This window comes from Vanessa atalanta, chromosome W (assembly GCF_905147765.1).
Source record: "Vanessa atalanta chromosome W, ilVanAtal1.2, whole genome shotgun sequence".
Taxonomy (NCBI): Eukaryota; Metazoa; Arthropoda; class Insecta; order Lepidoptera; family Nymphalidae; genus Vanessa; species Vanessa atalanta.
The window spans coordinates 4,449,568-4,521,656 of NC_061901.1; the positions used below are offsets into that span (position 1 = coordinate 4,449,568).

General features: G+C 35.7%; 3 protein-coding genes across 3 annotated transcripts; 1 reads left to right on the top strand and 2 right to left on the bottom strand.

The window, feature by feature from the left end:
- Positions 1-25,119: 25,119 nt before the first annotated feature.
- Positions 25,120-28,697, top strand: LOC125075563. Its single transcript, XM_047687275.1, has 2 exons — positions 25,120-25,806; positions 28,614-28,697. Exons 1-2 carry the CDS (start codon positions 25,120-25,122, stop codon positions 28,695-28,697), a joined length of 771 nt encoding a protein of 256 aa, XP_047543231.1.
- A 12,692-nt stretch (positions 28,698-41,389) lies between these two features.
- LOC125075564 lies at positions 41,390-44,665 on the bottom strand. The gene is made up of 6 exons (XM_047687276.1): positions 44,538-44,665; positions 44,130-44,333; positions 43,821-43,922; positions 43,056-43,169; positions 42,712-42,807; positions 41,390-41,457 (listed from the first exon to the last, which is right to left on the bottom strand). Exons 1-6 carry the CDS (start codon positions 44,614-44,616, stop codon positions 41,390-41,392), a joined length of 663 nt encoding a protein of 220 aa, XP_047543232.1. The 5' UTR covers positions 44,617-44,665.
- A 536-nt stretch (positions 44,666-45,201) lies between these two features.
- LOC125075565 lies at positions 45,202-46,403 on the bottom strand. The gene has a single exon (XM_047687278.1). It carries the CDS (start codon positions 45,961-45,963, stop codon positions 45,202-45,204), a length of 762 nt encoding a protein of 253 aa, XP_047543234.1. The 5' UTR covers positions 45,964-46,403.
- Positions 46,404-72,089: the final 25,686 nt, after the last annotated feature.

A 72,089-nucleotide genomic window follows, 5' to 3' on the forward strand; every position in this document is an offset into this window, starting at 1 on the left:
TCTAGCGATTAGAATACATAAAAAAAAATACAAAAAAAAAATCATAAAAATTCGAATTTTGAGCCGATAGTTTCCAAATAAGGCTTAAGCAATTCGCAATAGTGTGTTGCATTAGCACAAGTGGAGGTAACTCTCCAGGACCAACACGATCGACGACCTCGGATTATCTCCAAGGAGAAGCGGAGGACCAGTGCGCGAAAAACATCAAAATAATACCCGGGAAAAACCTACCCGATGACACCCTCTTTCAAGAGATTGGACATCACCCGGCGAAAAATAAAATAAAAAACAAGGCAGTAAAGGGGCCAAGTAGTTAACACCACGAGGAAGGAACGTGACAGACGCACGCGCAGGTCTCCGGAAGGCTGTAAAACCGCGTATAGTCACGCGCGACGTTTCAGCACGTGTGACCTCGTTACCTTTTATATACACGCGCAAGATCGGCACGTACGGTCTCATCCGACGAAGACCCCATTGGATCAGTGGTGAAGACTACACAAAAACATCATCAAAGATACCCCGAGTTTAGTATCAAATAAACCGGGACGAGGAGACAAAGACACTGGAACACAACACCAGCAGCGCAACTATACAATTGCATAAGCCATATCAGCAAAAGTTGGCGTACTCAACATCGGCAGGGCTCTACTAAGGAAATCGCACACCACCAGCGACACGTGAGTCCACACTGACATTAAATAAAAAAAAAAATTTTATATATGTCGGAGAACATCATTCTTGTTGACATCGTTGTCAATGGTTACGGGCTTAGTGGGCGTCATTAGGGTAAAGAACAAGCACAAAACACAACTATCACGTAATTACAGTATTATAATTAATATAAAGTGAACAAATTAACACTTTAACGAGTAACAACACTGAGCAGCGGGTTCAGGGCACCGATCTGACCTTTTATAGTCTTCTACACTTTTCAAGATCCAACTCGATCTGTCCCTTTTACTAATCAAACAAAATGCATCCGTCAAGACTGTCTCAACCTCTGTCAACCAGATGGCGCCTCGACTCCGCTCGAGGCAAATGCTTCGCTCTGATTGGTCGTTACAAGAAATACAATATTCATAACTTTTATAAAATGAATATGGTTTATAACTTCTTAAAACAATGTAACAAATCAAATATAATTAACTCAAGAATTTTAAAACATATTAAAATGTAAACAAATAATATTGTGTGTTATACATGCAAACATCAATCAACCCGACTCATATCTTCCTCCGACACGGCCATCCTGACGTATTACACGTCCTCGTGTGATCTTGAAGGCCGCGCGTCATCGGTATCTGCAGAAAAGACAGAGATATTTCTGTATAGTTCGGCCACTCCTGACCAAGCAGATCGTGTTTATTATGTTTGACACAACAATTTCATTTGAGATATTTCCATTAAATATTTGCCTTTAATAATAAATCTTTCTTTATCGAATCTTACTCCTATTAGATTCCACGTTACATTCTTTATTAAGTCACTAGTGTCGAAATAGCCGCCATTGCACACTGTGGATTATTAGTAAAATCTAAATGGCTACCTTGCCTCTTATTCTATTAATTTCAAATTTCAAAGGCCACCTCGCCTCTTATTCTATTAATTTCACGTTTCAATGGCCACCTCGCCCTTCTACGGCCACCTCGCCATTCTGCGGCCACCTCGCCATTCTACGGCCACCTCGCCATTCTGCGGCCACCTCGCCATTCTGCGGTCTCCTCGCCTCTCAGAAAGCTTAACTAAACTGCCGCACTTATAAAGTATCTTATAACGAGGCTTTATTCGCCACACATACACACACCCACACACCCCAATATAAAATCATTTTAGAAAAACTAAATATAGCACAAAAATCTTACTTTAGTTCTCGAGGCTTTCAGAGAATTGCAATCACTTACGACATTGAAAATCCTTCCATACAAATAATGGCGGAAATGCTTAATTGAGTTAACTACTGCTAGTGTCTCTAACTCGTAAGAGTGGTACCGAGACTCCGCTTGCGTAGTGCGTTTACTGTTGTATTGTACCAGATATAATTTTGTACTAGTTCTTTGAAAGATAATATCGCCGTAACTTTTGCTACTAGCATCCGTATGTAACTCTATGGGTAATTCTGGATCAAAAAGCATGAAAACCGAAGATGAGGTCAATACCCATTGTAGCGTATTTAGGTGTATGCGTACGTTGAAACGTCTATGATTTGTCTATGGAATGATTTGACGTATGACGTACTTCTTTTTCTCTTCCCTCCTGGTGTGAGCCGCGGTAACGTGTGTTATGTGAGTGCGCCGCGCTTTTAAATTAGCTTGTGTAACGGACTTATCCTTCTCCTATAATATCACCTATCCCTTTGGCTGTGTTCTTCGAGTGTATGAAGACCAAGGGAGCGCTCCCAAGAAGAACGTGTCTTCGCAAGTCAGAGCCCAGAGTTTTGAGGTAACAACCCCTTTTATACCAAAAATACAGTCCACTTTTCTCTCGCGCGTACATTTTGGTCTTTCGTAGCCAAATTTGAGATTTAAAATTTAGTGTAAATCGGCGATTTTGTGTGTTTTAAATCACGTGTTAATACTTCAAAGTCATTCCATGGAGAAACGGATAATACTTTCGTTAGGAGCTAATGTGTAATTTAAAACAGTGTTAATTTATATTTCGCTTTACAACATTACGTAATTTATATTAATTGCGTATTATTTGCATTGTAGAAAAGTGTAGTAATTTTACATAAAAATAATTTAGTCGATTATTTTTCGAAGTACCTTCATATTTTTTAAGAATTTCGTGTTAAGCAATTAGACCGTATGTTGCATTACGAAAGTTCGGATTTAGTTGATGAGTTCGACGCGAGTTATGGTGATTTAGACTTACTTCGTTCTCAGTTTAAAGAAACACAGACTAAAATCGAATCAACTTTAATATCTCAAAAATTATTTGTAGAATCCGAACAGGAGGAAATCCGTGATAATTTTATGGACAAAGTGATCGATATTAAAAAAGACGGTGACCGACTGTAGTACGGAGTAGACGTGTGCATCTAATTACTTTAAAAAAAATATTTTTATTTAAACAGTGCTTAGTTAAAATAGACTTTAACTATTACAACAAAACGTTTATATTGAACTGTGCAATAGAACACACATACGATCTTTGAAAATAAGTATTCCGCGACGAGTTAACTGCTTATCGCTATCTAAGCATGAGTTTCCAACCACTGGCGCAAGGCGGAAATTCCATGAGCGGAAGCGATTCTGCTCTTGAAATTCGTGGTACTACCTGGGAGCAAGAAAATGTAACACAGAGAAGAAAGAAGGAACGAGAAAACAATTCTACTACATTTTTTATAGAAGAAATAAATAAACTTCGGAGTGAAATACAGTGTTTTTTCAAAAATTTTAGTGCAACACACAATCAAACCAATAACAAAATATGTCAACAAATGACTGAAATAAAACAAGAAATTCAAGACATTAAAAATGCAACAGAAAGTTTAATTACTGAACACCATACTATAAAAAATGAATTAGAGAATATGAGACGACTAAATTTAACTATTCAGGAAAAAATGAACAAACTTGAGAGTGATTTAACTTTATATACAAATAATTCCGCCATTTCATCGTCCGCTAATCCGCTACCGCTTGGCTACGAAGACCTTATGCTAGAAATACAAGATCGTTGCAATCGGCAGAAAAATATCGTACTTGCGGGTATACCTGAATTAAACGATAAAAATTCTCAAAACAGAAACAAATATGATATGGAGGAAGTAGTTAAAATTATTACAAGCGTTTATGAAAACTGCCTAAAACCAAATAAAATTTTTCGACTTGGTAAATACACCCCGGGTAAAAACCGCAACATAAAGGTATGTTTTGATAGTCAGGACACTGCGAACTGTATATTAAGAAACCGTACATTAACGAAAAACAAAAGTATTCGTATTTTTTGGGATCAAACTCCGACTCAATTTAAATATTTACAAAATTTAAAGAATGAGCTTGAGCAGCGTAAACAAAATGGTGAGTCCGACTTAAGTATAAAATATTTTAACGGAATACCAAAAATTACAAAATTAATTCCAAAAAACGCCAAATAGTGCCTTTAACACCACCAAAAAATGAACCACTCACTTACCAGATTACTCATGATTATGGCTCAGTCACAATGACCTCCTCTTCTTTAAAATTCTTTTATGCGAATGTTAGAAGTTTAGTCAAACTGGGCAAAATTGACGAATTACAATGCATCATTAAATCTTTTAATTATACTATACATTTAATATTACTAACGGAGACCTGGATAAAATCGGATTCTGAAGCAAATATCTTAAAAATTCCAAACTATTCGCATATTTACAATTATAGAACTGACTCTCTTGGCGGAGGAGTGTCCATGTATGTCCACAATGATTTATCCTACACGCTTACAGAAGAAAAGTATACTGATGGTAATAACTTCCTATGGATTTATTTAGAAAAATGTAGCTTACATATTGGACTTGTTTATAGACCCCCGACAACTAATATTGAAAACTTTTTTGAAATATATTCAACTCAATTGGAAAAAAGGAAAAGATCAATAGTATTTGGAGACTTTAATATAAATATTTTAAATAAAGATCGATGCAGTAAGAAATATAAATATATACTACAAGAGTCCGGTTATAGAATACTCAATAAAATCAACAGTCAATTTTGTACAAGGGAAACAGAAACATCTAAATCGATCCTTGACCACGTTTGTACAAATACTAATAATGATTTTCATATTGCTCTGATAGATTCACCGCTATCAGACCATAAACAAATTTATTGTGAATTTAAAAATTATAAAAAAGAAGCCAAAAAGAAAATAAAGTATGAAGCAATAAATTATGATAATTTATACAAGGATATGGCAGAAATAAATCTTCAGATTATAGACAACTATGAGGAACTGAACGAGTACATAAAAAGGATTATAGAAAATAATAAAGTAATTAAATACAAAATACAAAATCTACCAAAAGACGACTGGATAAACAAACATATACTGGATGAAATTAAAAACCGTAATATCGCGTGGAAAAATGTTTGACAAGATACAGATAATATGGAACTAAGAAAGGAATTTAATAATTTACGAAACAAAGTTGGAAGTGCTATTAGAGACATAAAGGATAAATTTTATTTTAACTCATTTATTAAATGTTACAACAAGCCTAAAAGAATGTGGGACCTTATCTATACTTTTGCCAATTATAAAACCGTAAATGATAATATTCTCCCTAAGCTTATAGTAAACGATAAAATTATTAGTGATGGTACGGAAATATGTGAAACTTTTAATTCTTACTTTTCGTCAATAGGCTCCATTTTAGCTAACTCTATACCAACCAAATACCATAAAACAAGTACTTCATACATGTCATCCTCATACAAAAACACGAAAACACTCACAAAATTTACAATATGTACAAAAGATGAAATAAAAACAATCATTAAAAACCTAAATATCTAGACATGCGATCCCAGTGTGTTGCTGTCAATGGTTTTGAATCAAATACGTACTACTCAAAATCTGGGGTTCCACAAGGATCACACCTCGGGCCACTATTGTTTCTTGTGTTCATAAATGACATCACTAATGAAATATTGCATTGTAAAAGCTCATTATTTGCTGACGATTTAAAAATTTATAGAACTATTAATGACAACAGAGATGCTCTACTGGTTCAAGAAGATCTAAACAGGATATCTACCTGGTGTACTGAAAATAATATGACTCTTAATGTTAACAAATGCTTTTTCATAAAATATACTAGAAAGAAAAAACCACTTGTTTCTAAGTACTCTATTTGTAATAAAATATTACAAGAGGTTACTGAAATAAGGGATTTAGGAGTCATTATTGATAAAAAGTTAACTTTCACATCTCATATCACCAAAATAGTTACGAAAGCAGCTCGTGCTCTCGGGTTCATTAGGCGCAATACTAAAGGTTTCTCTCAAGCTACAAAAATTATATTATATAATGCATTAGTACGCAGCCATCTGGAATTTGTTTGTGTTATTTGGAATCCCACTTTTAATGTCCACTCTCAACGAGTTGAAAGTATACAGCGTGCTTTCACGAGAAGTCTCGCTTTTTCAGCCAGTGGAATCTCCCATAGGCAGCCATATAATCAGCGATTAACATGGTGTAAGATGATATCTCTGAGGGACAGACGAACAGTCCTCGAATTGTGTTTCTTATATAAAATTCTACATAACAGTGTTAAATGTACTAACTTAGTCGAGCGTATATCTTTTTCGGTTCCTAGTAAATATCCAAGAAACAAAATTCGTAATTTATTTCATATTCCTAAAACAAGAACACAAATGGGAAGTCAAGCACCTATCGCAAGGTTATGCATAAGTTACAACACCATTAATAAAAATATACCTGGCATTGACATATTTAGTGATTCTCTGAATGCTTTTAAAAGAAAACTTTTCAATCATTTTACTTAAATAGTTTTAGCTTGTTAAACTTCTATTTAGGTATTTTCTATTAGGTTTTAATTTTTCTAATTTTATATTCAATAAATTTAATATATATGTATAATTGTTCCGTGTCGAGTTGTTTGTGAAAGTTATGTACGCTAGTTATTGATGTATATATTAAGAACATGATTGTCTACTTCTGAAATTATGTAAGTGTGTCAAATATATATATTGTTAGCGTGCTTAAATAAATAAAAAAAAAAAAAATAAATAAATACTAATGCAAGCACAGGTGTCGATGGTATTACCCCTAAAACAATTAAATGTGTTAATGATGTAATAAGTGAAAACTTAACGCTTTGCATTAATAAATGTTTCAGAGACGGTGTATTCCCAGATAGCTTAAAGGTGGCTAAAGTTATCCCTATATATAAAGCTGGCTCGAGGACTGACCCTGGGAACTATCGTCCTATATAGGTTTTGCCCGTTCTATCAAAAATATTTGAGCAGGTTTTGTACACGCGTATATATAATTATCTCACTGGAATAAATTTTCTTTATAAAGGTCAGTATGGGTTTCGTGCTAAATCAAATACTCTTGCAGCTACAATTGATCTAATTTCTAAAATAAAATTTAATATAGATCAGAAAAGGATAGCTTTAGGTATATTTATTGACTTGAAAAAGGCGTTTGATACCGTCTCACATAATATCTTGCTTCATAAATTGCAAAAAATAGGTGTATCTGGATCAGCTTTTAGCGTCCTTAAGTCATACTTAACGAACAGAAAACAAATAGTAAAAATCGAAAATTTCAAAAGCAGTTCATGTAATATCAATTGCGGTATACCTCAGGGGTCAATCCTAGGCCCTCTATTATTATTAATCTACATTAACGATATTGGTAATTTAGGATTACACGGAGAAGTGTCATTATACGCAGATGACACATGTCTGTTCTTTTTTGGAGACTCAATACATGAGATAATTTCGAACGCACAAGCAGATTTAAATATACTAAATGAATGGTTCCAATGCAATTTGCTGAGTATAAATGTTACGAAAACCTCCTATATGCTTTTTACTGCTAAAAATAAAAAAATCCCTAACTACGAATTCCTAACCATAAATAATATTAAATTTAAAAAATCAGAAACAGAAAAGTATCTTGGTTTACTCTTAGATTCCAAATTATCATGGCAACCTCATTTAGATTATTTGCAAACTAAAATAACATCACTGACTGGAGCTTTACGCAGGTGTGTCCGATGTATTCCATATAAAGTTCGAACTATTATTTATAACTCATTAGCTAAACCCTCACTTGAATATTTAATAGAAGTATGGGGATCTGCACACAAAACTAATTTAAAAGATTTACAAATATCACAAAACAAACTATTAAAAACACTACACCAACTGGACTAACGCTTTCCAACCAATGAACTTTACAAGAAAACTGATACACTATCTATAGCACAATTATACAAATACAAAACATGCATACTTATAAGAAAAATTCTCTCAGGATCTATACACACACAAACTACTTTTAAGACTAAATTACATAAATACTATACACGAAATATACATAAATTACAAATACCTAAGTCTAGAACTAAACATTATGGTAACAAAACTATACAATTTAAGGGAGCGCTAATGTACAATAATCTACCGAGAGAAATATTTAACGAAAAATCTTTTTTGAAATTTAAGGCTAAATTAAAAACATACTGTCACACTTTATAATTATATTTGAATGTTTGTATAAATAAGGTCACCATTAACTATATATATGTTTATTATTATGTTACTAGTTTAAGTTTCCTATGTAAGTGAACTTTGTTCTTAATGGGAAATAAATCATCTCTAAATCTGATATTCGTGCGAAATATAATAAATTCTTAAAGCGTAAGTCAATTATTGAGCGTAGTGATAGTGATAATAATACTGAGCGTAAATCTGATTGTGGAAAGTGTAGTGCTCCGAATACAAGTGTTAGGTTACCTAAGCTGCCGTTGTTAACGTTTTCCGGTGAGTATTCAGAATGGTGTAGTTATTTTGAATTCTTTAATTCAACCATAATCGGTAATAATAGTTTATCGGACATACAAAAGTTTCAATATTTACGTGGAAGTTTAAAAGGTGAAGCATATAATTTAATTAAATGTTTATCATTAACATCCGATAATTTTTCTGTAGCCTGGAATTCCCTTGTAGAAAGATACTCCGATAAACGTCGTATCGCAAATAAATATATGGATGAATTGTTGAATTTAACTTCGTTGCGTAGTGACATAGACGTCGAAGGTATGAAACGTTTAAGAAATAATTTGGTAGAAAATTTAAGTGCATTGAAGGCTTTAGGTTTTCCTACCGGTGAATGGAGTTTTTTGTTGCTTCACTTAGTGTTAAAAAAATTAGATAGTGAGTCGAGACGTCGCTTTGAATTGTCCTTAGAAAATGATCGCGAATATCCGACATATGTTCAACTTCTAGATTTTTTAGATAAGCAAATACGTGCTTGTGAAGCGTCGAGTCAAGGTTCCATGCGTAAGGTGTTGAGGGTTATGAGTGCTAGCGGGAATAAGTATGTTTCTTCTTTTACAACCGGATTTAAAAATAATAATGAGTGTGTAATGTGTTATTCTAATCATGAGTTGTATAAATGTTCTAAGTTTTTGCATCTGTCTCCGTATAATAGATCGAAAGTGGTAAAGCGAAATAAATTGTGTTTTTTGTGTTTATCAGGTAATCATGTTGCCTCTGAGTGTAAATCAAACTTTAAATGTGACAAGTGTGTAATGTCACATAATAAACTCTTGCACTTTAAGCAAGATAGTGTGAATGAGAAAGAGTGTTCTCGTGTTCGTGAAAACGAAAGTGGTGTACGGCGAGTGTCTGGCGAGTGTGTGAATGCCAGCAGAGAACAGGCTGTGGTGTCCCTTAAAGGCTCTATGTGTGCGAGTTCGGGAACAGTTTTGTTGTCCACTGCCGTGGTTCGAGTGAGGCGACGTGACGGCTCCTGCGAGATGGCTCGCGTGTTGTTGGATCCCGGTTCACAGTCGTCGTTCGTAACCTCTAGTTTCATTCGTCGATTAGGCTTACCGATTCGGCAGGTGTGTGTGCCAGTGTGTGGTCTCAGTATGTCTAATGTGTGTAAGGCGAATGGTGTCGTGTCGTGTGAGATACTACCTGAGAATAGTGATGATAATTCTCAGATTGTGTCATGTTTAGTGTTAAATAAAATTACGAACTTTATACCTAATGTTTATGTTCCTATTGAACAGTGGGATCATTTAAAACCATTAAAGCTTGCCGATTCAAAATTTAATATTCCATCTAAGGTTGATATTTTGTTGGGCGCTGAGGTGTTTCCCTCTATCATAAGAGACGGTCGTGTCGTAGGTGCGTGTGGGGGTCCCTATGCTATCAACAGTGTGTTTGGTTGGTTGGTTATGGGAGAGGTGAGAAATAAAAATCTAAAGAACCTGCAGAAGGTATCTATGTCTAATTTTATATCTGATGAAAACCTCGATTCAATTTTGAATAGGTTCTGGGAGATTGAATCCGAACCAGTTGTTGGTTCTTTTTTAAGCCTGGAGGAGAGGCGCTGTGAAGATCATTTTGTTTCAACTCATACTCGTGAAAAGAATGGGAGATATAGAATTAGACTGCCTTTTAAAACTGATCGACCGGACTTAGGTAATTCGCGGGATATCGCTTTGCGGCGTTTATTAGCTTTGGAAGGAAGGTTAAACAAAAATGAATTATTGAAAAGGGCGTATAGTGATTGTATGAAGGATTATTTGGATTCGGGTCATATGGAATTGGTTAAAAATAATTTGGATGTTCGTTATAGGCCTAACTACATTCCACATCATTGTGTTATAAAAGAGTGTAGTTCAAAGACTAAACTACGTGTTGTCTTCCATGGTTCTGCGAAGTCGGGTAATGGTGTGTCGCTTAATGAATGTTTGTTGGTGGGGCCTAAGCTTCAGAAGGATATTGAAACTATTCTTTTGAGGTTTAGGTTACATGAGATAGTTTTTGTAGCGGACATAAAACAAATGTTTCGAGGAATATTGGTAAGCGAAGATGATAGGGACTATCAGCGAATTTTGTGGCGAGATTCATCATTTGATTCGGTTCGTGAATATAGACTTCGAACGGTCACGTATGGCCTCTCTTCTTCTCCGTATCTCGCAATACGGACCTTGCAACAGCTGGCCTCTGATGAAGGGCACAATTATCCAAATGCTGCTAAGGTTCTTGTTAACGATATCTTTGTCGATGACATCGTGAGCGGAGCAGCAGATTTGAAGTCTGCACTAAAATTAAAGGATGAACTCATAGCTTTATGTTCTCGTGGGTGTTTCGAACTTCGCAAGTGGGCAAGTAACAATCCTTCTGTGTTGATTAATATTCTTGAATGTGATAAGGAACTTAGTGTGAATTTTATTGCAGCAGAAGATTAAAGTGTCATCAAGGTGTTAGGTGTGCAATGGAATCCACAAAGTGATGTGTTCCACTATAATGTTAGACTCGATTCGTGTGAGTGTACCAAACGAGCAGTGTTATCTCAAATTGCTAAGTGTTACGATCCCTTAGGGTGGTTAAGCCCAGTCACATTGTTTGCTACGTGTGTGATGCAACAATTGTGGGTGCGTGGTTTATCGTGGGATGAACCTTTACCAGTTGATCTTAAAAAAGTGTGGTTACAATATACTAATGAGTTTTCAGTCTTGTCGAGTGTGAGAATCAATCGATTTGTATCGACAACTGCAGCTTCGATTGAGCTTCATGGGTTCTCAGATAGTTCTGAGCGTGGTTACGCTGCTGTTGTCTACTTTCGGGTTACTGCTGCTAATGGACGCAGTGAGACGTATTTACTTATGTCGAAATCTCGTGTTGCACCTCTTAAAAGGATTAGTATACCATGGTTGGAGTTGTGTGCTGCAGTAATTCTATCTCGTTTGATTAAATATGTTATGAACGTGTTCGAAGATAGAATAAAGATCGATAGAGTTTTTGCGTGGACTGATTCTACTATCGCTTTGTCCTGGATAAAGAGTTCATCTCATCAATATAAAACTTTTGTGGCTAATCGAGCCAGTGTCAGTGTAATGTTAGTCCTGAAAATTGGTTTCATATTGCTTCGGTTCATAACCCCGCGGACGGTGCTTCACGAGGAATGTTACCCTCAGAGTTACTTTCATACAACCTTTGGTGGCAAGGGCCTCCTTGGTTACGTTTGTCACGGGATCAGCGGCCTGTGTCTATGACTAATGACATAGGGGATAGTGAAGTTAATATTATAAATAGTGAAAGGCGTGCTCTTTTTTTTTTTTTTGAAGGCATAATAGAAGTTGACTCTCTGTTAGCCCATAACCTAAAACAACACAATAATAAATAATTAGATAAACATAAATTATTATTAAGATAACATATATGAACAAACACAAAAATATTTACAACTTAATGTTATTACGCTCAATATATTTACATAAAAATTTACAAAATGGACTGAACACAAACATTAACAAACATTGAACATTAATAGGGCGAGGAGCTTTAGGAGGGAGAACGTCATATAAGGGATGGAGGAGTTTGGGGCAAGAAAACAGTATATGGGATAAGGAACCTTCGTCTAGGCCACATTCACACAAAGAGTGATCTCTGACTCTAATTTTACAAAGATGTATGGCGGTACATGCATGTCCAAGGCGTAGTCGGCAGATAGTTGTGGTGACCCAACAATTAGCTTGCCTGTGAAGAGAAAACCAAGGTCGCCTTGGAATATCTGGTTGTAGAGATGCGTAAAATCTACCTTTAGATTTTGATGAAACTTTCCAAATAGAGTTCCAGGATTTATCCAGATAAGTTTTCGCTAGAGCACACAAGTCCTGAGATGAATTTTTAAAATGTTCAAGAGAGCCAGTTGTTATAGCAGCTCTAGCGAACGAGTCTGCTGCATCATTATCGGATATACCAGAGTGGCTTGGTATCCAGGCAAGCGATATTTCCAGCCCCTTTTGATGACAGGAAAACAATGCCTCCCTGATCTTAAAGATGATAAAAAATTTTCGCCTACTACGAAACGGATTTTCCTTAATTGCCAACAGACAACTCAAAGAATCTGTCAGAATTACCGTATTTCTGAGGTCATGGGAGTGGGCAAAAAGGATGGCTTCCAAAATCGCAATCGCTTCACCAGAAAAGATGGATGTTTCAGGAGGGGATTTAAATTGAAGGACAATTTTGAATTTAGGGATCCAACAGGCTGAGCCGACGCAGCTATCAGGGGATAGTTTTGAGGCATCAGTAAATATAAGTAAATGATTTGACCAATTTTGATTAAAAAATCTTTGAAATTTAGAATTTGAATCAGGGGCCCCTTTAATAAGACCAAGATCTGTGATAATAGATGGATTATAGACTAGAGCTCTAAATGGAGTGGAAAAAAGAGGATTTGACTGGAACCTTAAGATAGGATGTGGGAGTTTCGTAAATTTTAAAAAACTGTCTAATAGTAAGGATGGACTTTTGGGGTTCGCCCCAACGCAGAGTTGGGACAATTCGCTTAAACGGGACCAGAGAGGATGAGAGGATAACTGTAATGATTTTACCACAAAACGGTCGCATAAAAATTGTCTTCTCAGTTGGAGTGGAGGATCAACACATTCAACTTGCAGAGCGTTAGTGGGAGAAGTTTTCATAGCTCCTATAATTATCCTAAGGCATTTGTATTGAATTTTATTAATCTTATCAGAAACGGCTTTATTTAGGGGTTCTAAGACAAACAGTCCATAGTCTAAATGACTACGAACTATTGCATTGTACAGTAGTTTAAGAGAATAGGGGTGAGCTCCCCACCAGACTCCTGAGACTGCTCTAAGGACGTTAATGCCCTTTTCACATTTTTTAATAATATGCTCAGAGTGATAAATTCCGTTCAGTTTGTTGTCGAGTATTATGCCTAGAAATTTCGTCTTGTTGACAAAGTTGATTCGTTGATCCCCACAAACCAAGTCAAAGACAGGAATTAGTCTTTTCCGAGTAAAAACAACTGCCTGGGTCTTATCTATTGATAAAGATAAGCCATGGTCAGAGAGCCATAGGTCAAGATAATGCAAAGCAGAGTTTAATCGCAAAGTTAAATTTTGAATAGAAGAAGATTTAAGATATAAAACAATGTCATCGGCATATTGAAGAATGTTACAAAAGTTGTTAACAGACAATTCGAGATCATGGGTATAAATGCTGTAAAGCAGAGGGCTGAGGACTGAACCTTGCGGGAGACCTTTCCAGACAAATCTGGGGGGGAGAATACAATTTTGATGTTTAACGGTAATTGATCTGCAAAATAGCAGATTACATATGAAATGAGTAATCCTCGGAGGTATACTCAGCTGTTGCAGTTTCTGCCTGAGTACCGGAAGAAGAACATTATCATATGCCGAAGAAATATCTAGAAAAACACCCACAAGGTACTCTCCGTTAGAGAAGGCTATTCAAATGTCTGTCGTGAGAATGCTGAGACTATCAAGAGTGCTCAAACCCTTTCGAAAGCCGAATTGAGAGGGCGAGAGAATATTCCTGCTTTCCATTATCCATTCCAAACGGTTTTTTAGGAGATGTTCAGTAACTTTCACTAATGTAGACGATAAAGCAATGGGTCTATAGGAATTTGGATCCAAAAGGCTTTTTCCTGGTTTGAGTATGGGAATAATAATTTGGGACTTCCAAGATTCCGGGACGATTCCTGTTAAGAAAAAAGCATTAATTATATTCAGATAGACGCATTTAGCTTTATCACTGAGGTTTATTATAAAGGAGTAGGGCACGCCATCTTCCCCTGGTGACGAGTCCTTAAGTCCATTTAGAGCTGTGTGTAGCTCAGAGAGTGTAAACGGACTATCCATATCATCCGAGACTGAGGTTGGAGTAAAGTTTATAAAACTATCTTGGCATGGTACAAAGGGAGGTGCAAGTTTGGTAGTAAAATCATTAAGCCATTCGGACGGATTATAGGCGTTTAGGTTTTCTGAATTGAGGGAGCGGCGAAATCTCTTAAGATTTCTCCAAACTATTTCAGGGGGAGACCGAGGACTAAGGGATTCACAGAAATTGATCCAACCCTGCTTTTTCTTTTTAGAAAATATTTTTTTAATTTTGGCATCTATACGCTGATATTTGATGAAATTCTGTGTAGTCATAGATGCAGTATATGACTCTTCGGCTTCAGATCTCTGTTGGACCAAGGAATTACATTCTTCATCCCACCAAGGTGGGGAGAAACAAATCTTTTTATTAATATTTTTTTGTGGAAAATGGGTATCGGCGGAGGATTTGATAATATTAAGGAAAAGTTCGTAGTATGCAACAGCATTTTCACCATTTACAAAATCAGGGAGGGAGTTCAACATGACATCAACAGAGTTAGAATATGCTAACCAGTTAACGTTTTTAAGTTTATATTTTAGGAGAGGGGATGATTTGGTAGGAGCAATGGATCTGTTGTTTAATGAGAGAAGGATAGGGAAATGGTCACTTCCAAATGTCGATGGAAGGATGTTCCAACATATTTGCGAGGATAGGGAGGGAGATGCTAGGGATAAATCAACAGCAGAATTAGGATTCTGATTAGGATAAACTCTACGAGTAGGCGAACCATCATTGAGAATGCAAAAATTTACATCATCAGCGATATCCACCAACAAGGGAGCAAATCCATCACAGAAATAGGAACCCCATAATGTATGGTGGGCATTAAAATCCCCCATAACAAGAACAGGGCTTGGGAGAGAAGATAAAATGGAATGTAACTCAGGAGCAAGTGAAGGAGTAGGACGGGGAATGTAAATAGATAAAAAGGAAATGTTGAAGGCTTTTATAGCTACAGCATTGATGTGCTGGCTAAAAGGAGGTAAGGGGATTTGGGAGAAGGGAATGGAGTGCCTGATCAAGATGGCACTACCTGCATACCCATCACTTCTGTCATCCCTCAAACAGGTGAAACCCGGAATCCGAAATCGAGAACCGGGAATCAACCATGTCTCAGAGATGGCAATAATGACAGGTTTATACAAATTAATAAGTGAGAGGAGTTCAGGTTTCTTAGGACGGACGCTTTTGCAGTTCCATTGAAGGAATCTGATTGGGGCCATTGTGGAGGATATTAAATAATTGATTTAGGTCATTGGCAACGTTGGACGGTAAAGGGATTTCATTGCATGTACTGAGGATATTTAAGAGGATTTTTGTGAGTAGTTCCAATAAGTTAGGATTATTATTAGGAGGGGACGGGTTAGCAACATTTAAGGCACAACCATTAGGAGAGGAGGAGGGGCAATTGCCAACTATGGCTTGATGGGCATGTTTATCATACCCCTTCCCTTGAGGAAGTCTAGGGGAGGGAGAGCGGACAATGGTTTGTCTGTATGATTTACTAGGACAGGGGGTGGACTTAGAAGGACCAGGGTTAGTTGGGATGTATGTGGGAACGGAGAACAACTCTTTTGCTACCTCTGCATAGGATCTACGGACACTAGGAAAGCGAGAGGCAGCTTCCATGTAAGAAACATTATCCTGAGACATTACAATTTTTATAGAGTGCTGTCGCGAATACTCCGGGCAATCTTTATCTGTGGCAAAGTGTTTGCCAGAGCAGTGTAGGCATGTAGCATTATCTTTAACAACCTCACACAACTCACCTGTATGAGATTGGGAACATTTAAAACACCTGGGAGTGGATCTACACTGAGTCTTAATGTGGCCATAACGACAACAGTTCAAGCATATTATAGTGGGGAGATTATAGGTTTCGACAGGGAGGGATGTATGGTAGGAAAAGATTTTACCAGGAAGGGTTTGACCTTTAAAAGTTATAACAACCGATTGAGTTGGAATCCAGGACACAATTCCTTCATTAAAAGTCTTGCGGTTTAGACGTCTCAATTTGATTATATCCCCACATCCATGAGGGAGCTCAATTGACTCCAAGAGATCCTCCATAGACCAATCCACTGGTATGCCTTTTATTAGACCCATTCTGGTAACGTTATATGTGGGTAAACTAGCCTTATACTTGCAGAGATCTAATATTGGGTTTTTAATAAAATTATTTGCCGCTTGTGCTGATGAAAATTGTATTTCTATTTTATTGCGACCAACATTTTTAACACCATCATTAACAATTGAGCCAATCTTGTGATTATGTAAGAACTGTCCGAATTTAATGGCTCGTATCGAAATACCAGCAGCTGGATCAGCAACTTCCCGAGAGACGTGAACTATGAAGGGACATTTATCGTCATCTGTATAACTTTTAGGGCCATCGATGAAGGATGGATTTACATACACAGTTTGAATAGAAGGACTTGCGGTAGTAGGGTGGACTACTGTTTTCTTAGAGGAGGAAACAAGAGAACATGAGGAATTATCCCCGGAACGTTTGCGAGAGGAGGATGATGAGAGGTCAGTTTGTAATTCTGAGCCCCCAGGATCGGGAGGTTCAGGAGGAGGATCGACATCCATTATAAACTAACTACTGTAACTAAACTAATATACTTTATCTATAATAAAAAACTAAAAAATAACACTTACCGTAACCGAATTATGTTAGTAAAACCCAAAAACCATAAAATCGAACTATTTGCACTGAAAATTAATGAAAGAATCACACAAAGTTATTGGAAAAACACAGATATCTCACTAACACGTGTGTCAACCAAAGCTAACGCAAGCGAAAAAAAACGCGAAAACTCGATCTGTCCCTTTTACTAATCAAACAAAATGCATCCGTCAAAACTGTCTCAACCTCTGTCAACCAGATGGCGCCTCGACTCCGCTCGAGGCAAATGCTTCGCTCTGATTGGTCGTTACAAGAAATACAATATTCATAACTTTTATAAAATGAATATGGTTTATAACTTCTTAAAACAATGTAACAAATCAAATATAATTAACTCAAGAATTTTAAAACATATTAAAATGTAAGCAAATAATATTGTGTGTTATACATGCAAACATCAATCAACCCGACTAATATCTTCCTCCGACATATATTTGTAAAGAAAGAAAATGATTTCTTTCTTTAATCTGAATACGCGCGCGCATCGTTAGTTCGACAGTTAGCCGCGGCGCGTCGCGTCAAGCTGGCTGTCATTGTCAATTTGCATGAATTGTAATAAGTTTAATGTTTTTTTCGCTTGCGTTAGCGTTGGTTAACACACGTGTTAAGAGATTTTGAGTGTTTTCGTTTAGTACCATAGTATATTTTATTGTTAATAGTGTTTTAGTTGGTAGTTTAGGGTTAAGTGGTGTTCATAATGTTTGTAAATCTTGTAAGTATTTATCATATTTAATATTACTTAGCTTTTAAATTTTATAATGGAGGTTGATCCTCCTCCAGAACCCCCTGATCCAGGTGGTTCAATAGAATCAGTTCCCGATATTTGTCCTTCTCCCGCTATACCTGTTTCTCGAAAACGCCAAGGTAATGATTCGAGTAATTCCGATTTGAACGCAAAAAAAACCATAATACATCCAAGTACTGCTAATCCTTCAATACAAACGATCTACACCCATCCATCCTTCACTGAAGGCCCAAAAATCTATTCTGATGATGACAAGGGTTTCATTGTTCATGTGTCCCGGGAAGTCCCTGACCCAGCTTCAGGAACTACTGTACGGGCTATTAAATTTGGACAATTTCTGCACACACATAAAATTAATGGCATAATTAACGATGGTGTTAAAAACATAGGCCGAAACAAAATTTCAGTTGAATTTTCAACATCCCAAGCAGCAAACTCATTTCTAGCTAACCCTATTGTTGAAATGTGCAAGTATAAAGCTACTGTACCGACTTTTAATGTAACTAGAATGGGATTGATTAAGGGTATTCCCGTAGACTGGACGATGGAAGAACTTGCAATGTCACTTGAGCTTCCCACTGGATGTGGTGAAGTTATGAAAATAAGACGCCTGAACAGAAAAACAATTGCTGATAGTGTTACTACATGGGTTCCTACCCAATCTGTTGTAATTACATTTAGAGGTCAAATACTTCCTTCAAAAGTGTATTCCTACCACACGTCCCTTCCAGTAGAAACTTACAAACTGCCCACTATCCAATGCCTTAATTGCTGCCGTTATGGTCATATTAAAACTCAGTGTCGATCTCAACCTAGGTGTTTTAAGTGCTCCAAATCCTACACAGGTGAGTCTTGTAGTGTAAGTAAGGATAACGCCACTTGCTTACATTGCTCTGGTAACCATTTCACAACAGACAAGGACTGTCCAGAGTTTTCTCGCCAACAATCGATCAAAATAGTTATGTCTCAGGACAACATATCATACATTGAAGCATCCTCTCGGTTCCCTCCTGTACGTAGATCCTATGCAGAGATTGCAAAAGAGATGTTTACCCCTCCCACATATTCTCCAATTCTCCCTAGTCAACCTATCCCTTCAACTATCAGGTCCTATCGGAAGACTGTTATCAGTACTCCTCGCCCAAGATCACCTCTTGGGAAAGGGTATGATAAACAGGCCCATCAATCGATCGAAATGCTAACTAAGATACTTCTCAGTATTATCTCAACATGTAACGATATCCCCTTACCGTCCAACGTTGCTCAAGACTTATGTCAGTTATTCTCCATCCTTCACAATGGCCCCAATCAGCTTCCTTCAATGGAACTGCAAGAGCGTCCGGCCTAAAAAACATGAACTCCTCTCTCTCATAAACATCCATAAACCTGTCATTATTGCCATCTCTGAAACATGGTTGATCCCTGGATCCCGATTCCGGGTCCCAGGCTTCTCCTGTTTGAGGGATGACAGAAGTGATGGTTATGCTGGGAGTGCCATTTTCGTTCGGCACTCCCTTCCTTTCTCCCAAATTCCTTTATCCCTTCCCAGCCAGCATATTAATGCTATTGCTGTTAGAGCCCTCAACATCTCGTTTCTTTCCCTGTATATTCCTCATCCTAATCCAGCTTTAATTCCTGATATATCTGCCATCATTTCCTCGGGTAAACCAAAAACTCTTGCTAATAATGAAAATGTTGACACTACATGAGCGGCACTAGTATTTTTAACGGGTTGTAGCCATGTAAATTTGGTGAATGCATCGACTATGACCAATAAATATGCGTTTTTATTTTCCGATAAACAAAATGGTCCTAAGTGGTCAACGTGAACTGTATTCCATGGCAAATTACCTTTATTAATGGGACGTAGAAATCCGCGACGCTTTCCGGTGGGTAGTTTAGAATATTGACAAGATATACAAGATTTAATATATTTCGTAATAAACTTTCTTAACTTTTCAAACCAGTATTCGCGTTGAACTAAATCGATTACTTTCTTTTCATTTAAATGACCGTTATCATCGTGATATGTTTTAGCAATCCTCCATCTTACCGACTTAGGAATAACTATTTTAAGCTGATTATTGACTAACCTATATAGAATATTTTCTTTATATGCAAATTCATTTTTAAATTCCGGATTGTCAATATTTTTAATTATATTTTGAATTTTTGGGTCTTCTGTTTGAACCGCAATGACCCAATTAGTTTCATCAATATGTTGTAATGGTAATGCATTACGACTAAGCGCGTCTACGTGTATCATTTTTATACCGGGTCTATATTGTATAGTAAAGTCATAATCTTGTAATTCGAGCCACCATCTACATATTCTTGGTAAAATGTCTTTTTTTGTCCATGTAGTACTAAGAGCTTTGCAATCGCTCAATATTGTAAAGTGTTTGCCTAAAAGATATACACGAAATTTACGAACACTAAAAACGACTGCCATTGCTTCTAGCTCATATGAATGATATCTTTGTTCCACTTCACTGTTTTGTTTACTATAATAAGCTACCGGTTTAAAATTATTATCAGGTTGTTTTTGTACTAAAATACCACCTATGCCATGACTAGACGCGTCAGTATGAAGTTGCGTTTCCAACTGAGGGTTATAAATTGCCAAGACTGGCTCAGATAGCAAAGCTTTTTTAATATCTTCAAAACAACTTTGATGTAATTGATTCCAGACCCAAGGAGTATTTTTTTTTAATAATAGCGATAATGGTTGGATACGTTTTGCAAAGGAAAATATAAATTTTCTAAAATAACTCGCAAGACCAATAAATCGTCTAAGTTCGTAAATATTTTTAGGTTCTGAAAATTTACTTAAGGCTTCTATTTTATCTGGGGAGGGTTTTATTTCACCACAAGAAATAATATGGCCCAAGTAATCAACGCTGGTTTTTAAAAAAGAACATTTATCTCTACGAAGCGTCATACGCGAGTTACTTATTATATTTAAAATGATTTCAAGATGTTGAAGGCCTTGATTTACATTTTTGGAAAAACACAAGATATCATCAATGTAAGCAGTTGCAAATTCAAACCTATATTGACCAAGTAACATGTTAATGGCTCTCTGAAAGACTGCTGGGGCATTGGCCAGACCAAAAGGCATGCGTTTATATTGATACTGTCCAAAAGGTGTAACAAATTCAGTATATTTTCGACTTTCGGGGTGTACCATAATTTGATGATACCCAGCTGCTAAATCAAGTTTAGAAAACCATTTTTCTGTACTAAGTCTGTCTAGTTGGTCTTGAATCAGGGGCAGGGGATATATATCATTTTTAGTAATTTTATTTAATTGTCGATAATCGACGCACATTCTATATTGACCATTCTTTTTTTGTACAAGTATAGTTGGACTTGCATATGGCGAGTTACTAATTTCAATAATATCTTTTTCAATAAGATCCTGAATTATTGCCCTTATAATTTCTTGTTCTTTTAGTGACATTCTATACGGTCGATAATAAAAAGGAATGTTAGATTCTACTTCTATTTTTATTTCAATATTAGATAAACCTATTCCAGAATTATCTTCAAAACAATGTTTATATTTATGCAAAAGATCCCTAAGCCTGTTACAATCTTCTTCTTTTAAATCAGTGTCTATGGTGTTATTCTCATTTTCTAAATTTTTACCACGAGCTATACAGGATGTAGAATACAAGGTTACATTTTCAAATTGATGATTAAGAACATTAATGTAAGCAATATTATCAAAAAATTGAATAGTTTGATTTGGTATATCTATTTCTTTACTTGGACATCTGTGTTCAGATCTGTTTACTTCAAATACTCTGTTTTCTATGTCTTCTTCACAAAACACTAAAATTCTATTCAGACCATGTTCTAAACTCGTATCGTAAGGAATTTTTAATTCGATTTTATTTAATTGAACATCTTGTGCTTCATTAAATGGTAATTCTGAACATAAATTGTTTTCTTTAGAAAAAATTAGATCACGAGTTGTTTTTGCAATATGAATACCTGGTAATTCTGTAAAAGCCCGACCAACAATCATGTCAGTATCTTGTAAATTATTATTTACTACTAAAACAGGACATGTCGCACTAACCCCATCAATATTTAAAAGAACGGTAGCCTTTCCTATTGGTGTAATTATTTGTCCCCCATAGCCTTTTATACTAGTTCGAGAATTGTTATCAATTTTTAAATTGATTTTATTAGCAGCGGCTTCAGTTATAGTATTACAAGCACTATCCAAGTCAATATATGCAGTTAAGTTAAAATTATCGGCCTTAACAGTTTTATAAAATTTACGATTACCCTCGTCTACTGAACCAATGTGAAACATTTTATTAATTTTATTTCGTGATGTAGAGGCCTCTTTGAGATTTCATTAGTTGCTTTATTAAGAACCTTATTTTTATAAAAACAATCTGTAATTTCGTGTCCTAACTTGCCACAATGAGTACACTTCTTATTACTCCTACAAATATTGGATGTATGCCCTATTTTGCCACACGTATCACAATTCACAGATTCTGCCCGACACTGCGCTATTAAGTGACCTCTACGACCGCATTTAAAACATTTAATTCTATCAGCGAAAATATTAGAAGACTTATCGTTTGTAAAATGGAACGGTTCTATCGCAGCATCAGTTAAATAATGTAACAATGCTTTAGTGTCCCTACACCCGGCCCCACGGGCACCTGCTTTTAATAAAGGGTCATTCAGACTATAAATTATAACATCGCAAATGATATGGTCTGATAAGTCACATGCTTTCCCTTGAGATAATTTTTTATAATAAAAATCAGTTACCTTTTCATCCGAACGCTTGATTACGTTAACGAATTCGTGTAGTTTTGCGGCTAGCCCTCTACTCGTTGGAAAATAGTCGCAGAGCCTCTTCTTCCATTCTTCCCAGGTGATGTTAATGTCCTGTAGATGCCCGAACCACAGCAACGCGTTTCCTTCCAGGGAAGCAGTCATGTTGTAGACGAGTGTTCTTTCGTCCCATCCGTATAACTTTGCAAGTGATTCCAGGCGTTGAATCCATGTAAGAACAGGCATAGTTGACTATTAGTGTTTTGAAATATATTTTGTACATTACTTATTAGATTTCTTGTTTCTGTACCAGTTTTATTATTTCCTACAGACAAATTTGATAACGTACCTTCAGTATTATCTTCTGTTGTAGATGTTTCCGGAGCTTGATTTGAAGTTAACACCAATCCAGGAGTCGCTTGACACTGTGTATTATAACTTTTTGTTTCTTCTATAAGTTTTTCGACCATTGTTTCTAACCGCTTCAATCTTTTTGTACTAGAACTGGAACTATCACGTCGACGTTTTCGATGGTTCGAGGACTCAGGTGATTTTGTCCTCCGTCTTCGGCCATTTCCCATTGTGAGGCGTTATTGAGTTCTTCAAGGGTGATAGAAAAAAAAAAATCACTCCTTTATCCCACGCACTGATATGCTAGGGCGTGGTAATAAAATGCAGTATATTTCAGCACTTCTGCTTAATGATTGAGAGCATAGTTCACTTTTTCATCTTATTTATACACTCGGAATGAACGTTATTACAAATGTTGTTAACAACGTTATACAAGTAACGCCATCTACCTTTACGTTTAACAAACTACAGTGATAGTAATGATTTGCAAACAACGCCATCTATTATTACGGCTACACAACTACATTAGTTAATATTTTAAGCATTATGAATCACGTTTACAGATATTGACATAATTATCATAAGATACAATATTTTATAATACATAATTGTAGACAATAACTAGTGCAATACGATAGGCGTAATATTAACAGTTAACACTACATAAAATATAATTTCTTCTTATAACTTAGGATAATATATTGTTGCCTAAGGTCTGATTTGGCTGACGTGGTGCATGAATGGCCGAGGCATAACCAACAAATAGTGGAAGTGACCCAACGGTCAGCGTGCCTGTGAAATGAAAACCAAGGTCGCCTCGGAATTTCAGATTGTAACGCCGAATAATACTTACCCTTAACCGATTTTGATGAAATCCAAAAAGAGTTCCAGGATTTATCCATTCGAGCTTTCGCAAGAGTTAGCAAGTCTAGAGTCAAGAGTGACAAAATGCTCAGATGAACCAGATTGTATAGTAATCTTTGCATATGTGACTCCAAGTCATATCAAATTAAAAAAAAGAAAAAAAAAAGAATATGAAACAACAACAAACTGTCAATGTCGATTTGCCGATGTACAAGTGTTGTTTTTCTTGGATCCTAAGGTCTTGAAGGGTCTTAGTAATTTAGGCGTCGACGTGAGTACGTGGGATATTATTGTAGTGTATTTTGTGGTTTCGAAGCTAGATGTGGAATCTCGTAAGCAATGGGAATATTTACAAAGTCGTGCTACAGATAAACTACCATCATGGTTGAAACTTGTTGAATTTTTAGAGTCCCGTTTCAGAAGTTTAGAAATGATTGAATCCGGAAAACAGAACCCTATATCACATGCTTCCAATACCGCACGACCTATACCAAGACCAAAATCATTTCATACAACGCTTCAAGACAATCACAAAGCCGAAAGATCCTACTTGTACTTTATGCAAAGGAACACACTATATTTTTAACTGCAAGCAATTTGGACAGCAGACGGTGACAGAGAGACAAAACTTTGTGCAGAAAACAGGTCTATGTTTTAATTGCTTATCGAATACTCATCCTGTTAGCCGATGTCGACAAGCGAAAAGCTGCCGTCGGTGTGGAAAAAGACATCACTCATTATTGCACTTTGAGAGGGAAGATTTACAAGGGAACACAAACTACGTAGAGAATAAGGAAGAGAAAGAGAAACAAATTTCACACACTCCTCTTGAAACAAAAGTTGTAGCGAATTTTGCGAAGGGAGATTTACAACGTTACAGCGTTTTATTTGCAACAGCGGTTGTTAAAGCTAATTCAAAAAACGGAAGTAAATATATAATAATAATAATACAATTACTTGGGTTAAAACGAAAGCCAATAAATGGTTTGGTGTCAGGAATAGGGGATGGTCAGAAATATTATAAGACTTCATTAGTAATAGAATCACATTATAATTCTGATCATAAAATTCATGTCAATGCGTACATATTGTCTACACTTGCGTCAGTACTACCGACAAGTAATTTTAATACACAAGATTGGTTAGAACACGAGAACCTTACACTAGCCGATCCTGGATTTGGAACACCAAGCAAAATCGATATTTTGCTTGGAGCTGAGGTTTACAGCGAAGTGATATTAACTGGAATGATCAAAAATCCTCAAGGAAATCTCATAGCCCAGAATACAATCCTTGGCTGGATTTTGTCCGGAAGAGTGTCGCAAGACTTAGTCAGTGAGAGAGAGAAAGTTATAAGTATGCATGTTAATGTTAGAGAACATGACTTATTGAAACAATTTTGGGAGATAGAAAATGAGCCGAATAGTCTGGAGAAAAGGTTAACTAAAACAGAAATTTACTGTGAAGAGTTTTATAACAGAACTACAAAGAGAAATAAGGATGGTAGATTTGTTGTGAGGTTACCGTTCGCTGAAGAAGATCCAAAATGTCAATATGGCAAGTCAAGAGAAATTGCGTTAAGAAGATTCCTGTATTTAGAAAAGAGATTGTTGAAGAATGATAAGTTGTACAATGATTATAGGAAAGTCATGGAAGAGTATTTAGCCTTGAATCATATGTCACGGGTAGATAGTGAAGATCTTAATAACCCAAACGCGGTCTATCTTTCTCATCATGCGGTTGTACGTGAAGATAAAGAGACAACGAAAATTCGAGTTGTTTTTAATGCATCTTCGAAAGGAATCAACAATGTATCATTAAATGACGATCTTTTGATTGGACCAAAGCTGCAGCAAGATTTGAGACATATTCTGTTGAGATGGAGGAAGCATCGAATTTGTATAGTGGCTGATTTAGTTAAAATGTATAGGCAGGTAAGGGCACATGATGTAGACATAAATTTTCAGCGAATATTATGGAGAAATAGTCCTGATGAAACAGTCAAAGATTATAAATTATTAACTTTAACATTTGGCACAGCCTGTGCACCATATTTAGCGGTAAAGACTTTACAGCATTTAGCCGAAATAGAATCACTTAAGTATCCAATTGCATCCATTATCACAAAAAGAGATTATTATATTGATGACCTAATGACCGGATGTGATAATTTACAAGAAACCATACAAATTTACAATGAGATGAATAGTTTAATGAATTCAGGAGGATTTCAGCTTCAAAAATGGAGCAGTAATTCGGACATTTTACTAAAATATATTGATAAGGATAAACATCGATCTAATCAGTACGTACCCATTAAAGCAGACAACATGGTAAAAGTATTAGGTATCTGTTGGAATCGGAACACTGACAATTTCGAATATACTATAAATTTACCCGAGCCTAAGGTGCCTGTGACAAAACGTCAAGTTCTATCAGATATAGCGAGATTATATGACCCAATAGGATAGATTGCGCCAATAGTTATAACAGCCAAAATTTTTATTAAAAAATTTTGGAGATCTAAATTAGGGTGGGATGAAGAATTAACAACAGAGTGGTTACAGTTTCGAAAAGATTGAATTGACGTTAAAAATATCATAATTCCAAGATGGCTAAATTACTCTAACGGCTGTAAAACAAAGCTACACGTTTTTTCTGATGCGTCACAGGCAGCTTATTCCGCGGCGGTTTACATTCGAATTATGAGTGAGGAAAATGTCTACGTAAAATAGATTTCAGCTAAAACAAAGGTCGCACCCATAGACAAAGAGTCATCAATCCCCAGATTAGAGTTATGGGGTGCACTTCTTGCAACAAAATTATTGTATGAAGTGTCCATCGTAATGAACATACCCAAAGATAATTTATTTGCCTGGACGGATTCAACTGTTGTTTTAGCGTGGCTAAAAGGTCCTGCATGTCGTTGGGCGACTTTTGTAAGTAACAGGATATCGGAAATATTGACAATGCTTGAGTATACTCAATGGGGGTACGTAAAATCGAACATGAACCCAGCCGATTGCGCATCGAGGGGGCTGAGATGTAGGGATCTACGTGATAATCCGCTTTGGTGGTCCGGTCTAAGCTGGTTATCAAAACCTATAATTGATATTGAAAAATTAATAGATATTGACACACAAGAAGAAGAAAAAGTAAGAAGTTTGACAGCGTATAATACACAGAGTGAGGAAGACTTTATTTGGGTTAAATTTTCTAATTTAGATAAAATGTTGAGAGTAATATCAATTTGTCGAAGATTTCTTAAGTTGCCAAAAAATGAACGGAGAAAATTACCAGGACACGTTACTATTGATGAAATAAATCAGACTTTACAGATATGCATTAAACAAGCTCAAAGTTTTGAATATCAACAAGAAATACAGCAGATACAATTACAGGGAGAAACATCTAAGAAGAGTGGTCTTTCCAACTTATACCCATTTTTAGATAAAAATGGGATTATGAGGGTTGGAGGACGTTTAGAACAGGCTGATATAGGCTATGACATGAAACATCCAGTGATTATTCCTGCTAAGAGTCACCTTAGTAGGTTATTAATCTCTGATGCACATGAGAAAACCATGCATGGCGGACCACAGCTTATGTTAAATTTCTTAATATTGGATAGTAAGAGCAAAGGAGTTGGTAAAGAAACATTTCAGGAAATGTGTTATATGTCTTAGGTACTCAAAGGTATCTAATCAGCTCATGGGTCAACTTCCAGGAGTGAGGCTGAAGCCTATTAAACCATTTAAATCCGCTGGAGTTGATTATGCTGGTCCCATAAATATAAGATTTTCTCCTGGACGAGGTGCTAAGTCATATAAAGCATACATATGTTTATTTATTTGCATGGTTACTCGGGCCATTCATTTAGAAGTGGTTACGGATATGAGTGCAAAGGCATTTATTGCTGCTTTTCGACGCTTTTTCTCTAGACGTGGTCACTGTCAAGATCTTTATAGTGACAATAGTACAAATTTTGTTGGAGCCGAGAAACAACTAAATGAAATGTTCTACAACGCACGTTCTGAGTTACCGAGTGAGATATCACGTTTGCTGACCTTCGAGAATACAAGGTGGCACTTTATTCTATCTCATGCTCCAAATTTCGGAGGCCTCTGGGAGGCAGGTGTAAGGTCTGTCAAAATTTACGTAAAGTTATTGGTGATAGCACGCTTACTTACGAAGAATTATCTACAGTACTGACACAGGTGGAGGCTTGTCTAAACTTGCGTCCTTTATCCGTACTTTGCAACGACATTAATGACCTACTCCCACTGACACCAGGTCATTTCTTAATAGGAGAACCCATTCCTAATGTAACTGATGTTGATTATTCTGATAAAAAATGTACTGGTCTGGAAAGATGGCATTTAACTCAAAAAATGGTTAACGATTTTTGGAAAAGGTGGTCGAAAGAATATTTGTTAACTTTAGCTAATAGAAAATATTAGCTATATATTTAGCTAATAATAACTTAGATAATTACTGTGATAAAAACCTTTTACGCTTAAATATAAAAAAATGTAACATTCTAACATTCACAAGGAGACTGAGGCCAATATTATTTGACTATAATTTGCTAAATACCGGTCTGGTCAGAGTTTCTGATTAGAGATTTGGGTGTTTACTTAGACCATAAGCTAACCTTTTCTAATCATATTAATTATATAACAGCTACAGCGTACCAAATGCTAGGATTTATTCTTAGATTGACTAAGGAATTTAAAAATAGGAGGAGGAGGAGAAGTTGCCTTCGAGAGAGCGCTCCGTAGCCGTGCCTTTAAAAAGGCACCAACCGAAAGAAAGGACGCAGTAGTGCCATCATCGTCGGTAACAAAAAGCATGGTGGACCCGGCGACGCTCGGAGCGGAGGAGCTGCACGCGGAGGCGGAGCGCAACGTAGCCGCTATCCTCACGGTTGCCAAAAAATCGGGCAACCTCAAGGGCGGCTACATTAAAAGCCTGAAGGAATCGGCTGCCGCCCTACAGGCTATAGTCGAGGTCCTCTCTTCTCGCACTGAGGCGGAAGAGACACGGCGTCTGCAGGCGGACAATAGCCGCCTGCGCCGGGAGGTCAAAAACCTCAAAGAGGACCTGAAGGCTCACAGGAGGGAGTTTGCCGACATGAGGGCGACCATGACGGCTTCGAGTGGGCCTTCTGCGGCCACTCCATCCACCGATGCAATGATTGATGAACTGAGAGAGTTCATCACGATCTCGATCGGTGCGATGCTGGACGCCAGACTCCCTCCCCCGAGAGTAAGCAGTCCACCAGCTACAACCGTAGAGCTGGACGTGCCGAGGCCTTCGATGCCACCCACGGCTTCTGCTCCCAAAAAGCAGGAGCAGTCCAAAAACAATAGGACAACCCCGGCTGCAACGGTACCACCGGCAGCTAGGACATCCCTTCAGCTCAGGCTGGTACGGGGCAGGAGGTGCAGGCCCAGATGAAGTATCTGGGCCTCATCCTGGACGGTCGATGGAGCTTCGGGCAGCATTTTGTCCATCTCGGCCCGAGGCTCATCAACGCCGCCGCCGCTCTCGGCCGCCTCCTTCCGAATGTGGGAGGACCGGGATCGCTATGCCGGCGTCTTTATTCCGGCGTAGTGACGTCGATGGCGCTGTACGGTGCTCCGATCTGGGTTGACGCCCTCACCGCTCACAATCGGGCTCTGCTGCGGAAGCCGCAGAGGGTCATAGCGGTGAGAGGCATCAGAGGGTACCGTACGGTGTCGTTGGCTGCGGCGACACTTAGGGCGATCCGCCCTGGGAGCTCCAGGCGGAGGTGCTCGCGGAAGTGTACCGGTTCCGGGTCGAGGCGAGGAACCGCGGCGACCGTCCAGGGTCGGCGGCGGCGGGCGGATCAGGGCCTAGCCCAGCGAGCCCTGATCGCGGGATAGCGCGGCGGGAGGTGTCACCCTCCTGCCACGAGTGTGGTACGCCAGTCGACACGGCGCACCACCAAATAAATAAATAAATAAATAAATAAGTAAATAAGTAAATAAGTAAATAAGTAAATAAGTAAATAAGTAAATAAGTAAATAAGTAAATAAGTAAATAAGTAAATAAGTAAATAAGTAAATAAGTAAATAAGTAAATAAGTAAATAAGTAAATAAGTAAATAAGTAAATAAGTAAATAAGTAAATAAGTAAATAAGTAAATAAGTAAATAAGTAAATAAGTAAATAAGTAAATAAGTAAATAAGTAAATAAGTAAATAAGTAAATAAGTAAATAAGTAAATAAGTAAATAAGTAAATAAGTAAATAAGTAAATAAGTAAATAAGTAAATAAGTAAATAAGTAAATAAGTAAGTTGAGTTCCCAAACAATCTATAATATAGATATGCCTCCTATAAGACGAAGCAATTTACGTCGAAGAACCCGAAATGCTACAAATACATATAAATTAATTGGCGAATAGACTCAGCTCTGCAGCCTATGCGGTAAAAAAAAATAGACTTTTGACTGTTGTGGATACGGCTCGCCTGGTGTACTTCAGTTATTTCCATAGTATAATGACGTATGGCATCCTACTCTGGGGTAATGCAGCTGACATTAATACTATTTTTGTACTGCAGAAGAGGGCTATTCGTGCAATTTATAACCTGGGCCCAAAAGATTCGTTAAGAGGTAAATTTAAAGAAATTAAAATAATGACTGTTGCTTCTCAATTTGTTTTTGATAATGTTATGTATGTACGCAAAAACATAAATGATTTTCCCAGAAATTGTGACGTACATTCTTTTAACACTAGGAACAAGAATAAACTTGTTACTCCAAGTACCCGATTACACAGGGTTAGTAACTCTTTTTTGGAGCAATGTCCCAGAAAACGTTCAAAATTATTCAATTATAAAATACAAAAGAATCGTTAAAGAGCGTTTGTGTGCTAAAGGATATTACAACACTAATGACTTTTTAGTTGACTGCACACCTTGGGAATGAAATGATAGCCTCCAGGCTGTTTCAAATAATTAAAATATAATTATCATTGTACATGGAAAATGATTAAATATATATATATATATATATATCCCGCTGAGTTTTATGATGGTAGCTCGATACAGCCGTTAGGGACAATTAGACCTAATGTTTGTTATAATAATGTATGTAAAAAATTAGATTTATTTGTTATTGAAGGGGGAACTACGTCGTTATTGGGGAGACAATGGCTGTCCGAGCTAGGAATACAAATTCCCTTTTTTCATAAAAATATTAATTGTGTGCAAAAATGTAGTAATTTGTCGAATTACGATTTAAAAACTTTAATTAACAGATATGATCAACTGTTCAGTGGCGGGCTGGGGTGCTTCACGGGCGGCAAGACTCAGTTGCGAGTGCGGGATGGAGCGACCCCAGTGTTCTGTCGCGCGAGGCCGTTACCTTACGCGCTGAAGGGTCAAGTGGAGGCGGAATTAGATAAAATGCTGCGAGACGGCATAATTGAACTGGTGAACAGTTCGGACTGGGCAACTCCGTTAGTACCGGTACGTAAAAGTGATGGAGGATTACGTTTATGCGCGGATTATAAAATTACAATTAATCCCGTCTTACTGATCGATAGGTATCTTTTACCGAAAATTGAGGACTTATTAGTTAGTTTGAATGGAGCTCAATTGTTTTCGAAAATCGACTTATCGCAAACCTACAACCAAATCGAATTAGATAGTTCTAAGGACTTGACAGTTATTATTACACATAGGGGGTTATTTAAGTATAATAGGTTGGTATTGATGATTTTATAGATGACAGCCCATCTAGTCCGGGGATTTTTCAACGTATAATGTCCCAGTTGCTTGGTGATATTCCTGGAGTAGAAGTATTTCTGGACGATGTCATAATTGGAACCAAGGGGGGTCGCGAGGAGCATTTAGCTACACTCGAAAAAGTTTTTTATAAATTGCAATCTCATGGTATGAAATAAAAAAAAAAATGTTCATAAAAAAAAACTAGTTTTATTTCAATGTGTAATAATCGCGAAAATCTAAGACAACATTATGTTCATTTTTAGTAGAAGAAGTTAAGTATTTGGGTTATGTAATATCTAAAGAGGGTGTTAAGGTAGATAAGGATAAAATTGAAGCCATTGTTCGAATTCCACGTCCAAAAGATGTATCCGAGCTAAGGTCATTTTTGGGCTTAGTTAATTTTTATGCTAAATTTGTTAAAAACATAAGTCAAATTTTGTATCCGTTATATAAATTATTAAAAAAAGGAATAGGGTGGAAATGGTCGAATGGTTGCGAAGAAGCGTTTATTAAAATTAAAAAAAATTTAACGAGTACGAAAGTCTTAGCCCACTACGATGCGCAAAAACCATTAATTCTAACGTGTGACGCGAGCTCAAGAGGCATCGGCGGCGTCCTCGCTCAACCGGAGCCGGGGGGCGCCGAGCGGCCGGTAGTGTACGTATCGCGCGCGCTAACAGAGACCGAGAAGCATTATTCACAGATAGATCGTGAGGCGCTTGCAATTGTATGTATTTTGTGTAAAAAAATTACATCAATATTTATACGGTAGGCATTTCACGTTGCGAACGGATCATAAACCCCTAGTTAGCATTTTTGGCCCCAAACATGGCATTCCGGCCATAGCAGCGAGTCGTTTGCAACGATGGTCAGTAATATTATCTGCGTGTACTTACGATATTGAATATGTTAACACAAAACTTAACAGCGCCGACGGCTTATCGCGACTGCCCGGGCGCAATGTGAGCGGGGATGACTCACCTCTCGATCCGCCCGAACAGACTTATTTACACTTCGCGCAAAGTGAATTATTGCTCGATCATAATAAAATTAAACAACAAACATTGCGAGATCCTTTATTAGGTAGAATATTACTTTATATCAAAAGTGGCTGGCCGGAGCAGAATGAAATAAGGGAATTGAAAACTTATTTTAATAGAAAAAAAGAGTTATACGAGGAATTAGGATGTATTATGTGGGGTCATAGGGTGGTAATTCCTGAAAACTGTAGGGATAGGGTTTTAATGGATTTGCATGAACCGCATATGGGGGTTAGTAAAACTAAAGCGATGGCCCGCAGCTACGTGTGGTGGGCGGGGATCGACGAAGCGGTGGAGGCGGTATGCAAGCAGTGCGAGGTGTGTGCCGCGGAGGCGGATGCACCAACCCGTCATACTGTCAATCCATGGCCGTGGCCTTCAAAGCCCTGGTCACGGATTCATTTAGATTTTTTGGGTCCTTTTCAAGATAAAATTTACTTAATTTTAATTGACGCGAGAACTAAGTGGATCGAAGTATATCCTGTCCCTAGTACCGCCGCGCGTTATACATTGAATAAATTAGAGGAAGTTTTTGCGAGATGGGGGTTACCGAAGCAGATGGTAACCGACAATGATCAGCCGTTTACAAGTACAGATTTTTCAAAATTTACAAGTAAATTAGGCATAGAACATTTATTTTCAGCTCCTTACCACCCTGCGTCAAACGATGCCGCCGAATATGCTGTACGTACGATAAAAAAAGTAATACGAAAAGCAATCCGTAAAAAAGAGGACATTCAATCATTTCTTAATACGTTTTTATTACATTACAGAAACACGGAACATAGTACTACTGGGGAAAGCCCTACTTCTCTAATGTTAGGGCGTAGTTTGCGTACAAAATTAGATTTACTTAGACCAGATAGGGATAAAAAAGTGAAGGAAGCCCAAGCGCGTCAAAGGAAGTTAGGAACAGAGGAAAGTCGGTCTTTAGAGCCGGGAGAGGATGTGTGGATGCGGAAGTATCAGGGAGCTAATAAATGGGTGCCGGGTAAAGTTATAGAACAGTTAGGCGCGACGGATTATAGCATTTTAGATGACGTAGGGAGAGGATCGCACAGACATATCGATCAGTTAAGACGGAGATCTACGCGTAATTCCATAGTTGCTCCATACACTCCATTGCAGCATGATTCCCCTGGGGTTCTGACACCGGAACTAATGAGCGATAGTCCAAAGATGCCAAGAATGGGTGAGCCGGTTGTCAGAGAGGAGTCTAGTGGAGAGAGACCGCAACCAGAGGTAAACGAGCAAAAGACTGATATGGTTCCAAGTTCGCCCACACTCGCAGCTGAGTCGCCGCTGTCCGTGTCGCCGCCTCGGATAAGGCCAATACGCAAATGTCGTTTAATTAAACCATTGCATGGTAGTGTTAAATAATTTAAAATAGTGTTAGTCTACTTAATAATAAATAAGGTTAATATTAACATATTAAAAAAAAAATGTTTAAATCTACAAACCTTATAACTTAGGTTAAGCTATTTGTATTCGGCTAAGAGGTTGTATTGTATAGAGGGGAGGATTGTAGTAAAGTGGGTAATTCGATATAACTTGTCAAAGATATATGTGATAGACATTTTGTGTAGTTACGATGTCACGGAAAATATAGCGGTAGTCAAGAAAGCACGTCTATTTATTTCTCCCTATTTGACGATAGTTTAGTATCACACCGCGGGATTGTTGGTGGTGGCTTTCCTCGGTCATCCAGAATAGAGTTCGCCGCGAAGAGGGAGCCTAAAAGATCAGCTTTCTCCTTCGCTGTATAGAGATGGTAAGGAAGGCTGTCAGATATTCCCTAAGACAGCCTTGGCGAGAGACCAAAACGCACGTGTTCCTGAAGGAAGGCGCACCTGTCTCTCGCCAATTCTGCCAATGTACTCCGTCTTCGCCTTAGCAATCACGTTTTTGAAGGATCTAGAGGCAGAGTTATGTTCCTTTCTGAATGCGCTGGTATTTACATCACGAGACGCCGATGCGCCAGCTCAGTCTTGGTAGCGTTCCCATTTTCGGCGTGAAGCCGTTTTGCAGAAACGATCAAACCAGGGCTGGGACCGATAGGGACCGCAGAATACGGAATGAACAGTTCCATACCCTGAAGTACCACATCGGCGACCTATGGGTAGGATGCAAAGAAAGACCGCAGCCCATCCCAATCTGCTGACTTGTAGTGCCACACTCGGCGGCAGCCCACGAAACGAGGTCGTGAGTACCGCGCAACCGCGCGGAAACGACCAAACCAGGGCTGGGACCGATAGGGACCGCAGAATACGGAATGAACAGTTCCATACCCTGAAGTACCACATTGGCGACAGAGTCAGCAACAACGCTCGGATCATCCGGCGAGAAACAAACCTGCCCCCATGGGTAGGATGCAAAGAAAGACCGCATCCCATCCCAATCTACTGACTTTAGTGCCACACTCGGCGGCAGCTCATGAAACGAGGTTGTGAGTACCGCGCAACCGCGCACTGTACTCCGGACGAGACAGTAGTCCGACGAGCCCAGAGGGGGATCGACGATAATCTGGTAGCCATCCGGATGGGAAGTCAGCAGAAAGTCCAACAGGGAAGGTATATGATTCTCCACGTCTGGTATTCGCGTTGGTGAGGTGACCAGTTGTGTCAAATCATATGCTAAAGCGAAGTCGAGAACAGATCTACCCGCATGATCGGTAGTGCGTGATCCAAGCCATTCGGCATGGTGGGCCAATAAAATCGCCAAGAATTACTATCTCTGCGGATGGGATCTGCTGCAGCAAGGAATCTGTAGCCATTTGGACGTGCTTAACCAGTCGGTCGGTTTCGGCATTACCGCTATGGGACCTATAAAGGCACGCGTAAATTCGCGGCTGGTCGTCGCAGTCTACACGCAACCAGATAATGGATAGGTCCTGCCCTTCAAGGCTGCCGAGGTGACGAGAGCAGATATCATCTCTGAAGAAAACGCACACCCTAGCTCGTGGTACAAAGGAATGTTCCAATTTGTACCCGGGGTAAGAGAGAAAAGTCGTATTGGCAGGAGAGGATATCTGGGTCTCGGTAAGAAAGAGCAAGACGACTTCGACGTCTCTACGTGAAAGTGAATGGCGTTCAAGTTGGAGTTGAGTCCCCTTATGTTGCAGAAGAATTCTGCAACATACATAACTTACAGTGGCGAGCGCAAAATTGCCCAAATAATTCGGAGGGCAACCTGGGCATCCCTGCTCAGGTGGTGTACGTCCTGAGCATGGATGCCCAGAGAGGGATTTTCTTCACCGCAGTCGCTGATGGTACCGTCCTAGGGTAATAAAACCAAATTCTGCACAACCATTATGTTTTGTGGGGGAGGAGGGACGGGCCTCCGGGACTCATACACCTGGTATGTGTAACGAAACGCGGCATAACTACCACTTTACGCCGATTTTAAGTGAGAGAGTGGTACTTCCCCGGCCGTGCCGGCCCATTCGGTTGCAACCCGAAGGTATGCAGTATGACACTACCACTATAAACTGCTTACTTTAAATGACGATTTCAACTCCGGAGAAACATTCCAATGGATCACAAATCACTGTAAATCAATGAAATACTAATCAATCACAAATCAAGAAACTCAACTATTAGCAAAAGTCACCGACATATTCAGTATATCGAATTTGAAGTTTGAATTCGGTGTTAAGCCGATGATATAAAAATTCAAAAAGCAGTAAGCACGAAATCGAAAGTCCTTGAAACTTTGAAAGATTCCGGGAGTGTGGCCAGTATCACTACCAAAATAAAATAGGAATTATATCCATATTTAAATCAAAGAAATAATAATGGAATAATTATTTTATTTAATAAAAGCCTATTAATTATTTAAAAAAAAATATAAGGCAAAATAAATCTGTCATAATAAATTTCCGACATTTTCAAACAAATACTAACCTTTATATTGGATGACAGCTAATAAATTAATTTGAAACGATGCGAAATTACTTCCAATCAAAAATAGCACACAAATTAGATAATACAATCCAATTGTAATAATTATTTCACTAAACCGCTACAATAAATGTAATTTATTTTATTATTTAAATTATAAGAACACCAATATATGGGAAGTAGTAAATGGGCTAACGGCACGGATTTTAGCCAGCTAGTTTAAACTAAAATTAAAAGTACTACTAAATTATTTGAAATTATTTCCTGGGGCAGAATTGTTATATAAATGCTAACTTTTCATCAATTTTGATATTTCTTACAAGAAATTGATTGTAGGATTTATATTATAAGAACATACGGTCATCGGCGTCCAGAGATGCGCCCCGAGCATAGATACACTTATACTAGCTAAAGATAAGCAACTCAAGATTTAATAGAAAAGTTTACGGGCTTCGGCCACTAGATGGCGGATGTTAGTTTCTTATTGGCCCCATAGTGATGGCATTAACCTAAATTTATTATAAGTATGTATGTGTACTATTTTTTATTTAATTTATATATTATTTTTGATTTAAGGATTTTGTGAAAATTGAAAAACCACAAATTCATCATATTTAGTAAATTTGTCATTTAACAATTATTTGACATATTTTTACAATGAAAAACTTGTATGATTGACCTTTAAATTTTTATTTCAAAATCAAAAATCAAAATATACTTTATTCAAGTAGTCTTTTACAAGCACTTTTAAATCGTCATTTAACAACTTTTTTTATATTAAGTGATGCTACCACCGGTTCGGTAAGTGGATTCTACCGAGAAGAACCGGCAAGAAACTCAGTAGTTAGGTACTCTTTATCAACATCTAGCCAAACAAGGTAATTTACATATAATATGTACCTGATATTCCTTTGATATAGTATATAATATGAATGTATATTACTTACTTATTATGTATATTCATAGTAACATTGATCACTTTGATAAAATCTGTGATTATCACAGATTGACATAATGTTGTTGTAAATATATTGTGACGCAATGCTTTGTTAAAAACATCCCGAAGATCTTCTTTTATACTTCACAAATAAAATTTAAAATCGCAATTCATGTATTTTATCTCAATAACGTTATTTACTAGTTAAAACGCACCTTTTTTCTAAGCAATCGTTAAGATAAAGCGTAGTGACGAGACGTTGATTCTTATCTTGATTGTTGCAATCCAGCTCGATAATCAACCATTTCAAGGTAACCTTCTAACCTTCTCTTCTATGTAAAAGACGTGTGCCTTCGATGAATTAATATTTTATTTTATAAGGAAGTTAGCTTTTCAGAGATGTTTGTCATAGGTTTTTCAATTTCCCTATATGTGTTTTAAGCATTTCAATATAATTTTTAAGACTAAAGTATTAATACCTAAACTGTTAAGGTACACTTGCTTATGAAAGCGTAGAAATTGTATTAAGAATTTTCAAGGTGGATTTCTTTTCAATGAAAAAGACTTGTGTCAGCAATTAATGTTTACTACGGAGAAAACAAGCAAATCAAATCAAAATATACTTTATTCAAGTAGGCTTTTACAAGCACTTTTGAATCGTCATTTAACAAACTATTTAAAATTAAGCTACCACCGGTTCGGAATGTAGATTCTACCGAGAATAACCGGCAAGAAACTACAAGTAGTTACTCTTTTTCAACATCTAAAAATACAGTCATGTTAGTTAAATACAATTATATATGTATGTTATGACTCCTGCCTGGAAGTCAACAAGCATTAACTCCACGCTTGAATCTATGAAACGGCAAAGTTAAAAATGTCTGCGAGATTATATTATAGAAGCGGATACTTTACCGCAAGAATGATTTATTGACTTTGCGGAGTCGGAAACTTGGCGGTCTAATCTTATCCTTACTTCTCATGCACATACAATGATTATCACTGATTTTATAAAAGTGATCAATGCTACTGTAAATGTACATAATATTGTTGTAAATATACTGTGACGCAACAGTCAGTATTCCTACTTTGTTAAAAACATCCCGTCTCTAGCTCCAAGATTATAAATAAACCGGACAGCTCTCTTTTGTAAAATAAAAACAGATTCAATATCTGCATTGTTACCCCAAAGTATTATGCCATATGACATAACACTGTGAAATTAACCAAAATATACTAAACGAGCGGTGTCAATATCAGTTGAGTTTTCTAACTTTTCTGACCGCCTATGCTGCGGAGCTGAGTCTTCCTATAAAGGACGATAAATGAGGACTCCACTTGTAACGTTAAAACGGGGTTTGGTGTATTGACGAGTAAAGTGTCAATAAAAAAAAAAAAATTCTTTGAGGCAAAAAAAAATAAAGTCGGTAGAGTTGGAAAAGTTTTTAAACTAAGCAAATCCTCAAAAGAAAGTGCTCCGGAAGTCCGATAAATTATTTTAACATTACAAATAGATTTACAAAAACAGCAAATCTATGTTCATAAATATTTTATTAAGAAAAAAATGAAAAAGTAATTTTCTTATAATATTCTAATTTTAATTGTTAACATAATCGGGCGCCAGGATGTTTACATCCGTTTAAATTAAGCTTAAACACATATTTACTAAATGTAAAAAAAAATTAAAGTTCACCAATAATATTTAAATACATGTCAAATTTCAACTTTAGGTAAAATTATTCAAAATTGACAACTAGGTTACTTACAAGTCAAGTTTATCACCTGGATTAAACCAAATGTCTAAATAATTATAAATTAATTTAAACAGTAAATTCAAATAGTGAAAAATAAAGTTTGAATAAGGTTAGAATAAAGTTTGAATGCCAATTTTTTTTATAAAAGTAAATAAATTTCTAATTAAATCTCGCGCGGTTAAGTTTCGGCGAAAATAAATATGTAAAAAATTACATACATTATACAAAAATTAGTGTGATAAGGTTTTACTTCCTTAAAAGTTTCCAATAATCCATTTTCACCAAGTAAACTTTAAATTATAAGTTTCCAAGAAGTAAACTTCTACTTAAATCTTCAAAATATCCAACGAAATGAAGTTGAAATGTTCCTCGAAAAGCGTTGAAAATATCCAATCGAAGATGACGCCAAAGAAAATAATTCCCCAAAATGATTCAAGATAATCCTCCCAGAAAATGACCGAAGAGATTAATCCATGAAATAATTGAAGAAAACCAGTAACGAAAAATATCGTAGCAAAATAATGTTGAAAAACAACTTTGAAAAATAATTTTGAAAAATAATGTTGAAAAATAATTGTAAAAGGAGAAATAATTCTGATTAGAATCTATTACAAATTTCGAAATCCTATACTTTTAACTTTAATATTTCAAACGACTTACCCGGCCAATCTCGGTTATTTTTCACAAATAAGAAAATGCATCATGAGAAATATTCTAAAAAACCCTGTAAACAACCACAATCGTTGTTACGACACAGTCAGGGGCATGCAACTCTAGTACATCAATTAGAAAAAAGAAATGTATAGAAACTAGCGCCATCTTGTAGTCAATGCCCCTAAGCTTACTTAAACTTTAAAACTGTTGTTGTTTATGCGCTCGCTAGATGGCATTAGCATAGTAGTAAACATTAAGATCTAAAAATATTTTAATTAGCTAGTATAAGTGTTAGTATAAGTATTATCTATGATTATTATTTAATAGGGTTTATTATTTAGTAGATGATTCAGATGACGAAATTATTTTATTTCGATAATGATTCTGTTTGTTGTCATATAAAAAATCTAATAATTTTATGGTGCTGAAAATTTGTAACGACTTTAACCAAACGGCAAAAGTTTAAGCATAGATAATACACTTATACTAGCTATAGATAAGCAACTCAAGATTTAATAGAAAAGTTTACGGGCCTCGGCTAATAGATGGCGGTTATTAGTTTCTCATTATCCCCATAGATGGCATTAACCTAAATTTTATTATATATATTATTTTTTTATTTAAGGATGTTGTGAAAATTGAAAAACCACAAATTCATCATATTATTTGACATATTTTTACAATAAAAACTTGCATGATTGACCTTTAAATTTTTATTTCAAAATCAAAATATACTTTATTCAAGTTGACTTTTACAAGCACTTTTGAATCGTCATTTAACAACTTTTTTTTATATTAAGTGATGCCACAGGTTCGGAAAGTGGATTCTACCGAGAAGAACCGGCAAGAAACTCAGTAGTTACTCTTTTTCAACATTTAAAAAACAGTCATGTTAGTTAATTACAATTATATATGCATGTAATATATCCTGCCTGGAAGTCAACAAGTATTAATTCTACTTTTTTTTATCGTCTGTATAATCTTGTATTGAATAATATGCCTTCTTTACCAATATGTAAAAAAATGTGTTTGTAAAAAATACAAATTATTTTAATTTATTAAACAGCAAATTTAAAAATGTCTGTGGAATTTTATTATAGAATACCTTGTCCCAAGAAGGATTCATTGACTTAGCGAAGTGACCTTGCCGTTATAAGTTTATCCTTACTTCTCGTACACATAGAATGATTATCACAGATTTTATCAAAGTGATCAATGCTACTGTAAATGTACATAATATTGTTGTAAATATACTGTGACGCAACAGTCAGTATTCCTACTTTGTTAAAAACATCCCGTCTCTAGCTCCAAGATTATAAATAAACCGGACTCTCTTTTGTAAAATAAAAACAAATTAAATATCTGCATTGGTACCCCAAAGTATTATGCCATATGACATAACACTGTGGAAATAACCAAAATATACTAAACGAGCGGTGTCAATATCAGTTAAGTTGTCTAACTTTTCTGACCGCCTATGCTGCGGAGCTGAGTCTTCCTGTCAGAGACAATAAATGAGGACTCCACTGTCCAGAATCCAATTCTATTCCCAAAAACACACATTTTGTTTTTTGAGCATTCAAAACTAAATTATTTATTATTATGTTTTCTTGTGTTTGTGAGTTTTAAAATAATCAAATGCTTGAACTTTAATTGGATCAGTCTGGTCAAAGGTCGTTATTTTTCCATCTATAATTCTATTTACATTTTTACACCAACTGTGTATTATTATATTTATTGCTAGATTACTAATATAATCAATTAATGAGCCTTTATGCTTTTCACAAGATATTACATTAAAGTTGCAATTACAATCTATAAAAAATCTCATTTTCTCTATTGGACAATATGATTCAGGAGCATCACGCAAACAAGCCACAATCATATAATACATTTCGTCTAATAACTTTACAATTTTTTTACTAGGGTGAAATAAAGACTTTTTGGTATAATCAATTTCGTGGATAAAAGAATTAAGGTCTACTTCATTATTTATAAAGTCATTTTTGCATTTTTTACTTTTTTTTATATATTTGTTTTACATTTTTTAATAACATATCCACCTACATATTTTTTTGATTCTTCATGTATCTTTGAGTAGTTATTTTTTATTTCGTCCATTAATATTAATAATTCATCGATGTCATAAGATTGTAAAATCATGGGAGTCTCCTGTTTTCTAGTAAGTAAAAATTTTAATGATAGTAATGCACTCTATATTATCTTGTTCACAGTTAGCACCCAAAGAGTGTGGCGAATTTAAATTATTGACGAGTAATGTTCTAAATGAAGTAATGAACTGCATGCATGTTGGATTTACATTTCGAATACCATTACTCCTTATGTTGCAAAAAAAATTTTCTAGAGGGTCTTGGTTAAAATTTCTTGTTAATAAACTTGTTACATTATAATGTTGTCTTAGATTTTCGCGATTATTACACATTGAAATAAAAAACTGTTCGTGGTCACGGGCAGACATAACACTGCAAAGTGCTCGAAACGTCGGGATGTTAAAATAAAATAATTAATATACGCGATTAAATCCGTTAAAAAAACTAGTTTTATTTCAATTGTTACATTATGTTTTTTATTTAGGTATTGCAACATTTCTTTGAAAGTTTCCATATTATGAACCCAATTCTTAAGAGAAGGCACTTTCTCAAACTTTATTTCTTCTGTGCCATTTTTTTTAACAATTTTTATGAATTCCATTGATTTGAAAATGGGTACAAGTTCATTCCACAACCCAAAGTGCGGAGAATTGTTTTATAGCATCCTTTGTAAACGTTTGCATCACCTTGGTAGGAGTGACCATTAAAAGAGTCAAACAATTTATCCATTATAAGAAGAAAGTCTGCAGTTTCTTCACATTCAGCTGGAAGAATTTTGTGCTCTGAAATAAAGAAAAATAAAATGAATTACTGGATTGGATGGATGGAATTAATTTTCTTTGGGAGTTAGTATTTGTAAGCTAAATTTGAAGCTAGTCCGTTTTGAAGTCAGCATAATGAAACAAAAATAGATGATTGGAAAGGATAGACTTTTGTCAAAGGGCACACAAACTAGCAAATATAAACATACATACTTTCATATTATATACTATACCAAAGGAATATCAAGTACATATTATATGTAAATTACCTTGTTTGGCTAGATTATTATCTTTTATACTTAGAGCAGAAGTTGACGGCTGGATTACAGTAAGCACATGTTCAAAAACATCAGTTTCCATACAATGCAGCCTAAAAGAAGAACCTAAAAATATACATAATTCTAATTATGAGTAAGAACTATTCTTCATTATAACTTCTTACTCATACTTCTATCTATAAGTATGTAAATCATTAACTATAATATTAATAAAAATGCCTAATTGTGAGGATCATTTGAAGATCAGGTTGTAATTTGGTTCAGAGATGTACTTAATGTTAGAATATTGGATTAAAATATACTTTATTGTACACCACAAACAAAACGAAACACACAGAAATAAAAGTAAAACAAAATTAGTAAAATAAAAATAAAAAATAATAAACGTAAAAACTAAAAAGTGTTGTAATTAATTAGTAAATAAGTAGCTAATTAGCCATCTCTTCCAGACAACCCAATCTGAGAGAGAATTTTTAAAATCAACGTCATAGGCGGTGCAGTTGTGAACTAACATACAAATATTTACACACTAATACTTATACATACTACATATATATAATATATATCTCTATTATACACTAATACATATTTAAGATACTAAAAATGTTATATAAAGGAAATTAATTATAGTCGTCTAAATTATTATTTAGGTAATAGTTTTTTACGGCTTTTTAATATAAATAAAATATAATATTAAATAAAATCTAATAATTAAGAGTAATTCTGAAAAACCAATTTGCTCTTCTTTGCAAGTACCTTCACCCTGATCATCCTTTGTTTTTAAGGCAGTTGATGGCTGCATTACATTAAGCACATGTTCAATAACATCAGTTTCCATGGGTTGCAGCTGAGATGAACCTGAAAGTATAAATAGTGGAATGTAAAATTAGCTTGCAAGACTAATCAAGTGAGACACCATCATGGTATACTGTATTAGTAATACTGAATTGGTTTATACTTTTATAATACTAAAGGTAAACTTAATAATACTTTAGTCCAAGTTTATTAATAAGTAGGCCAAATAATAATATTATCTTATACAAAAAATACAACATAAAAACTTACCAATATTTAGCGTTGGAACTGCATTAGCTGTGAGTCTGTGGCTTTGTGAACAATAACATTCTTCAAAGTGGCGATAGCATATTCGAATTTGGTTATAAATGTAAATGTCTCCTTTGTCTTGAATATCTTCAGCGAGGACAGATTTCCATACATTAAATTTTTCTAGATATGGGTATTGTGGTTTAGGAAATCGATGCAATGGACCTGCGATAGATATATAAATATATATATATAGATAAAATATATTAGATTTTGCCCAAAGGTTTACATATCCTCAAATGTACTATGAAGTTCATCAAAAAACCTGTCATAAAAATAAAAAAATAAAATAAAAAAAATGAAACCAGTGGTAGGAACTGGGCCAGTATTGTACCCAAACATAAACCAATGTAGTTTTAAATTACTAACCATCGTTTTTACAACCAAAATGACACTTGAATAATGAATTGTTTGAAATGAAGAGTTTGATGACATTTTCACAAGTCATATAAAAGTTAGCGCGATGCACAGCGAGAGCGAACTAGTTAGTATACTCGTTTTCACGAAAGAAGTCCCCCAGACGCAGCGCTGTATTCGCGCGACATAATGTTGCCAGGGTTAATTACGGGAAAATATTATACCTATTACGAATATTAAGATACGATATCAAAAAATGTTTAATTATTTTTTTTTTAGTATTTTATTAATTAAATTTTATATTTATTGTTTAATTGTATAAGTTGCATTTTCATTAATTATATAATTGGATTTGTTTTATTAACTGGATTTTAAATGTTATTTATGAAAATTATTGAATAGATGGAATTATTAGTGTTGTTATTAATATTGATTATGTAATTTGATTATTTATTTAGAATTTTCCGGGATATTAAGCGGGATTTTATATATCACAAAATAAGGAATAAAAAACAAAAATAATTTACAGTTTTATTGAATAATTATGATCAGTTACATCATCACTATCGGAAGAGTGAATGGAAACAGAGTCAGATTCTGTTTCACTATCACTAGCTGTGGATATGATGAGTCGATCCATTTCTTCATCTATAAGGCTGTCATTTTTCAAATATTCCTATTCCAAATGCTCTACGTGTTTGCATTGAGCAGCCCAATCTTCTGCTGAGATACTCTTAAAAGCATCTTCCGTTATAATCGTTATGTTTTTTGGGTCTTGGGACACGTTTTTATCCGCTACCTTTCTTTTCACAAGGCTCCAGATTTTTTCAATCGGGTTGAGTTCGCAGTGATAAGGCGGCAATTTCAAAACCTCATGGTTGTGAGCTTTTAATAATTCATCCACAGCATATGTCGGTGGACCTTTATTTTGTTTGACGAGATCAAACAAAACAGCTTTTGTCCATGTGTTTTCAAAATAGATACCCTTTTCTCGCAGCCACTCTTGCAACTTACTTTTGATGCTCGACATTGTAGGCGCTTTGTTTATTTGTGTACAGTGATAAGAAGCGTTGTCCATTACCACAAGAGACCTTTCACGTAGGTTAGGAATCAGTTTTTCCTTCAGCCATTTAAGGAAATTTGTAGAGTTCATGTCATCGTGATAATCTGAAGACTTGGACTGGGATTTGAACATCAACAATGCACCATTTATGAAACCATTCTCTGTCCCTGCATGAGCAATTATCCAGCGACTCCCTACAGATTCTGAGACCATCAGTCCCGGCTCCTTCTCACTTTGCCAACAACTTTTTGCATGATATGTATTATGTATATAGGTCTCATCTAAATATACGATTGGCCTTTTTTCCACAGTGCGATTTCTTCGGATTTTTTCCAAATATCTTGCACGCCGTGCGATTATGTCATGGCGTTCCATAAGAATTTTACGTTTGGATTGGCATCGCTTATACTTGAAACCAATATTATTTAATATTCTATGCAATGTTGTGATGCTTCCCTGAAAATTTATATCTTTTCTCAATGCGGCACGTAGCTTAACCAATGTCGGTAACTCCTTCCTCACAATATAAAAACTGTGAATTTTTTCCCGTATGGCGCACAGATCAAACCCATCCAAGTCGAACTTTTTGGGATGCGGACGACTTTTCCCTGGTGTGACAATTTTTTTTGAAGTACTCGTTGCTGTTATGCCTTCTTTTGTTATCCTGGTCACAGTTTTTTCGGACACGCCTGCAATTAAATTAAGAACAAATAAAAATACTAAAATTAAAAAATATATATCACTTGCAAGTTCTTTTTTTTAATATAAATTCATCTTAAAAACAAAAATAATAGTAATATATCAACAATACAATAAATCGGCAAAAAAATCATTGGTACGGCAGCCCTAAAACTAACCTGTCATTGCGGCGACTCTCTTGCGAACATTGTTTAGTGGTATTAAAATACCTTTATTCTTTTGTTCCGCATCACAAAACTCCTTCACCTTCAATATAATTTCTCGAGCTGAACTTTTTACAACTTTAGGCATCACGAAAGATCCAATAACGCACTAATCTTATTAAAAAAACACAAACATCTACCACAACAAACGAACTTGATAACATTGACTGACCATTGACATCGACAAAAGACAACATGGCCGATCTGTCAAATTTGAAAGTATTGTTTAGTTCCACAATCCACCGCGGGACTTCTTTTATGAAAAGGACTCTATAGGCCCCGTGCGTATCGCGATGCGCCTACTGTTGCGCCATCTCGCGGAACAGTGGTGACAAATGACAATACGTAGATGCCCAGCTGAATGGCGCCTTCCAAGTAGTATATATGGGCGCTCGGCCGTGCTGCCATCTATCCATCTAATTTCAATGTATGTAACAAATCAAAACAAAACTACATCCATGGGCATTCGCCGTGCTGCCATCTGTTGTCAATATATGTAACAAATCGAATAAAACTTATAATCTGTAAAGCGACCTCTATCAGCTAATTTGGGACTTAATAATACAGGAAATATTATTACTACTCTTAGCAATAAGTAAATAAAATGTAGAATAATAAATTGTAATTCATATTTTAGAATCAATCTTAGATAATACTAAGTTATATTTCTTATTTTGGAATGTAATTAAGTTCAGGCGGGCATTCCTCGGACAATTGTAGAACTATTCACTATTCAGACTATTCAATTTGTTTGTCTGTCTGTCTGTCTGTTTGTTTGTTTATTGCACCCAAACTTAAAACTAAAAATTACAATATTGCTACACAAAGTTGCATGAGGTGCAACAGGCGGCCTTATCGCTCAATATATATATATATAATCTATTTACATTTTTTTCGTGCAAAATCGATATCAAAAGGTAATGTACCAAAAAAAATTAGAAATCCAACCCTTCCGGGTGAATGTGTTGCCGCTTATTATTGAATTTATGTTTAGGTAAAAAACTATTCGAAAGCAGGCATGTCTCCAACGTGAGAGAAATTATCGATGTAGATGGTAAACGTATCATCGAGGGAAAAGTTTTACCACAAACTAGTGTAACAAACCCTCCGTACGATGTTACGTTGAAGGTACCTATATGGATTTTTTGTTTTTTTGTAAATTGTATCATTAAGATATGCAAACGACACTATTCTAGCGGCAAGATACGATGGCCGTTTTGACACATTAAAAAAGTGATGTGAAATGTAAATTTATTATCGATATAATATATTCAAATCTTTGTTTTTTTGCAAGTAATTTAATTCAAGTTTTTGTTGCAAGTAGTATCTGATTAAAAAGATTTAATAAAAAAAATATAAAATAAGTTTAAGTAATATATTCGAACGAAATCAATTTAAATCAAAAATTGGAATTAGAATTAATAACTGTAGTACTCGTACTATCACAAATATGAGTTATTGGCTCGTTATGTCACCAGTAGCTAGGGATTACACGTCCGCTCTCACCACCGGCTCGCGCGCGACTGTCCCCCCACTACCCGTGTACTCGAGACAAGTATACAAACACTACATCCCTTCCTTAATATAATTATTTATTGAAAATATATCCTTTTATAAATATAGCAAATATAATTGCTGAAAGATAAGTAATATAAAAACACAGAATAATTTTCCAACAAGAAATTTTAATAATAATCACTTAGTACTATAATCAAGAAGTTTAAATTTTGTAATAATATTTAGTAGACAATTTTATACTATAAAGAATAAACTTAGATAATAAACCCAGGCGTACTATTTATTCACTACTAAATCTACTATTTTCTTCACTCTGATCCATTTCATTTTCCTCCTTTTCCTCTTCAATTTCCTTTCCACCATTGTTTTGAACTTTCCATTCACCTTAATTTTTTTTTAAATGTATAACATTGCGTCTAAGTGTTTGACCAGTTTCTTCATTTCTCACGAGTACGTCTCCACCTTCTGTTCTTTCCACTATATGCGGAGTTAATTTGTAATTAACTGATAATTTATTCCCTTTTTCCATGTCCTTCACATATACTTTGTCACCTTCTGTGATCATTGTTTCTTGAGCTCTTCGCTTTCTATCTCCGTACTCTTTTCCTCTTTCTTTATGTATTGCATCCCTGTCTCTAACTTCTGAATCGTCGAATACACGTTCACTATATAACAATGAAGGAATTTTGTCTTTATTCATCCTCTTAAAAAATTGTTCGGCAGGTGTTTTGCCTGTTACAGTATGTGGTGTCGAGTTATACATCATTAAATATTCCCATACAGCTTTAAATCACTTTTTTGCACTTGACTTATTTTTAACCTTTTTAAAATATCTCTGTTTTGTCTTTCTACTTCGCCATTCATTTGAGGCCAGTAGGGAATGGTGTTAAATAGTTTTATATTACACTGTCTGCAATATTCTTTGAATTCCTCACTTATGAATTGACGACCGTTGTCTGCTGTGATAGAAACAGGATAGCCAAGGCGACTGAATGTTTCTTTTAATAATTTTATAATCTTTGAACTCGTTATTATTTTAGTAAATTTTATTTCCTTGTATCGACTATAATAATCAATAATAACTAACAAGTATTCATTATTTGGCAAAGGTCCAAGTAGATCTATTGCAATATCTACCCAGGGAGCAACAGGGAGTTCTCTTCGCTTCATTGGAACTGGTGGGGTAGGCAAACCGACAACAGTGCATCCTTTACATTGTTTTACAAGTATCTCGGCATCTTTATCTATACGTGGCCACCAAACCTTTGACCTTAGACGACTTTTCATTGCAACTATTCCCGGGTGACCTTCATGCGCTGCTTCTAAAACCCTCTGTCTTAATTCTTTTGGTATGACAATCCGACTACCCCTAAGTAAAATTTTATCGTAGAAACACAGCTCTGATTCGAAAATTTTATAGTCTTTAATAGAGTCATGCTAATTATTATTATAAATCCCTCTTTTGACATTTTTTATTTCTGGGTCGTTTTCAGAGCTCCTAATGATATCTTGCATAGGAACTGCACAAGGGCGTGCCTGTTCTACTATATGTTGCACATAATCTTCGATAGTTCCCGAATTGACATTTGAATATTTACAAAGTCGAGACAAAGGATCGGCAATGTTTGTTTTGCCAGGTTTGTATTTAATATCAAAACGATAAGTCTGCAATCGTAACACCCATCGCTCAACTCTCGCACAAGGCTTTGATTTAGGTCCAAATAAAAACTCCAGAGGCTTGTGATCCGTAATAAGGGTGATTTTTTTTCCAAATAAGAATATATCGAAATGTTCAACAGCCCAAACTAAAGCAAGCGCTTCTTTTTCCGTTTGACTGTATTTACGTTCCAAGTCCGTCAATGTTCGGTTGCCATAGGCAATTACTCTGGGACCACTACCATCATTTTGAATTAATACTGCTCCTAAGCCCACCGGACTAGCATCAGCAATAACCTCTGTATCATCATTAGCATCATAGTATCCCAGTGACTTGACATTCGATAATGCTTCCTTCAACTGATCGAATGCCCTATCTTGTTCGTCTTTCCACAGATCCTCAATATTTGCCTTTTTTCCTCTCTTTTGCCTCAACAATCTCTTCAATGGCTCAGTCGTAGTTGCAATATTTGGTAATCATTTGTTGATGTAGTTAACCAACCCCAAGAAGCTCTGAAGTTCTTCAATGGTCTTGGGAACACGAAACTCTGCAATGCTTGTCATGTATTTTTTAAGTGGTTTCGCTCCGTCTGGTGTCAATTCATGCCCAAGAAAATTTATTTTCTGTACCTTATACACACACTTAGATTCATTAAGCGAAACGTTATTTCCTTTCAAGGTTTACAAAATTTTTGATAATCTTTCATCATTTTGTTGCTCATTTTCGCCATAAACTAAAATATCGTCAATAAAATTTATTACTCCGTCTAATCCCGCTAGTATTTTCTCTAATATTTTCTGAAATAATTCGGGTGCACAGGTAATTCCGAACATCAATCGCTTATATCTGTATAGTCCTTTAGATGTTATAAATGTCGTTAAGTGTCTGGAATTGGGATGAATTTCCACCTGATGGAAAGCATTTTTGATGTCTAGTTTGGAGAAGAATTTGGCTTTTTTAATTTTCGGCAATAGATTATCCATACAGGGTAAGGGATGATTTTCCCTCATAACTGTCATATTAGCCCGCCTCATATCGACACATAACCGTAAATCATTGTCATCTTTTAGTATAGGAACAACAGGTGAAACCCATTGAGAAGGTCCCTGTACTTTTTCTATAATGTCCAAATCAAGCAATTCCTGTATTTTATGTTTAACCTTTTTTTCAATAGGAATAGGTATTCTTCTATATGGCTGTGATACTGGTTTGCACTTCTCATCAATGGGAATTTCGACCAGAACATCCTTTAATTTTGGAAAAGGTTGGTTTTTTTTTCTGACCTCATGTACACCAATGCCTAATTTTAAGACGCCTAACCCAATTGCGGTTTCTTTTCCCAATAGATTTCTTGATCCGCCATTAATTACATAAACTTTAGTGTACACAGATCGCCCATTCGTTTTAATGGTGGTATTAAAAGTTCCTTTTACATCCAATGCTGTTTTACTTCCATAAGGATATAATTTATTATTTGAACCTTTGGTTTGGTTGCATACTTTCACACCCTTCATTTTTAACATTTCCCAAGCTGTGTCAGTAATTAGATTTAGTTTGCAGCCAGAATCTATTAACATATCTAGATTAACACCTCCCAATAGACATTCAATCATAGCATCTTCATCGTCATTCATATTAAAAACATATTCTTCAGCTGTCTCTTCTTCAATAGAATTTACATCTTTCTCTTGCCTTTTTCTTTTATATTTATAGTCTTCATTTTGCTTATTTTCAAATTTCCGTTTCTGTGGTATTGTCCTGCACCACGCACTAAAATGACCTATTTTGCCGCAAGCGTGACAAGTTTTCTTTTTTGCTGGACAATCTTGATTTGGCAAGGTGTGTGTAATGTGTCCACATCTTCCGCATTTCCCTTTTCCTGATTTAATGAATCCTGGCTTAATAGAACGATTTTTTATTGCATTAATATCAGAGCTATTCGAAGTGGTAGTCTTGTTTTGTCTATATCCTTCTAGCTGATACCCCACAGCTTCTAATGTATTAGCCTCCATAATAATTTTATCAAGTGTTACATTATCTCCTAGGGTCAATATTTTCTTACGAAGTTCTGAAGATGAACATTTCTCTACAATCTGGTCAATCAAGTTCTCCTCGGCATTACTAAATTTGCACTTCCCTGCTTGATTTCGGAGCCTAACAACAAACTTTTCAAATTTTTCATTCTCCTCTTGTTTAATTTGGCGAAAAATATGCCTTTCATAGATTTTATTTTGCTTTGGAAGAAAATATCCATCAAGTTTTTCGATTGCAGTGCTGAATACATCAGCTCCTTCGGAGGCATCTACATATGCTCCAGGTAGATTGTAAATAATTTCTTGTAGGTCCGATCCTCCTAATAGTAATAACGTAGCCCTTCTTCTTTCAGGTCCATTAATTTCTGTAGCGTCTAAGTAAATATTAAAAGACCTTTTCCATTTTTCCCATCGTAACGCAATCGTGGCGTTGTCACCTTCTAGGTCAAGTTTTTCTGGGGGTGGAAGTAGATTTGCCATATCCGAGTGATTTTGGGGCAACCTGAAACCGAAATGCTTTCTATGCACAAAACATTCAAGTACGTATGATTTACCATTAAACAGGAATGCTCATACTGCATTTTTTAGGAAAGGCTCACATGGCCTATACCACAAAACACAACTTTACAAATTTTTGCGTATGGTTTCTAATAACATGAGGCCCATACTGCCATTTACGCAATAACGTGCAGTTTTTATTTATTTAAAGGCCCGCACTGCCTACACACAATTACGCATGGTTTTCATTTATATGAAGGCCCATACTGCCTGCACACAGATACGTAGGTACGGTTGTCTTTCACTTAAGTTCCCGTAATGCCAACTAACAATAACGCCCGGTTTTCATTTCTATGAGGGCCCGTACTGCCTCCACACCATATTTGAATCACAGGTAAGTAAAACTTCTTTGTGATAACTGGGTTACTACGTATACAGTATACACTTTATTTTTATTTTTATTTCATTGTATAATCTTGTATATTATTTTTATTATTGTTATTATTATTTTTTTAGTGTTAAACTTTAACTAATAAAATTATATATGTAAATCAATAATGTAAATTCCAACTTATTCAAAATGTTATTAAGCATTAACTTTTTATAAAGTCCATCAAACGACTTATCGATCGAAGATCTTAATTGTCACAAAAAGCTAAGAAATATGTATCTGGTATGCATATTAAAATGTGAGTCGTGTTTCCAAAAGTACCTATATAATATTTAATGTCAATATTAGTTCACCCTAGCTATCCATATGAATTATTTTATTAATTATTTTTGTTTATTATAAACCTTGCATTAATATTGTACGACAACGCAAATTCTGTATACAAAATAAAAATTTTCACCTACAAATTTTATTTACTATAATTCATAATATAATTTTGTCTTTATTTTTTTAATGTAAAACAAAACAAACCTTAACAATGTATCAAATTATTTATCAAAATTGATTTTTATTTACACCTACCCTCTTTTTTAATTTAATTTAATTTCAGTTTTCAATGAAGTTATTAAGCACAAAATATATTTTTGTACTAACCTTTTTACTCGTCGCCACTTGTAGTACTCGTACTATCACAAATATGAGTTATTGGCTCGTTATGTCACCAGTAGCTAGGGATTACACGTCCGCTCTCACCACCGGCTCGCGCGCGACTGTCCCCCCACTACCCGTGTACTCGAGACAAGTATACAAACACTACAATAACTTTATAAACACATTACATACAAGAAATAAATTGATACAAAAAAAGAAACCAAAAACACTAGTGGCTATATTTAATCGAAGCCGTCCATACTGCTGCTTTCACTCTCAGTGTTATCGTCACTCACATTAATTATAAGTTCATTTTCTAAAATATTATCTATTTTCACATTTATTTCATGACCGGAAATCATCTTTCGTCTTTCCCATGTAATGATGTAGGTACGATCTGTTGCCTGTTCTGAATACTAATATTATTTCTATTATCATTTTCTACAATAAACATATATAAATAAAATAAAATAAATAATTTATAAAATAGATAAAATATTTACTGTCAACACAAATATAACACCGACTACGAGGTCGAGTGTGAGAGTGTGACGTACACGTTTACGCAAAAAAAAAAAAAAGTTATCTTCGCGGTACCCTAATAGTTTTAGTTTAGAAATCACATTCGATAAATTTTATGACTAACTGCACGTCACTTTGATGTAATTATTTATTAAATACGAATCATAATTAAACGCCTACTACAATTTAAAATTAATTATAATGTTAGTATAAACTTATCCATAAAACTACTGCAAAGTTCATACACAGTTTTCTAGATTTACGTCAAGACCATGTGAATTTAATTAAGAAGCTAGTATAGATTAATGTATATTTAAATTATTTTTGTTTGTAAATACATATCTTGATAAAATGGAAAGCATGCAAACCGTTACAAATATATCGTCGTAATTGTAATGTAAACAATGTGTTTAAGTAACAGTTTCAACTCAGTCGCGCGTTCTTTTTAATTATCTACCCTCCAAAGTTGTGACAATATATAACTAGGATTATATATTAAAGGGATCTTAGAACAGTTACATTAAACACTGTAATTACTTTCAATAATTGTTATATATTATTTAACTTTGGAGCTATGTCCTCGACGATTGCTCAAGCCAGAGTGCCCGTCGTTAGCCCGCCATGCTCAACTACGATTCAGTAGTTGATGTGATTGGCCAACGCTTCTGATTGGCTATCGCAGATTTAGTCAAATGAACATCCAATAATCGAAACATTAATTGATAGGGTCAAAATTAACTTAATTTATTAATAAACATTTTCAAATATTTTAATAATCTGCAACGTTTTATATGTTATGCGGAATATAAAATAATTTTAACAAATTCATCTATTAAAACCTTACAGCTCGGCCATCCTACTTTAAGCGAGTCCCATCGCTTATTATAAAACTATATAAAACTATTATAAACTTTCGTTACAACGAACATCATTTGATACCATTATTTTAAATTATCAATATAAATAGTAAACTTAACATCTAATTAAAATATACCTTAAAAAAAATATTATATTGTAGCTCTCAACTATTACACTTTTTTAAATTCTAAATTCTCTTTAATTTAACTATATACAATAATTACAATATTTCATATTTTTTTGTTTTTTTAAATAATTATTATATTGTTTTTGTTTAAATTAAGTGAGTAATGCAATCTGACATTATTCATCATGATCATCTATGTTGGTATCATTTTCAGAAGAGTCGGGATTCACAATATCTTCATCTTTTCGACCATGTTTTTGAGTCATAGGCGTATCCTCGATTAAAAATCTGTCATTTTTGAAAATTTTATTATGCGGTAGGGGCCTTGAAATTTTATGACAAGTTTCTGTGTTTTACCATCACTAGGTAGGACCTGCCTTTCTATTCTTACCAGATCTCCCTTCTTGTATAGGGTCACTAAATTCCTCTGTCTATTGTAATTAGCATCGTCATAGCATCTTTTTCCTGTTGTTCTCCAATTTTCTCTCCAGCCTCTTACCTCAGGTCGACTAATTCTTCAACAGGAATTCTTTTTACTGTGTCGTTAATAACTTCACTCAACTTACCCTCAGTACTGTTGAATTTTTCAATCTGACCATTGGCTCTAGGGGTTACACACCATTTTGGATGTGCTGAGTGCCGTATGATGCAATGACGTTCTGCGCATCTTTGGGACTGCCAATAATGTTCCATTATGAGTTGTAGAGTCTTCTCAAATCTCCAGCGTCCAAGATCGTCGTGGTTCATTTTTGAAATCTGTTATCTCGCCTCGAGGTACGGGCCATTTCATCTCATACCCTTATCGGAGGATTTTACCGTCGATATCCAGTCTTGATTGGTTTCTTTTCAAAACATCTAAAATATGCTGCTGAATTAAATTGTTGCTTACCGGATTCCTGCTGAGATCGTCTGCATGCGTCATCCGAGCACCAGGTCTATTGTGCAGTCATATTCCTGTAGCTGGATCCACCAGTGAGATATACGGGCTATCAGATCTTTTTTTACCAACGTTGACCTTATGCGTTACAATCTTTCAGAATCTTAAACAGTATTCCTATCAGACATACTCTGAACCGATTGCGAGAGGCGATAACGGCGAGGGTTTCCAATTTGTAGGAGTGTAACTTACGTTCGTCTGCAGTTGTCTTGCGACTAAAATATGAAACCGGTTGCAGCACCCCATTTGAGTTCCGCTGGAGTAATATACCTGCCAAGCCGTCTGTGCAAGCATCCGTATGTAATCCCAAAAAAACATATAGTGCCTACTCGTAAGCAACTTCTTTACCTTACCAAATACTGGTTCCTGCTCGTTGTTCCTAAACCACCCAACATATTTCTTTAACAAGTCTGTTAGCAGAGCAGTGACCATTGCATACCCTTCAATGAAACGTCGGAAGAAGCCAGGCAAACCAAGGAATTGGCGTATCCCGTATTGATTAGTAGGACGCGGGAACTTAGAGACCGCTTCAGTTATCTTACTACCTGGTCCCAAAGAATAAGTATATCATAATATAATAATAAGTTAATCCCAAGAAATCTAAAGAATCTGCCAATGGGTCAAGTTGATCTTCCATCGGGTAGTGATCCTTTTTGGTTTTCCTATTGAGGGCCTATCAGTCTTTCAGCGTACGACATACGGTATGGACGGTATACAACTTACTATGAATTAGCTCTATGGTCATTTTAGTAACATTTGTAAATCCTAAATCATGTAGTCCACTTGAAAAACAATCACTGTACCTTACCAGTGAATCTTTCAATTCATTGCCGTTGCTTTGTGTTTAACCTTTGCTTCCAACTTACGGACGTATTCAAAACAGCGTCATTAATAATAACACTAAATGAATTTTTGATATTATCTGTTAAGATTTGGTTTCGTTGAAAAGGCCGTGTCAAAAGAGTTCCTTTGCTCCAAGGGTCGATGTAGCATAGTAAATCAAATCAGAATTGGGCCACGACCGTTCTTAATCTCGTACTGGTTGAGAATTAAATAATACTCCTTACCTTCTTGGTTACGTAATATACCTCTTACGTACACTTAACACTTAGTAGAAATCTGAATTGCTCGCATATGTTACAGGGAACTTCGCAGTCATAGGTGAAGAATTAATTTGTTTTGATTTGGAGGCATTCTCTGAAATTTAATCGCGGCTGGGGTTTTAATTATCAGTTTGTTGGGTTTTTCCGTAAATGAATGCCCCAAAAGAATAAGATGCATCAGATCGTAATCTTCCACGACGTATAAATCGATTGTTTCTGCCCTTTGAACCCTTGAACCTCAACAGTGGCAAAAACCACTCCTACGGGGCTTACTAGACTGGCTCCTATGCCTCTAAATGTCATTTGAAGACCTCGAGATTTTATATAACTTTCTCCGAAGGGAACATTGGCTCCCTACATGTACATGACAGGGAATCGATACTTATGTCCATTACATACTTATCTATTCCAGTGCCTTCAGTCATTACTTCGGACATCTGTGTTTTTTTTTTTTTTTTTGTAAATCATTACTTGATGTGAAATTTTGCCGAACTTCGATAGCAGATCTTACCGTATTTTTGTATCAGTTGGAAATGAGATGACCAATTCTGTTAAAATCTTCACACTTGGAGGGGGGTTGTTCTTCTCCGTAAAGTTTCTTGATATATAATATATATAGATAAATATAGGAGACTACTTGTTTCCCGTATTTTTGCCTTTTGGCCAACATTTCGGTTAAAACTCAGCGTAATCCTCTTTACATGGGAAATACTCTAACAATTTCTTCTTCCATTCAGCCCACGTATGTAATACCGAATTCAGACCCTGACACCTTGTTTTAGCAACTTAGCAACCACTTAGCTTAGGCAGAGAATAATATAAGATTTTCCTTCCTTCCAAATCGTAAATTACCACACTCGTGTCATATATTTGGTTGATCTGAACACTTAACCTTTTCTAAAATAGATAAAAACTTATCCATTAACTTAGTATTTCTACCCTTTTCCCTACATTTTGACATCCAGCCTCTCTTTGGTGACAGAAACTCATCGACACTCGTCTTCATCAGACGTATTTTTTTTTTACCTGATTCGTTTCTTTGATATTACTTCTAAACCTTAACTTTAACCTGAACCCGCCACCTAGGGTTTTTTTTTACTTAACCTCAACCCTCCACCTAGGGTTTTCTTTCCAAGGCCCAACCCTCCACCTAGGGTTTCCTTTCCAAGGCCCAACCCTCCACCTAGGGTTTCCTTTCCAAGGCCCAACCCTCCACCTAGGGTTTCCTTTCCAAGGCCAACCCTCCACCTAGGGTTGCCTTTCTTAATCACGACCCTCCACCTAGGGTTTCGTCATTTTTAGGCCCTCCTCCAAGGGTTTAATTATCATTGCCTTCCATTTCCAATTTATCTGAAACTTTCAAATACCAGCTTAATATATTTTTTTTTTTATTAGAATTATTTTGTTTTATTTGTTGACACCGTTAAATTCTATTTGAAATTAGCAATTATTCTTCATAATTAACTACACTAAGCTGCAAAACATGTAATGTTTTTATTCTTAAATAAATATTTCCATTCAAATAAAATACCAATTACCCTTAATTATTTCGATTAAACATAATTTTCTACTACGAGGTCATTTATTTGTATTTTATTTTGTGCGTCATTTAAAAAAAAGAAAAAACAAATTTAAAAATATTGTCATCAAAATCTACTTTTTAATGTAGAACGCATAAAATTTTATCATATTAACTTCAATAAGATCTGAAAAAAAAAAAAAAATCTTTTAAAAATCGTTACTTACGCTTTACTTTTTAATAATGAGGGCGTGACAAGAAAATGTGAAATTTTCTTGATGATCCCACTTCTGAACTAAAGGGATCTTAGAACAGTAACATTAAACACTGTAATTACTTTCAATAATTGTTATATATTATTTAACTTTGGAGCTATGTCCTCGACGATTGCTCAAGCCAGAGTGCCCGTCGTTAGCCCGCCATGCTCAACTACGATTCAGTAGTTGATGTGATTGGCCAACGCTTCTGATTGGCTATCGCAGATTTAGTCAAATGAACATCCAATAATCGAAACATTAATTGATAGGGTCAAAATTAACTTAATTTATTAATAAACATTTTCAAATATTTTAATAATCTGCAACGTTTTATATGTTATGCGGAATATAAAATAATTTTAACAAATTCATCTATTAAAACCTTACAATATATATGTGTGTGTGTGCGTATGCATGTGTGTGTATATATATGAACATTTTAAGTTTTTACGTGGTACAAGAATTCCTTACGTAACTTTTTACAGTATACATATACATCAATATTTACATACATAAATGCTTATTCTCATGTTCGTAATAATTCGTACATGTCTTACCGAAGTTGCTTACTACTACATACGTGTACGAATTACCTATGCAATCGCAATGAACGATTATGTCTCATTTAAGTAATTATGTCTACTTTATTTGGGTAACTTATTTACATAATAATTTTCTATTTCTTCCTATTAATTACCACAACTTACCACAACTGGCACTTTATATCATAATCACTGTAGCCTCCATTGAATAATCACTGACCTGAAAAGAAAGTACCCGTAGGGACATTATGTCGGATAGGTCAACGCATACCCCTCCCATTGAAGAAAATATAATTCCTAGATCAAGCAGGCGTTTCAGAAGTAATGTAAGAGCACAACCAACTACAAGTTATCGTAGGCGGTATCGCAAGTTACGATAATCTTACCAGGGTTGTAGTAGTCTCCAGACATCGGATACGTCAGAAAGTGCAGCGCGTGGCTGTTCAAAGGGTCACCGCATAATGTCACGACGCATACACCGTTATAAAAGACCATCAACAATATCAAGTAGCTCGACTTCGAGTAGCAGTTCCAATGACTCATCTATTTCTGACTCGTCTCGCAATGATCGTGAAACAGATTATCCAAGAAAGTCACGTGACAAGAAGCGTAAATCGAAAAGTAATGAAAGGAGTCGCAAAACGAATACTAAATTAGGTAGAAAACGAGATCGATCTAGATCTGAAAGTATTGATAGTAATCACAGTCATGGTTTTTTCAAAAAATTCGTAAAAATTCTTGATGGAAAAGCTAAAGCGACTCCTTTTGACGGGGCACAAAATGTAATACCAGAATTTAATCCTGATGCCAATACACAAACTGCTGCCGATTGGATTAAAAAGGTTAATGACACCGCAATCATTTACGGATGGAGTGACAAGCAGAAGATCTATCATGCAATACCCAAACTGGCTGGATATGCAAAGAAGTGGTATCAGGGTCAGACCACTGTCAATATAAGTTGGAAACAGTGAAAGAAAGAGTAAAAGGGACGAATCTCTTGAAGAATACTTCCACGACAATGCCCGACTAGTAAAGATGTGTGGTATCTGAGGTAGAAACGCAGTTGATTGCATAGTTAATGGGATCTTCGACAACAATATAAGGTTGAATGCACAGGGATCAAATTTCAAGAGGCCATCGCAACTATTTATCTATTTACGCCGAATTTCTAAGAAAATTACCGCCAGTCTCGTTAAACGAGCTGCCTTTCAACGAACAGATGTTAAAGATGATGGGCGGGCACGATTAACTTCTGCCTCCAAGCCATCTGGTGATTTACCTCGCAACCCATATAAAAATATACGATGTTACAATTGTAATGAGTTTGGTCACACTGTACATTCATGTTCAAAACCAATTAGGAAATGTGACAAGTGCTCACGCCTGGGACATAATACTTCCGATTGCACAAAACCAAGGCTTCGTCCTCAAGAAATGCCGACGACTACATATGTGTCACAAAGCGCGTACACCAAAAATGTACTCAATATTACTAAGGATGAGAAAGGGAACTATACATATAGACCATGTAGGCCCATTTATAAAAAGTAAACGCGGAAATACATACATTTTAGCTGCCGTAGACGGGTTTAGCAAATATATATTTATTAGGGCTGTCCGGAACACAAAATCTAAAACAATAAAGATTCTTGAGGAAATCTTCGCTAATTTTAGTTGTCCGAATGTACTTATATCTGATCAAGGCACAAGCTTTACTTCACGGGAATTTAAAGATTTTATGACATCTAGGGGTATAAAACATGTCCTTAACGCTGTAGCGACTCCGCGGGCAAACGGACAAGTTGAGCGCTATAATCGATCCATTCTAAACTCCTTGGCCGCTATGAACCACGGACTTCATGAAAGGGATTGGGACATTAATATTCATAAATTACAATGGAGTTTTAATAATACTTTAAATAAAGGTATCGGGAAATCTCCAGCAGAAGTAGTTTTTGGTAAACGGACAAATAATCCTGCTGAAAATATTTTAAAGGGGGTTTTAGAGGATGTACATGAATTGGAAACCGGAGAAAATAGGGAAAAAGTCAGAGAAAAGGTAGCGGAAAATATAATAGAAAATCAAAAGAAAATGAAAATGACATTTGATAAAACTAGGGCACCTACCTACAAAACTCTTTAAATGTGGTGACTTAGTTATGATCCCTAACTACAATCCGGAAAAGGGTAAAAGTAAGAAATTGGCACTAAAGTTTAAAGGCCCTTTTAGAGTAACAACTGTTTTAGATAATGATAGATACGAAATTTCTAGTATCGAAGGTCATACTGGCAAAAAGTACAAAACTATATATCCTGCTGATCAATTAAAGCCGTGGGTAACTTTCCAAGTTTCTCCTTCAATAAGCGGGAGTAATGACAGTAGTGGCGAGACTTAGAGAACAGTGATTAGATTAACCTATCCTATAATATCCTTTCCTTACCATTTACAGTTTAGGTCTGATGTCTGAATCGATCAGGGCAAGTGACTAAAAAGAGACAATCCTATGAAATGACGAGTAAAATCAAATAGCAGGCTGTGTCCCGATGGCGGCAAACGGTAGCTTCATTATGTGACGTATAAGCAGGCCGTGTTCCGATGGTGACAAACGGTAGCTTCGTTATGTGACGTATGAGCAGGCCGTGTTCCGATGGTGACAAACGGTAGCTTACCTCGACTATGTGTTGTTAATGAGCAGGCCGTGTCCCGAGGGCGGCAAACGCTAGTTCAAGTCCAATAAGCTTGATACAATGTACGTCCAAATAAGAATGAAGTGATAGCTAATTTACTAGTGTAGTGTGTTAATAAATGTCACTTCTCACTGTTCACTTTAAGTACTTTTTCCAATAAAACAGTCCACACAAACTTCTATTACTTTTATTACACTATAATTATAGTTACAGCGTTTCTACTTAGTAAGCACTCAATGAACAAATTGAACTAAACTCCATCTAATTTGTAATAACTTATATAACTTTTGATAATCCTCCCACCCAGAAAATAAGTTACTACCACCCTCAAAATATTTGATAAACAAAATCTATATAATAACATTAATTAGTTTTATGATTGATTTTAATAAACATTTACCCACTTTAAGTATCTTAAATTATTTAATTAATATTTAACACAAGAATAATTATATTTATGCTGTATGCTTCATGTTGGGACTGGAGTGACCGGATGTCGCTAACACTCGGCCATCCTGCAACAGCCGTGTCCCACGGCGCTCTGTATTTTCACTATGAGGGCTTGCAACCTGTAACAGAAATGAAAAACACCAAATATCCGGTCTAAAATTTTAAATTAATTTGAAATTGTAGTTTTACGTAAACTGCACGTAGTATACTGCCGCTAGCATGTACAATATACTAGTTTTATGACACAAAGACAATAATCGTAACGTTTTCGTTAAATATCACATAGTCACATAGCTTAAACCCTTTAACACACAGTCACATAGCTTAAACCCTTTGACACACAGTCACATAGCTTAAACCCTTTGACACACAGTCACTTAGTTTTAACCCTTGACACACAGTCACATAGCTTAAACCCTTTGACACACAGTCACATAGTTTTAACCCTTGACACACAGTCACTTAGTTTTAACCCTTGACACACAGTCACTTAGTTTTAAGTGAATGCATCAATAACTACGAGGACATAAGTATTCCCTTTCCGAGTTTTAACAAATGGACCTAAGTGATCAGCATGAAGAGTGTGCATGGGTGTAGGAACCTTTTCAATTGGATATAGTTCACCTTGTGTTCTACCATAGTCTCCTTTTCCATATGCACATTGAAGACAGGATTTTATGTATTTACGTATAAAGCGTGTCATGCCCGGAAACCAAAATTGTGCTTTTATAGTTTTTTCACATTTATCAAAAGCAGGATGTCCAATCTGGTCATGATATTTTTGCAAAAGACCCCATTTAGCTAATTTAGGAATAACAAATCGTTCCCCAGCTAAAGCTTTACGAAATAAAAGACCATCCTTGATTACATAATTAGATTTTATATCTGAATTATCGGTCCCCTCATTAAGTTGTCTAATAATATTCTGGATATTTTCATCCTGCCATTGAAGAGTTAATAGCCAATAAGATTCTTCTATCATTAAAATATTTTCAGACAATGGATTTCTGCTCAAGGCATCGACATGCTTCATACGTGAACCAGGGCGATATTCTATTTGGAGATCAAAATCCTGTATTGCTAGCCACCAGCGAGCTATACGTGGTATTAGATCTTTTTTAATTAAAGTTGTACGTAAAGCAGCACAATCAGTAACGACCTACTGGAATGCCCGTTATGTAAATACGAAATCGTTTAAGAGAATCTACTACAGCAAGGGTCTCAAGTTCATAGCTGTGATAAAATTGTTCCTCCCTACTAGTCACCCTACTATAATACGCGGTTGGTTTAAGTTCACCATCCGGTTGATATTGCATAAGAATTCCTCCTAGACCTAGTTTACTTGCATCTGTGTGCAATTCTGTTTTTGCCGATCTATCGTAAATTGCCAAAACGGGACGTTGAATTAAGTGTTGTTTCAATGTGTGAAATGCTACGTCCTGATCATGTCCCCAAACCCACTTAACGTCCTTTTTTGTCAGTTGTGTCAGAGGTCGCGCAATTTCTGCAAATCCTTTTATAAATTTTCTAAAATAGGAAGTTAAGCCGATAAATTGCCTAATCTCATGAACATTCTGTGGTCGTTTATGTTGATTTATACAATTAATTTTATTTTGTCCTGGTTGTACAGTCCCAGCAGTAATTTCGTGACCTAAATAATTTACGCTTTTTTGAAGAAAGGAACATTTCGATAAATTTAATTTTAAATTAGCATCTTTTAACAATTCTAATACTTTTTCTAAAAGTTCAAGACCCGATTCTACCGTTACTGTAGGTAGTAACACATCGTCTAAATATATAGCAACACTATCTCCTACTTTATTGAGAGCCATTTGAATTAATCTTGAAAAAAACAGCAGGGGCATTAGCCAACCCGAAAGGCATTTTTAAAAATTCAAACTGACCTGCAGGAGTCACAAAGGCAGTTTTATGTATTGATTCTTCTGCCATAGGAACTTGATAATAACCTTGAGCTAAATCTAAGGTAGTAAAGAAAGTTTTACCAGCAAGGCGAGCTATCTGATCATCAATATGTGGAAGAGGATATCTATCTTTTACCGTACGCGCATTAAGGATTGTACTCTATTATTCACAATTTCGTTCTCTTTATAAGATAACCGATATGGTTTAAAATGTACAGGTTGATCTGTAGTAGTTTTTATATGCATTTTAATTAAATGTGTGCAACCTAAATCTTTTGTATCTTTTGCAAAGATATACCCAAACTTTTTAAGCAAATAAATTAATTTTTCATATTGTTTATTCTCTAACTTACCAACGTTCAATTCTGTTAAATCAAATTCGGTTTCCTTATTATTATTTATCTGTATATTTAAGATGTCACGACAGTTGGTGTTATTAATTATATCAACTGGTTCTGCACGTGCCACTATACTACCCGATAACCACTTAATATCAAATTCGCTAATATTAATTACTTTTAAATAAGAACCTTTTGAATTTATTATCGCACCAGGTATAATATATGCTATTTGACCTAAATCAAAGTATACAGAATTTGTCAAAAATGTGTTTATGTCCTCAGAATTACATTCAATAAAAACTTCTATAAAAATTTCACTTTGTTTCGGTATAACAGTTGTGTGTTTCAAATGCACAGAATATTTTTCTACAAAATCTAAAGCACTTAGTAGAGTATTTTTAAAAGGAAAATTAATGTTTCTTGTACGTACAAAAGTAACAGAATCCTTCGCGGTGACCAAACTAATATCGTCCTGATTTATCATCGATTGTCCTATTATAAGATCTATACCAGTTAAATTGTAATCAGTAATTTCAACGAAGCCTTTCAAAACTACTCCGTCTATTGATACTTCGATTTTAGAGCTACCTAAGGAGCGCATATGGGCTCCACCAAAACCTTTCATTATGACGTTGGACGGCGTGACATTTAATTTTAATTTTTTTAACCCACAAAACTGTCAAAATATTTAATTTGCTGCCGGTATCGATATAAGCACTGAGTTTCTGACCATTTACATTTACATCCTTCTTATAAAGATCTAAATACACATTGTAAGTCAAAAAATAAATATTATGTACCTTTGTTTCTTGTGCTGAGGAGCTCGAAGCGTGCCAGCAGTTGGAGGACGTGTGGCCCATTCGTTGGCAGATCTCGCAGCGTCGTCTAGTCCAGCAGTCACGTATCTCGTGACCTGGCCGTCGACAGCCGTAGCAGATTTTCGAAGGGAGTTTAGTAGCTGTTGTGTTGGTACCTTCTCTCCTCCAAGTCGTTCGCTTTGTCACCTGAATTTCGACTGCCTTGTAGTTTTCTAATGACGATAGGTAGCCACAGTATAATTGTTGTGGTGTTTCACATTTGTAGGCTTTTGCGTTTGCACGGATTTCAACTGGAAGTCCTCTTATAATGCAGGAAATTACCGCTTCTCCATAAATTTTGCATTTTTTTAACAAAGAAATTTTATCATGAAAAAATTTCGTCATGGTTTCGTTTTCCATTTTGTTTCTTGCTAACATATTTTCTAAGCAGTCTACATACTCAAATGATCGAGGGAAAGCTGTCTCAAGGGCTTGCTTCCATTCCTCCCAGTTCATGTCATAATCTTCCAAATCATCATACCATTCTCTTGCTGAACCTCGGAGTCTGACTTGCATAATAAACTGACGATCTTTGTGATCCCAGTCGTAGATATCCCCCAATAGATCTATTTTGTGTAGCCATCCCTTAACGTTACTATTTTGATCTTCTGGACGAAATTCGGGTATTATTTCAGCATGGGCTTGCACAAAGCGTCGCTAAGGCGTAGCGGTAGATTGTAAAAAAAAAATTTCATTATTTTCGTCGTCTGATATGTCAACCTCGGTAATATTCCTTTTCCTCACACCAAGGCCTTTACGGTATGGGCCTGCCATCCCACTTCTGAGATGTTAATAAATGTCACTTCTTACTGTTCACTTTAAGTACTTTTTCCAATAAAACAGTCCACACAAACTTCTATTGCTTTTATTACACTATAATTATTGTTACAGCGTTTCTACTTAGTAAGCACTCAATGAACAAATTGAACTAAACTCCATCTAATTTGTAATAACTTATATAACTTTTGATAATCCTCCCACCCAGAAAATAAGTTACTACCACCCTCACAATATTTAATAAACAAAATCTATATAATAACATTAATTAGTTTTATGATTGATTTTAATAAACATTTACCCACTTTAAGTATCTTAAATTATTTAATTAATATTTAACACAAGAATAATTATATTTATGCTGTATGCTTCATGTTGGGACTGGAGTGACCGGATGTCGCTAACAAGTGATTAACCAGTGAAGTGTGTTATTAGTGTTTCTGACATTAACGGAATAACTATTGGTTAATTAAGTAATTGTATCATCTTAAATGTTTCTTAATGTTTGATCAAAACTTGAAATTATCAACCCACCTATTATGATTGTTATTTGAATAAATGTGTAAGCGTAACCATTTGATAGACTTAGAAATTAACTATATTCTATGATTATTATTTAAATAAATGTGTAAAAACTTAACTGCGGTGTACTAGGTATTTACTGTAATATTTACTTTTGATTTTTATTTTACTTTTCATTCTATGGAACTTCTACATAAATTTATTTAATTAAATTCCTTATCTTAAAACTTATTATATAATATATACATGTACTCTAAAATTTGTCGTATGTTGTCATACTCTAATTCGAATGGCCGAGCATTATTTGGGAATTCCAATAGCAGAATGGCCGTCTGTTAGCGTTTAGTTATTTGAACGATAACCGGCGGCGAGCTGTTAATGGTTTTTTTTTTTGACGGATAAAAACGTCATTCGATCGGAGGTGACAGCGAATTAGAGTGTGTCCCGTGAAAATTGTGTCTGTGACATTTAAAATAAAAACCATTTAATACATTTGATTGTGTTTTCTTACAATTCATTTGGAAAGTTCGGATCCACTCATTAAATATCTGTTCCTGCGTGTGACTTGCAGCAAGAGTATAGTATTATTAGAGTAATTGTAGATTCTTGTTTCATAGCAATTTCACTAGCCTCTTGCACTAATAAATTAATGCTTTGCTCTTTCGTTTTCCTCAAAGCATGATGTATGGCACTGATGCTGTGTCCTTGTGTGATTAAAAACATATTTTTTTTTGTTGTTTTGTTCATAACTAAATTAATGAACCATTCGATATTTTTTTGTATCCAGTGAACACTGAATATTTCATAGAATCCAATGATATTCTAATAAATAGATATTTAATACACTTACTAAACAACAGAAGAAAAAGTGTTCGCGCCGGGGGCCGCGCAGGGGTGTGAATGTTAACAAATATTATTCGGGCCACCAATCACCGCACGTTGCCATCATTAGGCAGAAGGTACAAACCACGTGTACAGAATTTGTAGTCGGGATTTATGCCTATATAACAAATAAATAGTATAAAAGGTAGGTGAAAAATTTAAAACGTTTTAACAATGATGTTCTAGTAAACAGATATGTCATTAACGCGCAAAAAGTGAAGACTAGAAAACGTCCTAATTGGGACGTGTTGTCTTTAGTCTGTGTCGCCACGACAACGAGTAATACGTTTCGCGCTCCTCGTAATAACTATCCAAAATGCCATCCAGTGTAAATAGAAAGTGTACCAATTACGATACTAAAGTTAATAAAACATAAGGGATCTCATACATCACATGTAAGTAAGCAATATACTTTGATTTATTAACACGTTCGCTGACAGTACGTCCAAAGGCGGGAAATTTAAATGATGCGTTGTGACAGTACGTCGACGGGCGGGACACTTTATTTTACTTGTTTGGTTACTACGTCGACAGACGATACTTTTGTTTGTAATTGTTAGGAAGAGCAGTATCTACTGTCATCTTGTGAGCACTCTTGTATTTTTTACTGTCGTATTACGAGTTTTATGGGTAGTTTTATATATCGCTGTCTCGCTCTTTCACCCCCACACCTAAACTCTCGTGCATCAAAACTACGTCGACCGGCGTGAACGCGCGCCTGTCTTCTCGAACATTCAGTGCGGCCAGTGCCGTTTTGGAAACATCTACGCGCATACGTCGCTAAAACCGTAAGTAAATTTTGTTTTTACTTATTTTGAGATATATAATGAGTTCACGTAATGTATGAGGAATAATTAGGTGCATAAATTAGGAACCACGGTGCTTTTATTACGTTTTTCTGCTATCATAATGTATTTTTTGTTTGAAACCATACAACCACTCGATTTTGTAATAAAACTTTCATTTTTAAAGACATATCAGTATCGTTAAATTTTTGCTATTAGTTTATAACTGGATGTTGACCATTTGGAAGAGTTTTTAACACGAGTTAGTGAGTATTCTGATTCTTAGTTCTAAGGCCGTCTGTGCCTATCGAAACTAAACAGAAGAGCTGTAGGTACCTATGCGTAATTAATGCAAAATTACCTACAAGCTTTACACTTTGTAAATAATTCACTTTTTAATTTCAGATGTCAGCCAATAATCCTAAGAAACGTCAGAAAAACCTCTTCGACGATCTGTCTTCAAACTCGGAATAAGAACAGGACCAGGACCCGTACAAGGACGAAGGCGGTGTTTATGGCTCTGACGAAAATTATGAGCCACAACAGACAGGCGATGCAGACGCTTCTACTTCCTCAAAAGAAATATTTTCAGTAAGACCTCGACGACGCACCTCTGGAGGCCCCGTTGCTTCATCGGATTCCAGTAAGTCCGATATTACAAATGTAAGCTCACACTCAGATTTTGGACAGGACGACAGACCTACCTCTCAGATCGAACCACTAATACCAGAATCAAGAGATGGTTCACCATCCCTAGTCGCGCCTCAGGACAATAATTCTAATGATACAGATTCAGCACCAGTGCAGAACCGACCAAGATCTCCTGAACCAGAATATCAGCCGTGGTCAAACACCACAGAAGACATTCCTGTTTTTGACTTTGATGTCAATTCACATGGCCCTCAATTTGAGGTTAACTCTCAAACTAGCGTTGAGGAGATTTTCAATCATGTTTTCCCTAAAGAGCTAATAGATTATCTAGTTCAGTGTACTAACAATTATGGTACAGCTTTGTGTAATTCAAATAGACCTTCCACTCGATATTCTCGATCTCAATCTTTTCGCCTGACTACCGCTGAAGAGATGACAAAGTTTTTAGGACTTTCATTATTGCATGGACATATTCGTATTCCTAAACAGCAGAAACTGTTTACTTACGATGACCTACTACATTTTCACCCGATATTTCCATATACAATGTCTTCGCGGCGTTATGAGCAGCTACTCCGATGTTTATGTTGTTCAGAACTGGGTGCTAAGGGTGCCGAAAAGATAAACAAATTTGTGGACATGTTGACACTAAATTTTAGAAGAATATATAAACCCGATAAGGAACTTAGTTTGGATGAGTCATTGTTATTGTATCGCGGTCGACTTCACTTTCGGCAATATATCAAATCTAAAAAGGCTAGATACGGAATTAAGTTCTACGTCCTTGCAGCGGCCGATGGTTATGTTTTGAATTAAATAATGTACAGCGGAAAAGACGAAAACACGCAATTGTCCAGTACTGCAGGAAAAAAACTTGAACGGTTAGTAATGCGATTGATGAGGCCATATTTATTAAAAGGTCATGATCTCTTTATGGACAATTACTATAATTCAGTCACCCTTTCCCAAAAACTACTGGATTTGAAAACTCACACAAACGGCACCCTACGTGTAAACCGAAAAGATAACCCGAAGGAAGTTGTAGACCGAAAATTAAAAAAAGGTGAACATGTCTGGGTAAGGAAAAATAAAGTTTACGTGAGCAAATGGGTTGATAAGCGACCAGTAATTATGTTGACTACAAGAGACCATCCTCATATGACAAATACATCAAATAGATATGGCAAAATTATGAAGAAGCCTATAGAAGTAGTAACCATGGAAGTAATATATACTACGTATAACTGGAAGGTTCACTGTCAACCAAACGCGAGCCGAGAGAGAATGACTATTAAGGCGTTCTGTCTCTCTCTAAAACTGTACCCATGATTTCAGAATTCCTGATACTTTTTGAGAATATTCACATCTCATGTGAGAGGTTCTGGGTTCGAAAGACCCTATAAGTAAATTACCTATCATTAATTTCATAGTAAAAATTGCCACTAGCTTTATGACGAAGAAAATGAAAAGCATCGTGAGGAAACCAGCAAATCCAAGAAACCATCAAGTTTGAGGACTTGTGATATCCAACAAGCAGAAGTGGGCTACAAGTTGATGTGTATTGTGTAGACAAAATAAAGCAAATAAAAACATGTTAAATACGTAACAATTTATTTACTACACTGAAAACTTAAATATTACTAAACAATATTGTTTTATGTAATTTCTGCCGTAATGTTGCGCGATTCCCCAATAAGTTCACGGTCTTATTTTTGCCATAAGTCGTCATTCTAACAGTTAAATATTTATTTGATAAACATTTTACAAGTGCAATATCGTGCCTATCTTCACAAGCAATTGAAATAGTTGGATGTGGAGGATCGAATAAAGATTCTAATTTATTATAAAAATTTTGCACGACCAGTACAGTAATTTTACTTTTAGTTGTTTTTAACATGGAATCCGACACCATTATTGTAAAAATTTTTTCAGTGTAACATATTACTTCAAACGCAAATTTTGATACAAATTTTAGGCCTCTTCTGTTAACAAATGAAGTAAATGAGGAGTTTGAATCTATATCAAGAACATAGTCGTGTTCTGTATTTTTTGACCTGTCACTTAATAAAGCGGTTTCACAGTGTTTACATGTAATTTTTTCTAAAATTTTTTTAACTATATAACCTGCAATGTAATGCAGTATTCTTTTCTTATACTCTGTCAATACAGATGAGCCCACAAGCTTAAGTAGGTTTTGAATGTCTTCTGTATATTCTTTATTGACGGGGTTAGATAGCAGTGATTTTTGACCACTCCTAAAGTCTAACACAGGGGTAGTTTCATAATCCTCGGAAGTGCAATTGGCGTTGATGCTTGGAGTTACGCTATTACGAAATAATAATTTTCGCAATGCATATCGCACTTGCAGTGCACTTGGGTTATCATTTTGTCCACCAGCAGCACGTAAACAAGAGAAAAACATTTCAATGTGATCCTGTGAAGCTTTGTAGGTGAGAAAATAATTAACTTCACCACTTTGCAACAAATCCATGGCTAAATTTGCAAAACTCATAGTGTCTATTATGAGGCCAAGAGCAGGTGTTCGGCGTCTATGTTGCAATATGTTTTGACCATTTATTTTCAGTTGGCTGATATATCTTCGGGTTTCCACTCCATATTTCTTTGTTCTGCAGCCTCATAGGTGATTTGAACCCCTTATCAAAAGGATTTTTACAATTAAAAACATCAAAAATACGATCCAGTACTCTAATATATTCCACAGTTGCCTCACTTCCCTCAAATTCAATATTACCACTAGCTCTTAAGTAATCTATTGCATCAGCAACAGATGAGCTAAGCAGTTGAGCGGCCAATCGTACATTCATTTTTTTATTATAAAAAGTAACATGTGTACTTGACAGTTTATTTCCAAATTTTAAACCCTCCTTTTCTTGTAATTTATGGAGCTGTTTTATGTACTTAAAATCTATATTTCCTGTCTCTGAGGCTAAATTACATTCTGCAAAGACATTTCTAAATAATTTCAGCATATGGGGTGGATCCATAATACAGTGAATTTGACTGTCTTTTCTTGGATGGGTGAAGTAGGTTTTTAAATTCGGAAATGTGAAATCACATCCTAATTGTTCAAAAGTTCTTATATTTGTA

Excerpts from the sequence above, each read along its gene's own strand:
- LOC125075565 (XM_047687278.1), bottom strand. The coding sequence starts at position 45,963 with ATGGAACGCCATGACATAATCGCACGGCGTGCAAGATATTTGGAAAAA.
- LOC125075564 (XM_047687276.1), bottom strand. The coding sequence starts at position 44,616 with ATGACTTGTGAAAATGTCATCAAACTCTTCATTTCAAACAATTCATTA. Across the intron at positions 44,334-44,537 it reads TTTTGGTTGTAAAAACGATG|GTCCATTGCATCGATTTCCT; the intron begins GTTAGTAATTTA and ends TATCTATCGCAG. Across the intron at positions 41,458-42,711 it reads TAATGGTCACTCCTACCAAG|AATTGGATTCTGGACAGTGG; the intron begins GTGATGCAAACG and ends TTTTGGGAATAG.
- LOC125075563 (XM_047687275.1), top strand. The coding sequence starts at position 25,120 with ATGATCAAAAATCCTCAAGGAAATCTCATAGCCCAGAATACAATCCTT. Across the intron at positions 25,807-28,613 it reads TAGTTAAAATGTATAGGCAG|GAGGAGGAGGAGAAGTTGCC; the intron begins GTAAGGGCACAT and ends ATTTAAAAATAG.